The 72,089-nt window shown below is 36.3% G+C and overlaps 5 protein-coding genes and 1 long non-coding RNA gene across 6 annotated transcripts; 1 reads left to right on the forward strand and 5 right to left on the reverse strand.

The window, feature by feature from the left end:
• Positions 1–6,927: 6,927 nt before the first annotated feature.
• Positions 6,928–11,101, forward strand: LOC104120889 (uncharacterized). The gene has a single exon (XM_009632759.4). The coding sequence runs from the start codon at positions 7,932–7,934 to the stop codon at positions 10,710–10,712; it is 2,781 nt and encodes a 926-aa protein (XP_009631054.1). The 5' UTR covers positions 6,928–7,931; the 3' UTR covers positions 10,713–11,101.
• A 2,546-nt stretch (positions 11,102–13,647) lies between these two features.
• LOC104120888 (uncharacterized) lies at positions 13,648–20,023 on the reverse strand. Its single transcript, XM_009632758.4, has 11 exons — positions 19,553–20,023; positions 19,013–19,191; positions 18,622–18,844; positions 18,402–18,543; positions 18,117–18,317; positions 17,815–17,946; positions 16,910–17,038; positions 15,618–16,027; positions 15,229–15,445; positions 14,761–14,951; positions 13,648–14,024 (listed from the first exon to the last, which is right to left on the reverse strand). The coding sequence occupies exons 1-11, from the start codon at positions 19,930–19,932 to the stop codon at positions 13,847–13,849; spliced, it is 2,382 nt and encodes a 793-aa protein (XP_009631053.2). The 5' UTR covers positions 19,933–20,023; the 3' UTR covers positions 13,648–13,846.
• A 3,040-nt stretch (positions 20,024–23,063) lies between these two features.
• LOC104120887 (B3 domain-containing protein REM16-like) lies at positions 23,064–25,206 on the reverse strand. The gene is made up of 4 exons (XM_009632757.4): positions 24,840–25,206; positions 24,210–24,726; positions 23,958–24,097; positions 23,064–23,544 (listed from the first exon to the last, which is right to left on the reverse strand). Exons 1-4 carry the CDS (start codon positions 24,948–24,950, stop codon positions 23,239–23,241), a joined length of 1,074 nt encoding a protein of 357 aa, XP_009631052.1. The 5' UTR covers positions 24,951–25,206; the 3' UTR covers positions 23,064–23,238.
• Positions 25,207–25,929: 723 nt separating this feature from the next.
• LOC104120886 (extra-large guanine nucleotide-binding protein 1) lies at positions 25,930–35,343 on the reverse strand. The gene is made up of 8 exons (XM_009632756.4): positions 33,250–35,343; positions 33,007–33,144; positions 32,831–32,935; positions 32,410–32,595; positions 31,059–31,239; positions 30,448–30,689; positions 27,508–27,671; positions 25,930–26,919 (listed from the first exon to the last, which is right to left on the reverse strand). Exons 1-8 carry the CDS (start codon positions 34,483–34,485, stop codon positions 26,328–26,330), a joined length of 2,844 nt encoding a protein of 947 aa, XP_009631051.1. The 5' UTR covers positions 34,486–35,343; the 3' UTR covers positions 25,930–26,327.
• A 1,846-nt stretch (positions 35,344–37,189) lies between these two features.
• Positions 37,190–48,531, reverse strand: LOC138906653 (uncharacterized). Its single transcript, XR_011414172.1, has 2 exons — positions 48,055–48,531; positions 37,190–37,544 (listed from the first exon to the last, which is right to left on the reverse strand). It is a non-coding gene; the product is annotated as an uncharacterized lncRNA (long non-coding RNA).
• Positions 48,532–57,748: 9,217 nt separating this feature from the next.
• LOC104120885 (protein JINGUBANG-like) lies at positions 57,749–59,772 on the reverse strand. The gene has a single exon (XM_009632755.4). It carries the CDS (start codon positions 59,436–59,438, stop codon positions 57,999–58,001), a length of 1,440 nt encoding a protein of 479 aa, XP_009631050.1. The 5' UTR covers positions 59,439–59,772; the 3' UTR covers positions 57,749–57,998.
• Positions 59,773–72,089: the final 12,317 nt, after the last annotated feature.

Raw genomic sequence — 72,089 nt, forward strand, 5'->3', positions numbered from 1 at the left:
AGCTGTCATTTTCTTTTCTATTGAGAATCATGCCCAACTTTGATTAAAATTATACCATTCTATTTTAACTTTTAATACGAAAATGTCATATGTAAAAAAGAAAATACAATCCAACAACAATGGTAAAACCACCAGTTTCTGAATTGAAGAAGCCTATGAATATTAATTGATAGCTATATCAAGTAATTTCGACATGCTAATCATCACTTGGAAATGCTGCAGCAACTACTTGTAATATAATATTGAAACTAATGAATTAATTACTTTCAGTAAACAAAAGATTGTCCCTTGAGATACCATTCTTGTCAAAGGCTTTTGGTAAAGTGAAAGGTGCCGAGACTTCTGAACCGAAAGACTTATAAGTATGATTTGATAATGGTAAAAACTACAATCACCCTTCTCTTTTACTTTTATTAGTCTAAAGTTAAATACTAAGTACTTGTTATTTCTCACGATCCTTTTCTCCTTTTTTATCAGTCTAATGTTAAATATCTTATTTCTCACGACTCTTTAATTTTTCTTTATCATTCTAACGTTAAATACATGTTATTTCTCAGCACGAGTATTTCTGTATTTCCTTGGTTCTTCAACCATAAAAGACAAGTCTTGGCCAATGCATAAAAATGAAACATATGGCATATAAGTTGTCGTATTTGCAACAGGAACTGCAGTTTCTGAGTTGAAAAAACCAAAACGAGGATGCTTGAAGGGGTTGACCAGTATGCTGATTCGATTAGATTAGATTTATAAACTACAAAAAGATGGAAAAATCCAGCACTCCACTTGCTTCTCCCCAAATATTTTATTGTGATATTGTACGATTTTCTTTTGTTTTCTTCTTGTTAAAAAATATGTACACATAATTTTAATTTCAGTCGCCTATTTTATTTATTCTTATCGTTGAGATTTGAAGCTGTCACGTCTCACATTTATGTTTTTTTTTTTTCTCTTCTTTCTGCAATTATGTTTTGATTATACATTTTACAATTGCTTATTGTAGACTAAAAAGATGAAAAACAATGTTAATTCTCAGGAAAATCTCAAGTTATTACTCACCTCAATAAAAGCAATTTATTTTCTTTTCTTTTCTTTTTTTCTTTTTACATTATGCTGCAGTTATGGTCAAATTCCCACTTTTTTACCTTAAGAAGCAACTTTAGTGGTCAGCCGAAATGAAAAGTGAAAATTACTCAATGGAAAATCAAAAGAACAAAAAGAAAATTCCAACCCTCTTTTTCATTGCTATTTGTTTAATCAAAGGGGAAGAATAAAACGTTATAAAGAATAATGATTCCAGATTTCCAGTTCCTGAATTTCCTTTTTGTCTTGCCAACGAAATTTGAAGATATACAACCAATCTTGAATCATGAAAAGTCCTTCCTTTCAAGTGCTTCTAATTTACATTTCAGTTTTTAACTTTATAAAAAGTTGCACTCTTTGACCGGCTGCAGAATACTATTAGTCGCGTTATTTCTTTTTTACATTATCATTTTTATATTTATAGACACTTATGTCTAATTAAATTTTATATAGCATGATTGTGTATAAATATTTATTTATACTTAACACAGTAAATGGACAAAATTCATAAGTCTTTTTTTCCTACGATACTCAAAATCCATTGATTCAAGTAATTCAAATTTATGTTGGATAAATTCACTATGAGAAATGAATTACCGAAAGATTCTTCGTTCCAGAGGTCGAACCTGAATCTATTTAAATTTTTAGTCTCTTTATTCTAATGTATATTCAGAAGGGAATATACCGAAAGGACCATCTTGTGAAGGATTAGAATACCCCAAAGAACAATTTAGGCACAAGCAAAAAATTTAACAAGGGCTATATAGAAGAAATTTATCAACTAAAGAGAAAACGTGGTAGGATACTTTTTCACAACTCATAAACTCTTGAATCTCTCTACAAGAAAATAAGTAGTAACGCCCCTATTTATAATACTACAAAACCAAAAACTTATTCCAATATGAAATTGGTAAACAAAACCTAACTAGACATAAATTAAATAAATTACCAAATATCAAATCCTAGACAACTTAGGAATATGATTTAATCTTGGTTTAGTTTCCAATAGCCTCTCTTAAACCAAGATCTTCAAATTTGATCATGCCCAACATCTTCTTCAACTTGACGAATAACTCCAGCTTTAGTGGCTTTGTGAAAACATCATCAACTTGCTCTTCAGTCCTACAATACTCAATAACTATCTCATTGTCTTGAACCAAGTCACGAATAAAGTGAAATTTGATGTCAATGTGTTTGCTACGCCCATGAAAAATTGAATTCTTTTGTTAACTCAATTGCAGACTTGCTATCACAAAAAAATGATTGTAGGATTGTCTTGCTTGTATCGAAGAAATCCAAACATTCTTCTTAACCACAATGTTTGTGTAGCACTACTTGTTGCAGCCGTGTACTCAGCTTCAGCGGTTGATAATCCAACAAGATTACTATCATTAGTCTTTGAATAAAATATATCATAAGTTTGCGTACCTTTAATATATCTCAAAATTCTCTTTACAACTTGAAAGTGGAGTATCCATAAATCTGCTAATTAATCCAACTCTGTAAGTAATATCATGCCTTGTAGAAGTCAAGTACCTTAGACTCCCTACCAATTTTCTAAAATATGTAGCATCAACAAAGTCACCAGTCCCATCTCTAACCAACTTCATTTTTTCTTCAATAAGGGTCGAAATTGGTTTGGTTCTATCCATATTAAATCTCTTCAAAATATCACCAACATATAAATATTCAACTATCTAATTAAGATACCTCAATGCCAAGAAAATAAGACATTTATCCCAAGTCAGTCATCTCAAACTGGCTACTCATGGCCTCTCTAAACTCTGAAATTAATTTAGGATTATTGCAAGTAAAAATTAAATTATTCACATATAAGCACACAATGAGAATATCTTCATCGGGCTTGAATTTGATATATAAAGTATGCTCATATGGACATCTCTAAAATTCATGGCTAAAAAAATAAGAATCAATACAAGTGTACCAAGCTCTAGGTGCTTGTTTCAATCCATATAATGCCTTTTCAATCAGTAAACTTTATTTTCTTAACCCCTTTTAACATAACCACGAGGCTGCTCAACATACACTTCTTCTTCAAGAATACCATTTAAGAAAGCAGATTTTACGTCCATTTGAAAAAATTTCCAACACTTATTGGTAGCAAAAAAAATAATCATACGAACAATATCAAACCTAGCAACATGTGCAAATACCTCAAAGTAATAAATACGTGCCTTCTGCTTGTATCCTTTAATAATTAATCTCGCCCTAAAGTGATCCACTTCTCCAGTTGGTTTGAACTTAGTCTTGTATACCCACTTGACTCTAATTGGTATTTTTGAGTGTGGTAAAGTAGTCAATTTTCATGTGTTATTTTTCTCAATATCATGAATTCCTTCATTCATTACATGAACCCATCGATCATCTTTAATAGCTTCATCAAAAGTAATTGGATCACAATTTCCAAATAATATAAAATTTACAATATCTTCATCGGATAAATCATTATCATGGCCAGCAACATAATCTTGCAAACGGGTCGGTAACTGATATTGTCTTTGCAGGCGGTAGGACGTCTATGTTTGAACAGGATCTAATACATGTTCCTTTTGATGTATGTCAAAATTTCCTTCCTCCATGATTGGAATTATTGGTTGAGACCTAGATAGTTCAGAATCCTTCTTTGACCAATCCCAAGAACCCTGCTCATCAAAAGTAACATCTCTGCTAATAATCACTTTTCATGTATCTAGATTAAACAACTTGTAACCTTTTTGTCTCATGACTATAACCAATAAAAATACACTTTATCAGTTTTATTATCCAATCTCTTTCTTAAAGCATCAGGAACATGAGCGTAAACAAGACAATCAAATACTTTTATATGAAAAATATTTGGGTTCTTACTTGTCCATACCTCTTGTGGAGTTTTTCCAAAATTAGACCGTGTAAGACTCCTATTCAAGACATAAATTGCACATGAAACATCTTCTAGCCAAAAACCTTTTGAAATATTTTTGGAATGCATCATAAACCGCACCATGTCCATCACTGTTATATATTTTTTTTTCAGCCACACCATTCTGTTGAGGGGTATATCAAGCTGTTAGTTGATGCTTAATACCATACTTCTTCAACTAATCATCATAAACAAGAAATTTAGTGCCCCTATCAGTCTTCATTATTTTAATAAAATACCCACTTTGCTTCTCCACATAAACTTTGAAGCTCTTAAGAATATCAAAAACATCTCATTTATTTTTCAACAAATATACCCAAGTCTTTCGGTTGAAATCATCAATGAAAGTAATAAAATACTTACTACCACCATTAGAAGAAACTTTAACTGGGCACAAATATGAATAAATTAATTGCAATGGTGCATTAGCTCTCCAAGCCTTGCCTCTCTAAAATGGTTCTTTGTACTTCTTTCCCAAAATACACAACTCACACTTCTTCTCAAGAAAATTAATAGAAGGCAAACCATTAATCAAATTCTTTCTTGCAAGAAATTTCAAACTCCCAAAATTCAAATGCTCAAGATGTAGATGCCACAACCAAGTATCATCACGGTTTATAGAACTAAAGAAATGTAACTCATCACTATTGAGATAAAGAAGCCACAAACGACTATTGTTCATGTTAAACTTTGTAATTAGTCTAATTTTATCATCACTAATTGTGTCAATCCTATACTTAAAACACAAATCATACCTCATCTCTCATAGTTGCCCAAGCTCAATAAATTATGATGAAGACTTGACACATAAATCACATCTGATATAAAATTAGAAAAATCATCTTTCACAGTAATGCCAAATTTTTCATTTCCAAGAGCAGACACCTTTGCGTTTTTTGTAAGTCTCACTGTACCTCTAAATGTTTCATCTAGATCAGTGAATGATTTCTTATTTCCACTCATATGATTACTGGAACCCGAATAAATAAACCATTCATTCCCTTTAGTTTCTTCAATCTCGGAACTATAAAATAATAAAGTCTCTTGTTTATCCCTATTATTTTCAGTCATCTTAGCACATACTTCTTTATTACTAAATTTATTAAACCAACATTCGCTTTCATAATGTCCAAATATACCATAATTATAGCACTGAATCATAGATTTACCACGTCTTTGAAAATTACCTCTACTACGACCTCGAAAGTTACTTATAGCACAAACTCTACCTCTGAAATTCTGGCCTATTTGATTTGTTTCTTTAAGATAACTTGTGTCTTCTTTTACTTTAGGTTGATTCACCTTTGCTTGAAACGTCTCCTCCACTCTTTCGGGTTTGTCTTGAGTCACATACATCTCATATGTCACCAATTTACCTTCTAAATCATAAAGTGTAAAAGTGCTAAGATCTTTGGTAGTCTCAAGAACTACCTAATTCGTATGAAAATTTATACTCAAGGACCGCAATATTTTTTCAACCACTTTAAATATATCTAGTACTTCTCCATTAGTCCTTACGTCGTTGACAATATTAGTAATTCTTGTAATGAGTTCTTTAACGGACTCTGTTGGTTTTATTTGGGCCAACTCGTACTGTCTCCATAGTTCTTGCCTTTGTTCATTTTGCATGCAAAAATTTGTTAGATACACATAATTCGACCTTGATGGTGATAGTATCGTGCCTTATAATCCAATTACCTATTTTTCTCTAATTGCTTAGTTGCATCACCTGTCAATATTGTACCTTCTGGTGGTTCCTCAAATCATATTTGAAAAAACATTTCATAACAATATTGATGGCAATCTTCAATATTATATTTGCTATCAAACTTGACAACGTGGCAATCATGTAAATATGGAATATTCATAATTTTTTAGGATCTCCACCGACTCTGACAAAATCTCACACAGGTTGTGATATCAATTTGAAGGATTAAAATACTCTGAAGAATAATTTAGACACAAACAAAAAATTCAACAAAGGCTATATAGAAGAAATTTATCAAACAAGAGAGAGAACGTGGTAGGAGGCTTTTTTCAGAACTCATAAACTCTTGAATCTCTCTACAAGAAAATAAGTAGTAGCACCCCTTTTTATAATACTACAAAACAAAAACCTATTCCAATATAATATTGGTAAACAAAACCTAAATAGATATGAATTAATTAAACTACCAAATATCAAATCCTAGACAACTTAAAAATACTAATTAATGTAGGTTTAGTTTCCAACATAGTTAAATTCTTAAGTACAGATTTTTTGTTTGAGTCCTAAGGATGGGACGAATTCTGTTAGGCTAGAGAGCAGAGGCGGAGCTAGGTGGGCGGAAGGGAGTTCAGCCGAACCCCTTCTCCAAAAATTATAATATATATATAAGATTAAATTTTTTTCATTAATATATATTAGACGTTGAATCTCCTTAACTTTTTTGCGTGTTTATTTTTATTTTTTTAAATCCTTTGGTGAAAATTTTATTTTTGTCGCAACTAGAGAGCACTTTCCCCTTTAATGAATCTTAGACTAGGCGAATTCTAATTAATATCCAGTAGCAAGTATCGAGCATTTAAAAGAAAAAACAAAATTAGGGTAAAAAAGGAAGAGGGTTGAAGATTTGCTGGAATTTGGAAAATAGCGGAGTTAGACAGAAAACAGCTTTAACAAGCTAAGCTAATTGTTTGACTTGAGAAATCACCGTTAAAAGGCAACGTCTATTGGGTGGACCCTACGTTACCACAACAAAACCAAGTTTTAATATTATCCCATTTGATTAACTTAATTGATTAATTCAGTAAAATTAATAAATTAATAGAGGAGAGAAGCACACAACTTATCTCTTAGTGGGGGGCTGTGTATGTGAAAGTCAATGTCATTTTTTACTGTTTGTTAGACAGGAAAAAAAAAAGTAGTTGTACAATTTACATGTAATGTATACAGCCAGATAGAGTCAATCAAGAAAGAGAGAGAGAAGGAGAGAGAAATTAAGAGAGCATTGGTGTCATCAATAGAGGGATGCTTTTTGGCTCAGAACTGCAATTAATGCTCCTTTCATTTTGAGACTGTTGCTTTTAATTGGCTTTACCCCAAAAGAAAACAAAAGGAAAAAAAACAAAACAAAATAAGCCTAGTGAGAGATAATAGTAATATGAGGAGTGTATTTTTTTTTCAACTCTACTTTCAGGTGTCTTTGATTGAGGATTAGCTGGAGGTTTTGGAGGTGTAGATTCTTCTTCTTCAATCTCTCTCTCTCTTTCTCTGTTCTTTTGGTGTCCATTTCTTGAAGATCTGCTTTGTTGCTTGCTTTTGGGTGTTGGGATTTCTTCCAATTTCATTCAACTGGTTGACTTTGGATTTGGACATTGTGGGGTTTTATAAAAATTGAGTCTTTGAGTCTTGGATCTTAAGTTCCTTCTAGGTTTTTTCCCCCCTTCAAATGTCACTTGAATTTCTTCTATATTCTTGTTCGTTGAAATTTCTCACCTCAACAACCTGAAATTGATTGATTGAGTATTTCAGTCAAAGATTATTGGGCTGTCTTAATTTTTTGTTGTGTGAATCTTCAAGAAAGGGCAAAATTAGGGTTTCTTTGATCTGGTCTATTTTGTATATTTTTTAATCAATTCTTTTGATACCAGTATCTGGTCTTTGTGTTTTTGGTAAAAGCAAATGCTTTCGGACTTTCCCTCCTTAAGTTAGGGTGCATTTGATTTTTGAAAGCAAAGGTTTTGATTCTTGGGGGGGATGCTTTTAGCTTGATTCTTTTGCTTTTCCTGAAGTTAGGGTTTGGGTACCAAGCCTTCCTTTTTTTGGGGTTTAGTGTTAGATGGGCTAAAAACTATTTCTCTGTCTTTGGTGAAACTTTGTTCAGTCACTCCTTTTTTAGGTCCTCTCTGTGATTGATTAACACACAGAGAAAGAACAAATAAGGTTGTAATGCATCTTTCACTATGGAAGCCAATATCTCACTGTGCTTCTCTGATCTTGGACAAAAAGAGCAGAAAGAGAAATGGGTCTAACCATACGACTGAAGAGATAAAGAAAAACCCATCTGTGCTGAAAAAATTGCAAGAGCATAAGCTGAGGGAGGCTCTTGAGGAAGCATCTGAAAATGGGTCTCTTGTTAAATCTCAAGATGTGGACTCCCTGTCAGCACAGAACCAAGATGAAGGCTTGGGCCGATCCCGGTCACTCGCTAGGCTACATGCCCAAAAGGAGTTCTTGAAAGCCACTGCTCTTGCTGCAGAGCGCACTTTTGAATCTGAGGACTCCATTCCTGAGCTCAATGAAGCCTTTTCTAAGTTCTTGACCATGTATCCTAAGTACCAGTCCTCGGAAAAGATTGATGAGCTGAGGTCAGATGAGTACTCTCACCTTTCTGGCTCTGCACCTAAGGTATGTCTTGATTACTGTGGATTTGGGTTGTTTTCATTCCTTCAAAGTGTTCATTACTGGGAGTCCTCTACATTTAGCCTGTCTGAGATTACTGCTAATTTGAGCAATCATGCTTTGTATGGGGGTGCTGAGAAAGGCACCGTGGAACACGATATTAAGACGAGAATTATGGATTACTTGAACATCCCTGAGAATGAGTATGGTCTTGTTTTTACAGTGAGCAGGGGCTCGGCTTTTAAGTTGTTAGCTGAATCATACCCTTTTCAGACCAACAAAAAGTTGTTGACTATGTTTGATCATGAGAGCCAGTCGGTTAACTGGATGGGTCAGTGTGCCAGAGAGAAAGGTGCCAAGGTTTATAGTGCATGGTTCAAATGGCCTACCCTCAAACTATGTTCAACTGATTTGAGGAAACAAATTTCGAACAAAAAGAGGAGAAAGAAAGATTCAGCTACTGGTCTATTTGTTTTCCCAGTCCAATCTAGAGTTACTGGTGCCAAGTACTCATACCAGTGGATGGCACTGGCTCAGCAGAATAATTGGCATGTGTTGCTTGATGCTGGCGCTCTGGGTCCAAAAGACATGGATTCTCTAGGATTGTCTTTATTCCGGCCGGACTTTATAGTTACTTCATTCTACAGGGTGTTTGGTTATGACCCAACTGGATTTGGATGCCTTCTTATCAAAAAATCTGTGATGGGAAGCCTTCAAAATCAGTCGGGGCATGCTGGGTCTGGTATAGTAAAAATTACTCCTGTTTTCCCCTTGTATTTGAGTGACTCGGTTGATGGTTTCCCTGGATTGGCCGAGGATGATGAAGCGGGAGAGGACAGTGAAGCAAATGCTGAAACTCGGCCAGGATCTCAGTTGCCAGCCTTTTCTGGTGCTTACACTTCTGCTCAGGTCAGGGATGTATTTGAGACGGAGATGGAGCATGACAACAGCTCCGATAGGGACGGAGCAAGCACGATATTTGAAGAGACAGAAAGCATTTCTGTTGGGGAGGTAATGAGAAGTCCAGTCTTTAGCGAAGATGAATCATCTGATAACTCCCTGTGGATTGACTTGGGCCAGAGCCCCTTGGGATCTGACGGTGCTGGGCAATCCAACAAACAAAAGATTGCCTCTCCAGCACCCCCATTTTGGTTTGCCGGCAGGAAGAATAATAAAAGGCTCTCTCCCAAGCCTTCAAAGATTTCAAGCAGCCCATTGTATGACACCGGGCGGCATGATGACAACCATGTGCTATCATTTGATGCAGCTGTTCGGTCGGTGTCTCAAGAATTGGACCACTTCAAGGAGATTCCTGAAGAAGACCAGTTTGATAAGAGAAGCCCAGAGATCGAGGAAGAACCAGAGACCAGCAAACCGGGTCACATGTTGATTTCTGCTGTAAGGGGATCTGGTCTGGACAACTCAACTTCAATTTCTCGGCATCAAACCCTTGATAATGGATCAATCTCTGAGATATGCCCGGAGATTAAAGAGAGTGCTATAAGAAGAGAAACTGAAGGTGAGTTCAGGTTATTGGAAAGGAGAGAAGGAAACAGATATGCAGGTGGTAGATTTTTTGGTATAGAAGATGCTGATCAGCCTGGAAGCCGGGGAAGACGTGTATCCTTCAGCATGGAAGATAACCGTAAACCTCGTCTGAGCCATACACTTGAGCCTGGGGAATTGTTAGCAACAAGTTTGGATGATGACGAGTACCTTAGTGATGGGGATTATGATGACGGGCAAGAGTCGGACAGGAGAGAACCCGAGATAGCATGCAGGCATCTTGATCACATAAACATGTTAGGTCTCAATAAAACTACTCTCCGGCTAAGATATCTTATCAATTGGCTAGTTACCTCGTTGCTTCAGTTAAGATTTCCTGGTTCAAATGGGGAAGACAGTTCACGGCTAGTTCGCATCTATGGTCCGAAAATCAAATATGAGAGGGGTGCAGCTGTTGCATTCAATGTGCGAGACAGAAACAGGGGCCTCGTGAGTCCTGAAATAGTTCAGAAAGTGGGTGAGTCACATGGTATCTCTTTGGGCATTGGTATCCTAAGTCATATACGGATCTTAGACAGCCCAAAACAGCAGCAACGATCTCTGAGTCTTGATGACACTACCCTTTGCAAACCAATGGAAAATGGCAAGCATGACGGTAGAAGTGGGTTTGTCAGAGTCGAAGTTGTCACTGCTTCACTTGGCTTCCTCACTAATTTTACTGATGTCTATAAGTTGTGGGCTTTTGTGGCTAAATTTCTTGACCCTGGCTTTATTAAAGAAGCTGGACTCCCGCCTGTTGCAGAAGAAGACGCCGAGGCATGAAGCTTGAGGCTGGTTTAATAGCTTTTGCTCCTTTTGTTCCTAACCTAAGATGCAGGGATGTATTGCCAGCAGTGGGTTCACTCTGATGAAAGTTCAGGTGCAAGAGAAACAATGAAAAGGTCTGAGATGTATTCTTTTGGCCCCTCTGTCTCTTTTTCGATGCATGCGGGAGAATTTTTTTCATTCTTGTTTTCAATTGCTTGAATGTTTCTTTCTTTACCTTTTTGGAGTTCCGGTAGAGTTGGGAGTTAGAAATCTGTATTTTCTCAGGTAGTCTTGAATCATGATGAACCAAAGCAGATATAAGCAGGGGTTAAATGATCCCTTTCCACCATTTGCCCTATTGCTTCTCAGCTGTGTATAATGATCATTCATGCTTGTTCAGTCTACTATACAGTCTCTTGTCTTTATTCCTGCATCAAGTTCTTGCTATTAGCATAATTTTGTCAATAAGTATATTCATAATGAAGGGGAGCCTTTTCCTCAGCCGAGTGTCTATTGGAAACAGCCTCTCTATCCTTACAAAGGTAGGGGTAAGGTCTGCGTACACACTACCCTCCCCAGACCCCACGGTGTGAGATAATAATGGGTATGTTGTTGTATAATGAAAGGGAGCCTTGGCGTTACTGGTAAAGTTGTTGCCATGTGACCAGGAGGTCAGGGGTTCGAGCCGTGGAAACAGACTCTTACAGAAATGCAGGTAAGGCTGCGTACAATAGACCCTTGTGGTCCGGCCCTTCCCCTGACCCCGCGCGTAGTGCATCGGGCTGCCCTTTAAAATGTCCGGTATATTACTATCAAAGTAAACAGCATTCTTACTGCTCAGTTTTCATCTGAATGATTTTGACACCGTTCGGATTTAGAAGTTCATGGTCACTTCACCAAGTTCCATGTTTAGCGAGGTAAATGCCTTTTATAGGTAATTCATGTTAGAGAGAATTATGCTGACTATGTAAAATTGCATGAGAGAAAGCATTCACCTCGATAGCAGAATTGAGAAAAACATAGTTTTTTTAGAAATAGTTGACTCCTTATGATTAATTCTGTTGTCATATTTTCATCTGAATAAATCCTATGGGGTTTCTTTGATATAGTATGTTAGAAAAACATGTCAAGGTTAAATTACTATTAGGAGATGAACTCTTTGAATGTATATATTGGTTGTTTTTTCCTTCTCAAAGAAGAATCAGTATTAGAATTGGATTATGTAAATTTTAAGATTTCCAACAGAAGATTGGAAAAGACTGCCATATTTGGGATAAATCATTGTGCTTACATTGTTTGACTCAAATGGTAATAATTAAGTCAGATATGATAGGCATCTAACGTAAGTATGGTTCAGCTCCTTTTGTCCATTCTTTACACCACAATGACCCTGTGTTCCTCCTTCACAAAAGATAAAAGATAAAAGATAAAAGATAAAAGATAAAAGATAAAAGCAGAATAAGGAGTGAATGATTTGAAGTAATGGGACCTTTGATTATCAGTAATGCTAATTATTGTAGCTGGGTCACACCCATAGAGTTTTGTTTGCCACAGAGATAATAGTGAGGTCTTGTATCATTGTACTAATCTCTTTTCTATTCTTTGGGTTTTAGCAGATTCCGTTTTCCCCTTTGGGAGGTCCCGAATTGAATGGGACCTTACAAAAGATGCACCTTTCTTTGACGGGAATGATTGTGTTTGATTGATACCTCTCTTCTTTTCATCGTTAGGCATAAAAACGAAACCTGCGCAACGTTATCCGAAAATCATGTTACCCATTTTACTGCAGTATCTGTCAATCAATCTTTATCTCGCCTCAAACTAGTTGAGGATTATAAATATATGAATCATTTCTATTCAGGTTCATATTATTCAAACATTAAATATTTTATATTTTAAGACATACTCTAAACTAGTTCTCTAAATATCACAAGACTCACAACTACCCTATACAAACGTATAAGTTTCTAACTGAAAATTCATGACAAGTTGAAGGATTCACAGATTATGACAAAAAAAAAATCAAGATCAAATCGAACATAAAACTTACATATATATATTGGTTTGGTTTGATTTGATTTGGTGTTAAATTAAAAAGGAAATGACAATATGTGGTCTGTTTTTCATATTAAACAAATAACGGATCAAACCTATAAAATATATACATATACACATAACAATAGATCATTATATGAAACATTTGTTTATTTTTATAGATATTTTCCTTTTTTTTTTTTTTTTCATCCACTTTTTGTGACATATTCATTTCAATGATTCATAATTCCCCCTCTTAACGCTGTGCTTATTCACTTATATATTTGCTTTTTCTATCCTGGCGGGTGTTCATTATCTCAAAACAACAGGCAATAAAATAGTGAAGGTGGATCCACGTTAGACAAATTGGTTGATAGAATTTGGTAGTCATCTGGTTGAAGAAGCATTTTCATATTTGGAGGTAGTTAAGTGACAACGAAGCGTTGACAAATTTAGACACACTAACAATCCAAGAGGCGCCAGCAATGTATATTTGGGACTTAGTAATCACCAATATCTTTAGCAATTAGCTTAATACATCTTAGGACACAATTTTCATCGTAATCTCTTCAACAACAAAATCAGGCCAAACCACTTCTTTTATAAGACTAGTATCCAAACCAACTTGCACGCTGGACTATTCTACTAAATACCTGATATCTCTCACCAACATAAGTACTACTAAATAACTCTATAGACCAAGACTTAGACATATAAGAAGAAATTACCGAAGGAGTTTTTTTTACGATAGAGATTAAAATTCTAATCTCCAATGATTTTCACCGCTTTATCGACAACTAAGTCATAATCTTGAATGCAATCAGACCAAACCACTTTTTTGAAAAGTCGTCATTCATCCAAAGAAGAAGCACCGCACTTTTCAATAACAACAGCATTAATTAGTTGGACAAGAATATGGCAAGTAAAGATTATAGGAGATTCCTTATCTGGTGAGCACCTTTGCCTATAAAGGACAAGATTAGTAGGAATATCCACTGCTTGAAAGTGTGTATTACAATCTGGATTAATAGGAAGGTGCAAAAAAAAACAAGTTAGAATCCTATGGGTATAAGCTTTTCTATCTTACATGAAATTAATAAACAAAACACAAGTAGCTATGATTCCATCATCTTAATAAGGAAAGCCGTCTCCAGCGCTGACTCCTTGCAGTGCAAGTATCTATTTTCTTCAACTATATCAGCCGTCAAATTAAGCAATACTGGATGTTTAGGATCATACACAGAATATTCACGCACCCGAGCAACATATTTTGCAGCTTCCCATACTCCAAACCTGAAAAATCATGGAAGATTATGAGGACGACTTTACAACACAATGAGCTGCTATTATTTCCACATTAGTATGCAAAACGATGACAGTTCACTTACGTTATGGTCTTGGAACAATTCTTTATAACTTATGCAAAAGGATTATAGTTCACTTAATTTACAGCTTGGAACAATTCTTTGTAACCCATGCAAAAGGATGTTAGTTCACTTAATTTACAGCTTGGAACAATTCTTAGTGGATCAGGTTCTTTACACCTGGTCAGTCCTAGTTGTCGATCATAGTACTGTAGCACATGAGGGATGTAAGAGAAAGAAAAACACCTACTACGCCATGATGGGTGGATAAGACTGGAGATGGTTTAACCCCTGTTCCACCTAAGAATTATCATATAGATGGAGAGGAATCACATGAACAGCTTGAAAAGTAAATATCAAGGGACAAATAAGCATGCAAGTAACGATGATTATGATGACCACGAAGAGGCTGCTAAGTGCTAACACAGGATTTATGAATCTCCAAGTAAAAAGTTGTCAACTAAAAGCAAAGTCTCATTTATAAAATGGAGTGTTTTCCAATAGTTTGTTGTAAGTTGTAACTCGAACTTAATGTTATAGTGTAAAAGACATGGCTTTAGACGATGGCCACATATTTGTACAAGGAACTTGTACCATTAAACAAGCCAGAGGAAGTGAATCAGCCAACACTCAACAGAAACCCTGAGAAAAACTTTGGACCTTACCTCGTGTTGAATGAAGAGGTCACCAGAATAGCTGGATATAAAATATCTTTCTGAATGTTATCATAAGGTGAATATTTACGTATTGCCTGAAAGTCATCAATGTCCCCAGGGTACCCGAACTCTTCATAGTCAGCAGGTGTAAGCGGTAAGATCGGATTGAGGAGAGTGTTTGTTGGATCCAAAAATGGTACCTACAAAAAGGTAGTCAACCTTTTCAGTAAAGTCAAAAGAGAGGATAAAATTAAAGAAGATTTACTCGACAGAGAAAAATAGTTGACTCTCTGTACATTCCCAGAAAGGGTCATTCCTTTTTTACTCCAGAAGTGAAGATTTTCAGTCTTCAATAACAGTTTTTTCCTCACTTTTCCTTTTCTTGTTGCGGTGGGGGTGAGGGACGTTAGAAAGATTGAGGAAAAGAATGATTTAAGGTGCATAAATGCAATAGTACAGTCCGAGTTTTGGGCAGACCTCCAGAACTGCTGCCCGCAGTAGACTTGGACAAGAATTTATAGCCGAAGCCACTAACAGCCCTCCAGCACTATAACCCCACCCAGCGAGCTTGTTGTCTTGCACAATTTCCCTCTCAATCAGGAATTTAGCACAGGATATGTAATCAGAAATTGAATTGATCTTTTTTGTCCGCCGGCCATCATGGTGCCACATTTTCCCCCCACCACCTCCACCTCTGAGAATGAAGACAATAAAAAGGCCAAGCAGTAGTCACAACATAACTCCATAACAATATAACCTGTCTTAACTTCATAGGAATAGGATACCTGTAATATAGACGAGCATTTTTATAGAGAAAAAGTAATTTTTAGAGCTATATTACTAAATTGGACATAAGAAGAAAGCACCTGACATCAGCATATGCAATGACCCAACCTCGATCGAGAAGGCTTTTTAACTCACTGCGCCATCTTTTGTCTAATATCTCTCCATAAGCTCCATGTCCATGAAGTAATCCAGGATTCTCAGCTTGCTTTTTCCTCCTTCGCGAATAGACAACAGTCAGAGGAACAATCATCCCATCATAAGAAGTGACATCGTAGACTTCACAGGCATAGAACTCAGAAAGATCATTCCACATAGGATGATTTTCAGGATTGACTTCGTTGTTAGAGCCTAAATTCCTTGGCCTCTGAATTAAACTAGCCGAAGATGATGATCCGTACAACACTTTCGTTCTTTCATGAAGCAAGTTTTGCTGTTGAACTATATTCCACTTTCCACTTGATAAGTCATAATCAACAACTGCATCAGGCATCTATAAACAGCGTGAAATTTAGTCAAACAGTGCTATCTGGGAGAGCAAAATGAGCCTGATACTTCTAACAACCTAGAAAATAAACATCTGATCAATGGAAGTTAATGAATATGCAAGTCTAGAAATCTAGTTGAACTTAAGCTATAGACAGACTCAACAGAAACTATGCCTGGTCAAACATAAGAGTATTTTATGACTATTACACTATAATATAATTTATCATCACAGACAGAGTGCCAAGAAATGTTTGGACAAGGAAATAACACATTTGCATTAGAGTCTTCGTCACTAGAATAACATTACCTCAAACTCTTCTAAGAGGTCAAATAGGATACTCCATTGACGTAAGGTAATAAAACGATCAAAGTTTTCCTCGGCTATTTCATGCGCAACTTAGTATCATAAAATTACAAGTTGATCCCATGATTCCACCTTTATCCTCTCTCTGATCATGTTACAAACTAAGCACTTACTAAACCTGTAAAAATATTAAGAGTATAGCTTTTTGATGCACGGCAAATTGCGGACTTTAATCACTGTGCCAGCCTTGCATAACAACATGTGTACTCAGAAATCATGCATTACTCCTCTATGGAGATCAAAACAGTAGAATTTAGTGAATGCGACATATGATAATTTATGCAAGCGTTCAATTTACTTGCAATAGGCACACCTGTTGGAGGTTGGGTGAGGGAGGGAGAGAGAACAAAAATATACAAAATCATACATTTAAAACCACCGCACTAACTTTGGAAACAGGTCCAACAAAAGATCATGAATTTTCAGCTCAAACTATAAGATCTCATTCTGTAACAGATATTTACTTTGGTTTACACAAGACTATTTGGTAATATATATGAAATAAATTAATAAAATACTTACCAAAGGAGATGATATTGTAAATCGCATTGTTGAGGAGTAGTAGTCATAATTTGGTCCAGGCATAATTTGAGAGACATTCTTTGGAAGAGGCAAAAACTGTGGACTGAGCTCTTTGAGTTTAATCTCTTCCTGTTCGGGGAAAATTGGAGAAGAGAAGGACAGGAGGAGCATAATAGTTGTAAGCAATTCAGGTGAAACACATATTGCTGTTCGAACACAATCATTAAGGGGAACAAAGACACAAAACAGGCAGATTATCCTTTTCAATCAATCAGTGCACATCATATCGCAAATCATAGAGTAAGAAGCTACAATGTAAAATGTATCTCGAACTTACTTCATGACTCAGTAGATTGTATGCACTCTATATATCTTTGCAAATGCTTCTTCGCATGTTCATTAGTTCTGGCAGCGACTAGAGGGAAGAGAAATATCTCAAAACAAACATTGCACTTATAAATACCGATTTTTCCCAAAGCTGAACTTTCTGGAACCTGGTCTACGAAGTTAGTTGGGGAGAGCCTATGAGCAAGTCCCGGGAGTCCAGGAAACAAGAAAATAGGAAAGCAAGCAATTACGCTTACAAGGATAAAAGAGTCTAACCTTGAACGAAACCGGCGTAAATTGAAACCATTAGATACAAAGTGTGCCATGTACAGAACTAAAAGGACATAATTGTCTCTATGGGCCCTTTGCTACTTTCTGAGGATAGGAGGAGGCTTGTTTGATTATCAAGGTTTTGCGTATTTAAGGTTTCTGCGGTAACTAATTGCTATAAAAGGGTTATTCTAAAGTAAAATTTATAGAGCCGAGGAAATCTTAAACAAGTAAAGTAAATGACTTCAGGTTGGAAGAAACAGGAAGCGTTATCAGAAGTACAAATCAGGAACACAATAAGTTATTACCTTGACACTTGACAGAGGCAAAGAAATGGAACACAGTCTAAAATTTCGCCCCTCCCGCAAAATGAGCACCAAGTGCTTGTCATTGAAATCGACGTCTTCAATTATGAACTTTGGGTCATCACTGAAGATATTCTGCATTCTTGATGAGAAAGCTATGAGCCAAAGGTCTCACCATGAGTGAGTATTATGCTTTCAGATGAAAGGTTATTTAGCAAGCAGAAGGAAAGATGGCAGGCCCTTGGGGGGGGGGGGGGGCGTTTAGAATTGAACATGATAAAAGTCCCAATACAATATAAACTCACGTCCCACTTTCTTCCGTTCAGTGAGCAGTTAACTGGACTGCGTAAAAGATAATGGTGATCAACCGATTGTCCATCTTTAGCAGCATCTGTAAAGAGGTAAAGATACCCTTGGTGATGCTCAAGAATGCAGTGGGCTTGAGCCTCACATTCCCACACAGGTACCATGCCAGACAAAGGCTCAGCAGTATCTATGAGAAAGATCTAAGAACTAGTCATTAACATAAGATTGATCTAACAGCAAGCCGTATAAAAAGAAAACGTTAGATAATGCTGATAAAGTATCACCTTTGATGACGTAGTTGAGAATACATGTACTGTCACAAACTGGAAATCCTTAGTATGTCTTATGTTCACATAGCCATTCTCGCTAGGCTCTTCTAGAAGCAACACATCGTCTTGTTCAGATTCAATCATACTACAGTAGATCCTGAAAAAGAATTGGAAAAAAATGAGATATCGAACGTATGTCAGACCAATCTTTTAGCCAAATAAGTGAATTACCAACCTATAAGGCCTCTTACACTGATCAGTGACAACATAAAAGAGTGCTAGTCCACCTTTTGCCCATGCTATGTTTGAAACCCGTTCAGCTTGGGGCTGACTACAAAGTGAGCCGAAATTTAAGTCTTGCACAGATAACTTAAAGTAATCGTTATCCTTATCATACATTGTGTATGCCAGATATCGATGATCTGGGGACACTTCTGATAATTCTTCATACGCATAACCTTTAATTAAACAAAGTAAAAAGGGTTAAGCGCCATGATTAAAACAAACCATAAAAGCAGCAACATCTCGACTCCAAACTAGATTGGGGTCGGATATAGAAATTTCTCAACATACATTTCACTCCATTTTGAAATCAATATAAAAACAAAGTGGTAAAAGAGCTAAACCTCCAAATTTTTCAGCTTCTTCATTGTAGTCAAGAAGCTTCTGCTCAATTCTCTTGCCCGAAGTAAAATCGAAACCTGCTGAAGGAGATTTATTGGAAATGAAATCTTCATTCGCCCGCGCTAACCTCCTACACAGCACTGGATACTGCTTCCCTTCTTCCACTCGCCTATAGTACAACCTGCGGCGACCAATCACCTCCATAGAGTAAACACAAGTATCACATTTCAGAATCCAATGAGGCCATTTAAAAGGTATCCAAATGAATAAATCAATCAAGTTATGGGTGTAAAAATAACTTATACAATGAGGCCATTTAAAAGGTAAATGCGGGTAACTCTATCTAATAACATTGATTGGTCATCTTTAATAAATGGTAAGCAACCTATTATACCAGGTTAAATTACAGCAATGGTGTACAAAATTCATTAAACTGTCTGCTGCATGTAGCTTAAATCCATGCCTTAATCCTAAACTAGTTGACTTCGGCTATATAACTCATCTATATGAAATTTTAATAAATAAAATGAAGGGGAAAATACCAAGGACCCCAACGAAGGGGAGGGGTAGAGAGGTCATTTGACAAGCGAGAGCCCATTTCGGACTGAAGTTTGGACTGGAGGCGTTCGGTATCCGACATAACGGCTTCAGTGTATTTCTCCTCTTGTTCCATGTACACATCCATGTGTCGCATGGCTACTTTGTCATTGAGTTGTGACATCCAGCTGTAAGAGTCCTCCCATGACTCGCCGTGATGGTTGAAAGTCACCGGCTTTTTAGGAGGTTTTGGAGGAGACGGTGGTGCTGGCGGTGGTTGAGGTTTCTGGGGCTTGTAGTTTGCACAGAAGATGAAATGGATTTGCGGCGTTATGCGGCGGTGATGTAGCTGGTTGTGGCGGAGAGAGGTTAGGAGGTGGCGCATGGTGGTGGCAGGTGACGGAGAAATTGGGTTCAGGGTTTAAGCATATATCACCATTTTTACTCTTTCTTTTTTTTGTTATTTCATTTTGCAGACAGACTTATCTTATTTAATTAAAGCTTGCTATCTTGATTAGAAAAAAAAGGGTACAAATTAGGACAATATAAGAGTTAAAAGTTGAAGAAAATAGTATTTAATGTTGACAAGTTTATGTAAATTTTAAGTTGAATTTGAACATGAATTTTATTTGGAAATAAAATAGGGGAAAATTGAAGATTTTGGAGCACAAATAATTTCTCATGTTAAAATATACCTTCAAATTAATCTTTTCTTTGTTTCCTACACCTCCAAAGTAAGTAGTAGTATTAGATACTACTTACATTTTACTCAAAACTCAAAACTTCATAGGCATTTGGCACGATATGTCAAATATATGTATTTGAAGTTTAAAATTGAAAATTTATTTATGTTTAGACATGAACTTCAGTTTCAGAAACTGGAAAAAGAGTTTGTGAAAAAAAAATGTGAGTATATACTTTCAAACTGCTATTACAAAATTTTATGTAATTTTTAGGTACTGAAGATCAATATTTACAAATACTCATAGTTAAAACAGTATATGGTTCATGGCCAAACAATTCTAGCGCTACTATTTCTTTCCAAGTTTCCAACTTAATTTAACCAAACACTACGAAATTTGGTGGGGAAGTGCGCAGATAGCCATGAATTAGAAATATCTTTACTTTTTAGCAACTATTTTAAATGTATTTATTCTTTAGCCAATGCTTAATAAATTTTTACCCGTCGGACAAAAATACCTCTGTTATGTTGTGTAAATATTAAGGACATGGTGTCCTTCACTTCATGAATGTTGTATAAATATTTAGGACAAAGTATCCTGTATTTGCACCTTCTGCTGCTAAACTTTAAGACATCATGTCCTTAACTTCATATGTGCAGTGTAAATGTTAAGGATATCATGTCCTTAACTTTATATGTGCAATGTAAATGTTAAGCACATAATATCATTAACTTGTATTTGCAACTTCTGTTGTTAAATTTTAGGACATCCTGTCATTAACTTCATATGTATAGTATAAATGTTAAGGACATAGTGTCCTTAACTTCATGTATGCAATGTAAATGTTAAAGACATAATGTCCTTAACTTGTATTTGCACCTCATGTTGTTAAACTTTAGGACATCATGTCCTTAACTTCATATGTGCAGTGTAAATGTTAAGGACGTGGTGTCCTTAACTTCATGTGTTCATTGTAAATGTTAAGGACATAATATCTTTAACTTCATGAGTGATGTGTAAATATTAAGGACAAAGCGTCCTATATTTGCACCTTCTGCTAATAAGCTTTAGGACATCATGTCCTTAACTTCATATATGCAGTGTAAATGTTAAGGACATGGTGTCCTTAACTTCATGTGTGTAATGTAAATATTAATGACATAATATCATTAATTTGTATTTGTAACTTCTGTTGTTAAACTTTAGGACATCATATCCTTAACTTCATATGTATAGTATAAATGTTAAGGACATGGTGTCTTTAAGTTCATGAGTGATGTATAAATATTAAGGACATGGTGTCCTTAACTTCATATGTGCAGTGTAAATATTAAGGACAGGGTGTCCTTAACTTCATGTGTGCAATGTAAATGTTAAGGACATAGTGTCCTTAATTTCACGAGTGATGTATAATATTAAGGACATGGTGTCCTTAACTTTATATGTGTTGTGTAAATGTTAAGGACATGGTGCCCTTAACTTCATGTGTACAATGTAAAAACTAAGGACATAATATCATTAATTTGTATTTGCAACTTCTGTTGTTAAACTTTAGGATATCATGTCCTTAACTTCATATGTGCAATGTAAATATCAAGGACATGATGTCCTTAACTTCATATGTGCAATGTAAATATCAAGGACATGATGTCCTTAACTTCATATGTGCAATGTAAATATTAAGGACATGATGTCCTTAACTTCATATGTGCAATGTAAATATTAAGGACATGATGTCCTTAACTTCATGTGTGCAATGTAAATGTTAAGGACATAATATCATTAACTTGTATTTGCAACTTATGTTGTTAAACTTTAGGACATCATGTCCTTAACTTCATATGTGCATTGTAAATGTTAAGGACATGGTGTCCTTAACTTCATGTGTGCAATATAAAAGTTAAGGACATAGTGTCCTTAATATTTTACACATCACTCATAAAGTTAAGGACACAATGTCCTTAATATTTACACATCACTCATGAAGAAAGGGTAAAAAAGACTTTTCGTATCAATTTTAATAAAGTAATAACTATTTTTGCTCCACATTAAAAATACTGACTAAAAAGTAAATACCACTTAAAAAAAGTGGTTATACCAGCCATTTCTACAAATTTGGTTCCTCAAAAAGAGAGAATAACGTTCGTCTAGATTTTAACAATTAGTCACGACTTCTAGCCTTCTAGGCAAAGACCCTTTTCCCCTGTTACACTTGGAAATTAGGGAAGGGAAAGGGGGAATACTTGCTTTTAACATTTGTTCGCTTGTTTGATTTGCCCGAACATTTTTTTTCTGGATGATGTTCAATATTTTTAATAGAAGTGACAAGGGGGTGAGCAGTAAGGGTTCCAAACTTAGCGTGTGAGCTTTGACAAAGACTTGCATCACTATTCGTTTTCTCGTGGCTTGATTACTCATTTGCTTCGTCCTTTGAGCATGAAGTGTTTGGTGAGGTCTTTCTTCGCTTGTTGAAAAGCTAGCCTTTGCTCAAAGATCTATTTTATTTAGCACTAGAGGGAGCCTTTCAATCTTAAAAAACTTATGATGGAGCCCCTTATTAAAGACTTGACGAGGTTGTGATTGGATGGAATCGTCTCATTAAAATAATTTATCGCAACTCCTAAAGTACTAATGACTTTAAAGGCACAAAAAATAAATACAATAAAATAATAAAAGGGCAGGGCAGCTAGGTGCACAAAACATTATGCGTTTATGCAAGGCCTTGGAAAAGACTTATGTAGGGAGCCTACTTGATGCAAGCATCATGACTGATTCTACGGTTCGAACTCGTGACCTATAGGTCACGGACACAACTTTAACGTTGCTCGAAGGCTCCCCTTCAAACAATAGAATAATACTGAATAAAATGCTTAAAATCTCTGAGTAATACATTCACGAAACAAGCCAACGTCACAATTAGGTACTTCTAACTGTCCCTGATAGAAGAACATAACAAACTTAAACTCAAAAGCAAATCAAACTTTTCAAAGTAATAGCAAACTAGCAATCTAGTCAATAGATGTGCTGTTGGAACAAGATGGTCTCATAATCTCATCCTTAACACGATGTATATAAACATCTAAAACAACTGGTATTAAGTTGTGCTTTCCTCCTTGAGCTAGTTCAAAGACGCAGATATCACACTCCTCCAAATCATTATCCATTACAAAATCTTCCCAACCACTCTGCATCACAAGTCCTTCCTGTCTGTAACTAACTGCAACTGCCCACGTCCTTCCACTTGAATGGATTCTCAGGTTAATTGTCTCATATTTCTTCGTCATATATCTGTTTGCCCATTTCTTTGGGAGTTTCTGCTTGCACATATATTCAACAAACTAGATTAACACAAAAACAGCTGAAAGGGCACACGAAAAACTAGACTGATGGTGGGTTGCTAGTACATATTATGTGAATATATAGAGATAAATCAACAGTTGCGACATACATTACATTAACAGAGGCGGACCTAGGATGGTCATGAGTGTATTTTTCCATTCAACCAAAATATGTTTTATACATAGAATTTTTGATGAACTTTCCGGGGTGTCCGTGACCCCTCTCTTTACGACATAGGTTTGCCTCTGATTACATACTACTATCACTTTGGATAATGTTTAAACATAAAGGATTTAACTTATATACACTTATGGTATAAAGAGTTTTTACTCTCTCGTGTATTTTAACCTATTGTTGTAAGTTTATAGAAGGACAATAGAACATATACCAGCTGACCCAAGTAGACATGAGTAGGCTGCATTGTCATAAGAAAAAAAGGCACAGAAGATTTGTGTCTTGAAGCCTGTTGAAAGACTTCCTCTTTCTCTGTAACCTGGCGTCGGTTTGAGAACATGGGCATCTTTTCCTCTGAACATAACAATTTTTCCAAATCAAAATCCATAAAAAATGTAGGATGAAAAAAAAAAGGAGACAGATTCCAAAGAATAGAAGTGCAATGAAAGAAAGAGTTAAACTTAACCAGGTTCAATGTTTTTCTTGCGCGGTGAGGAAGGTGTACATTCCCTTTTCCTATTGATCTGCTGCTTGGCTATCAAGATTTTCTTCATCTTTTTCCCTTTGCCAAGCTGAGATGAATGAAACACATACTTTTTTTCATAACTTTCTTCCTCGCTTGAATGTTCATTTTCACTACTCTCTTTTTGATCACTTGTATGTTCATCTGTTACTTCATCTGGATGTTTACAAGGGTTCCTATTTTTCTTGGCAAAGAAAGTCTCCTCTTTCTCGCACGCGCTAAGGTCAAAAATACTGACATCAAAAGATGAAAAACTTTTCATCTTGAATACTAACAGATCTGCTTCTTCCAAACAATGGTCTTTGACAAACAGTTCCCAACCATTGCAAAACACATAATCATCATCCTCTCTTCTCTTAACCTCAACTGCCCATGTATTGCCACTGGGACCCCTAAGAATCTTTCTCCCCAACAGTTTGTAACTGTCTTTTAAGTTCAACACAAACTTCTGTGGAATGCGCTGCAAAAATAAACTGTTTCAGCTACAATTTCATAAATATGAGGAGAGAACTCTGCATTTTTTTGAGGAATGAAAAAGATGTAAGAAAGAAAAAATGGAAGAGGGTGTCTCACCAATCTACGCCTGAAATCATTCATCATAATTTTGAAGAACTGATGTTTGTCGAACTCTTCCCAATACTTTTGTTTCTCAATTACTTTGCACCTCTCACAGATTGTAGCCATTTTTTGATAACTAAGTTTTGCTTATGGAAGAAAGAAAAAGGGCAAAGGAAAAAACAAGTAGAGCGAGGAGGCTTCTTTGAAGAAGAAAGAAAGATGGAGTAAACTTTGTTTTCAATGAGCAGAGTGTGATGGTATGGACCACAACTTGGACGTTTGACGTGTTGAACACATTTTCATCATCTTCCAAATGAGCTGCCATTTCTAGTTACAGTTCCAAGTCTATTTACACCTTTTCTGCAGAGCCCAGTTGAGGAAATATGAAAACTTGACCCTTTGCTATGATCACAGCCGTTTAATATTTCCCTCAGGAGGCTAAAGATATAATCAGAGATGAAAACTCTGAATTTTCCATATTTGTATCATTTGCCAAAATCTGAAACAATGTTGGTGAAACCAACTAATCGTATAACCTTTTATTGCTTGATGTTGCCAAAGTGAATTCAATGCATGCTGACACGAGCTCCCATTAGAAATAGGAACAAAATAAATCCATTTCATATGAATTGCCAGTTTCCAATTCGAGCTTCTTTGATTCTTTGTAATGTAATTCTACACATTAGACTTTATATTTAATGCCAATATTGATCTCCATCTGCTGGACAGTTCACTTTACGCTGTAGGATTTTATAAAGAAGACACTGAAGCATAACCATAATTTTAGTTGAAAATATATGATTTTAGTCTGTTCTAGTAAGAGATACTACAATTGGATCAAATCAAATTGAAACGACAAAGTGAACCATGTGTTTTTGTATAAAAAGAAATTTTTGGTTACCTGGCTTAAAATGAAATAAGTTGTGATAGTATTTGAGATTCCAGATATCAATTTTGTTACTTGTCATTTTCATGGCTATGGTGATGGATTCTGATTCAACTATTTTAATAATTTTCCTCTTTTTCCCATTTGCCATGCATTTTAGAGGATTACTTACGTGTACAAACAAAACCAAAAAAAAAACAGAGATACACACACAGCAAATAGTTAGCGAGCATCTTCCGCTCTAATTTGGTTAAATCCTATATTCTACAATTTCATTACCTTACCGGAGAGATACATACAATATTACAAAAATTGTCAAAGCTATATCTTCTCTGTTCGTCACCAAATTAGCCATTTACAAGCCTATTTTGTAAAAAAAGTGGCTGTGCTCATTCATTGGCAAACGTATCTCGGTCCTAAAAGGATCCACTTTTCTGTTCACTTGCGTTAGATTTGAACAAACTGAAGTCTATAACCCAAGAGGCCAAACCAAAGCACTTAGATCATCTGCCCAATGTTTCTGCTTTGCTTTCTTTTACCATCTCAGTATATACAGTACAACCTCTTATGGACATAACTTTTCTTTTGGGGAAAAAGAATTGTTTGAAGCTCTGAGTTCAATGTGAGAAGGAACTTGCATCAGTGCTATAAAATGAGTACTCACTCAAGCTGAAGTTTAGTCGCTCTTCGTCCCACTTAATTATCTCCCTTGCATACTTGAGCGATTCATCTACAGTTTTTGGCTCTAAACCTCTTACTAGTGAAACATACAGCTTCCTGTTAGTGAGAGCAGAAAACAGCCTCTTGAATTTTACTGCAACATAATGATATGCCAACTGGCCCAAGGAGGGGCTATGGTTTATGCTGGTGGAGTTGCTGTTGGAGCGATTCCGGCTAACAATTGGACAAAAATCGTCAAACCACTCGCATTCGGTCAAAGGAACATGTTCTAATTTCTCCTCAAAAGAATCAAACTTGTTTAGTAAGAGAAGGAAATCCATTTGATCAAAGGTTGGGTGAGTCACGATGCTCTCAAAAAGTTTCTTGCTCAATAACATCTTGTTAACTGTCTCCCCAGTTTCCTCAACAACATATTGGTCATAGTCGCTTAATGAAACACAGAAAATGACCACCCGAACGTCTTCAAACATCTCAAGCCACTTACAATTTTCAATGAACCCCCTTGCCTGTACTCTAATCAGCTGAAATCTGAGTAACAGAAAATGTAAAACAGTTAACAAAGCATCTATCAAGTCCGTAAATGACAGGGCTATAATAACTAAATTCACTTCTCATCCTATATTCATTTAGGAAGATCCTAAAATCAACTATAGGAAAGGATTATCTGCATAGAAGGGTTCTCAAACACACAGACGGTAGTATTTAGAAATAGAAATATCGCAAGGACTCAATTTCCCATTGGATTAGCTACATGAGAACCAGCCCAATCGTTTGCTTTCAGTTCTCATACCAATTACTTATCATGGACCCGTGATTGTTGCAGCAGCCATGAGATGGGTCTCTTATCCAGTGTACCAACATAATAAGTGAGTTTTTACTATGTCGTCCACTAGAATCTAGGTCTAATCCACATTAGTGAGAGAGTAATAAGTCAACGAGGCAAAAGTGCTTCCACATCAAATGCATAAGTGAGTTTTTACTATGTCGTCCACTAGAATCTAGGTCTAATCCACATTAGTGAGAGAGTAATAAGTCAACGAGGCAAAAGTGCTTCCACATCAAATGCATAACAGTGCAAGGGTGAGTAAACAAAATGTTAAGTTTTGCTTTTCAAACCTGAGCACAGAATTAGGATGATCACTGCTGTCAAGATTATCATAATCTTCTGAATCTGGGAATGAGAAATCCACACATGAAAGTCCATTGGATGAAGTAACACCCTCAGCATATAAGATATCCACATCTGAAGGTTCATAGTCCGTTTTCAAAATATCAACTGCCTGAAATAGGAAAAATAATAGATGCAGAGATATTTAGCAACAAGTGAAAGATCCTCCCCATCATCTGTAGGAATCAATGGGGAACTCTCAGTTACTTAATCCAGTCAAATGCTACTCTGCCATCACAAGGTCTATTCAAAACTTGGAATGAACAAACCAAATTTTCAATGCCAACCCAATTTCGAAGATGTCATAAAAGATAGAAGCTATACTGCTTCAGAAGCTATACTGCTTGAGAAGTTCATATAGCATCCGAAGTTCAAGAAAACACCATCTTCAGTTGTTATCAGGTATCTTTAGGTCTAGACTACGTGGGCATACCTTTTTGATTAATCCATAACAGAGAAGCCACACGCCTTTATCAAATTAAACATATATATATTCTGCTGCAGCAATGAATTCTGATACTCAACCTACTTATTCACCTATCACTATATGGCATTTAGAGTATGTATATTCCAATTAACCCAATTTTCACAAATTTTGAATATCTAAAACAAATGAAAAATAATCTTCACCTTTGCATCACACAATTTTTTTAAAGGTTATTACCAAACTTAGATTCAATGTATTTTTCCTTCTCGATATGCATCCCAAAAACAATAACCTTCACATCCGAATGCTGCATTGCTCGATTCAGTATCATTTTTTTTATTCCCATGCATTAACCGATACCAACAAAGTTAGTCTAGCATCATAAATGTAGCACCTACTTTAATTAGGGCAATATTCCCAAGTATGTTTTCATCATTTGACGTTAATGTTATAGTTAATATGCTTTTGCATTAATAATTGGCAAGTACTTAGCTCGTATCAATATGTTTGGAAATCATCCGCTGACAACTCAACCTCTTACTTATCAACTAATGAAATCAACATCTTGATGGCCCATTACCCTTCTTTCCCTCGAAGGAAAAAACTCTTCTTCCACAGCACGTGTTGTTTTTACTTAAATTCTTGCAACTCACATTATCAATTACAGTATCAAACAAGCAGGCAGAAATAAACACTGCTGGTTACAAAATTCTCCTTGTTAGAATATACTCCCTCCGTTCCCATTTAGTTGTCGGATAAGGTTCTATACGCACACTAAGAAAACATTAATAAGAAGAGTAATTTAACTAATCTTTGCCTTATTAATTCTTTAATCTTTGTCTAGTTACATGCCTCTTAATTCTACAACAATTAACGCTAAGGTAAAGCTGGTCAAAATAATTAATTCTCTTTTGATTTTCTAAAATGACAAGAATATGGAAACAACTACTTTTAGTATACATGACAACTAAATAGGAACGGAGGAAAAGTATGTGGTTTTTTTCCTTTTAGAAAACCATGATCAATTGACAGTTCAGTAATATTGATTTTGATTGTCATCGTCATGGGAGTAGTTTTCCAATTGTTAGATTCCTTCCAATTGATCTTTCATCAGTAGGCAATAATTAGTACAATAAGGGGCCGTCTGGTTTGGGTTTTAGGAGATATAATCTCCACATAAAAATTACCATAAATTAGACAATGTTTGGTTTGGATTTCAGGAGATTTAATCTCCACATTAAAATCAGCATTAATTAATTAATACAACGTTGGGCTCCTCCTTATAAATAATAAATACTTGCATAAGTTATGCGGGAATCTATGTATTTTTTATGGGGAAAAGGATGTTGAATAAGAATACGGGTATTAGTAGTACCCATAGATTAAAATGCTAAAATGGCCCTCATAAAAGTTAAAAAAATTATTTTGTTTAAAAGTAAACATATAATTTAAATTATTCATTCTATACTAATATATAATATATCAAACTAAGAAATAATCGCTGCAATATACAATCCCTGCATTACTAATCCTTACATTACAATCCCTACATTATCAATCCATGCATAACTTGTTTCTAAACCAAAATGACCCCATTGAATGCTTTGTTCCTTTTTAGGTGTGAAGGAAAGAATAACCATTCCCAAAGAAAAGATACAATGATGTTCAATTGATTTTTACATATGACTTTGCCAAGATTGCCTACTATATAAAACAAATTTTCTTATGAATTAGTGCAGCACATAAAAAAATTCAAATTTTGCTCTTTCTTTTGTAGTGTTGCATTACATTTTGAGGATATTTTATTTCGTTCACATTCTTATAGTACCAAACAGAAGAATAACCATTTTCAGTAAAAAAGAAAAATAGAGTCAGTTTCTTGCAAGACTTAGATTACGTTGTGTAGTCCATAGACACCATAGTTTCACATACTCTTTAACGTATTTCATTTTGAACAGTTTACTCAAGAACTTACAACTAGTATTCAAAAGTAAGCACATACACTAGGATAGATCAGTTGATACAATATCTAATTGTGAAATACTGACATAACACACACAAACTAGACAAAGTAATGTACAGTCAACATGAAGTCATAAAGCACACGTAATAACAATAGCCGCCCTAGGATGGATCCTATTCTAAATATTTTCTTACTTTCTTTTAAAGACATGAAAGTGTCATAAAGTTGAAAAGGGAGTACCCCCACCCACCCACCCAAAGTGCAAATTAGCATGCAACATATACGAGGATAGAGTTCCTTTTTGGGAAAACCCTATTTGTCTATTTAGTTTGGATCATAGGTGGGGGGAAAATGTGTAAAGGAGTTGAAATAGCTGTAGACTTTGTGACCCATAGAAAGAAGATTCTAAGACACAAGTCCTTCAACCTTCAAATATCGATAATTATGCATAAATGTTACATCTAACTGAGCAAATTGTCGACATAAGGATTTTCTTACCCGCTCTAAGAAATAACAAGACATGTCATGAAGCATTTCTAGTTCACTTCTCCGCTTATAAGTTGCCTGAATGGCTGAATCATTCCACAACTCCTCAATTAATGGAGCATATTCCCGTGTTGCAGCTGGGAAAACTGCTTCTAGATTACCCGTGGCCATTATTTTGAGAAGCCAATCTGAGAATGCTTTCAGTCTTGGAGGTATGGAATATAATGTTTTCTTTTCAATCCCAGTGCTCTCCCCTGAAGTATATGCAAATTGTTACTTAAGAGGTATATTGCAGGAATCCAGGTTCACCATGTAGGCTGAGGGGATATAAAAGCCTCCAAACACATATAACCAGTCAAAACAATTTATGTGAAAATCAAAAGCAGTGGTCCAATCTTGATTGCATACGAGATAATTTATTTCATGACAATAATTTGTGCATTCCGATGATAACAAGTTCACAAAAAAATTCTGGGTTTCAAAAGAAAGAAAATGAACAGTATAAGAATGCCAGTAAAGGACTTGAAGAGATTTGCAATTTATCAACATTCAAGTCTTCTTGGCTTCCAACACAAACATGACAGCATGCACATGAATTGTGTTGAGACCAAAGTTTGTAATACCTGTCAGCCCAGACTCACAAGAAGAAGAACCCTTGCGCAATTCAATCATAATCTCTTCCTCAAAGCGCTCACGGCCCTCAAGCAGCACACCAAGGTATCCATATACGTTGCTTTGGATCAACAATTTGATATGTTCTCTCTCATCCTCAGAGAATGGGACATCCTTGTAAAGAATTTTTGCCTGATTTACATTTACCAATCATTTAATGATAGTACAAGCCAAATTAAACAAGGACAGTCTGATAGGGAAAAAGTCAAGGTGCATGATAACACTGTGGGAAGTAGCTACTTAAATCGCTGGAAAAAACAAGCAGGCAAGAAAAGAAAGGGAACCAAGAAGTTGAGGTGCTCAAATAGAATTATTTCTTGATCGTCACCTACCAAATAAGGAAAACAAAGCAAGTAATGATACCACCATTAAGATAAAAAACAGCAACTTGTGTGAAGTAAATAAGGGCCTCAATGAAGTATAATTTTCAGATTGTTCACTTTTCTAATTTTATCCGTATTTATAAAGCATAAAAACTGAAGAGAAAATATAACTAGGTGGAGCGAACAAGCCAGAAAGCAAATAGGCCTCCCTTTAGCAAATCGAGGTACCATAACAAAAAGTCACTGGCCCAGAAACACAAATTTTAACCAATTCTTAACCTCTACGGCTCTACCTCTCTGTAATATATATTTTTAAATATTTTTTAACATTATAAGATCATAATAAAGGCAACTCAGGTCTCAGCAGCTGAAGGGATTCCTCTAGTCAGTCAGGTCAACAACATATTGTCTTACATAAAACTCTATGTAAGACAATATTACAGTAGACCACACAATATTTAATTTTTTTTTTTTTTTAAAAAAAAAATTGCCTCTTATTGCTCTCAAACAAAACACAAGAAAAAAGCACCAAATTTTAAACAACAATAAGCCAAAAACAGTTCTTCTCAAAGAAGTCAGCATTGACGTCCACATCCAATTTCCTTTCTTTTTTTGTTCATTTTTTTCTAGTCTAGCAAAGCAACTATAGGATGGGGAGAATACTGCATGTCCACTATACTTGGAACAAGAATACCAGGAAAGGAGAATGTAAGGACATTTTCCGCTGTACAACTGAACTAAAGAAGGGTGAATCTCTAAATCACTTCCTTGGAGCATGATGACAGATTAACTAATGCTTCTTTAAGAGAGCAGACAGTTCTGTATCTAACATAAATCAAGTGAATATAGGATGTTGTGAAACAAAATATTTTAAAGCAAACGAGCTGGTCATCAGAGCATTATGTGCAGATAAATTATATTTAGCTAAAACAGCAAAGAGCAAGGGCTCAAGGAGTCAGTTCTAACAGTAGAAAATCACCTGCTTAAATATGGTGCTAGTACCAGATCCACTATATCCAATCAAAAGTAGCTTGTTAAGTGCCCTCTGCTCCAGATATTCAGGTACAGCTTGACTAACCACACTATTAACTTGCTCTCCACAAGTATTAGATGATTTTGAAGGAACTGGAAGAGAGAGTACGGCACAAACCAGCTTCATTCCAGCCTGAAAAGTTAAATACTTTGACTGAGCACCAGAAATGGCTGTATGTTTGAGTATGCGAAGTGGATAAGTAGAGAAGGACTCAATCATGGAACATAGATAAGACAAATTCCATTTCCGTAAGGTAATTAAAGTCAAACAGGAGCAAACCAGGTGCAAATCAATCCTTATTACTAGCAAAGTAGCAATGATCCCCAAAAATAAAAGGACACAAACTCAAATCGAGCATAAATCCAACCTTGCCCCATATATATCCTTTGGTATTTTTCTGTCCCTCTTCCTGATATGAACCATCCTCATTCACCCAAAAATGTGGGTTGCCAGCACATTGTACTCCTGCTAACTGTATAAGCAATCAACATGGTCAATCTAAAACAGCTACTGGACCTTGTTTTGCAGGTATCGAAAATTAACCTGTAACATGCGTAGCTCAGGTTTGGTGATCTCACGGCCATTTATATAGACCTGAGTGTTTCCGTTGCTAGCATTTGCCTTGATGGGACCTCCAACATTTAAATGGGGAGTGATAATTTGTGAAGGTTTTTGTCCTTCCTGTCATAACAAATTATTGGGTTACTTCTAGATTAGTGCTCAATATACAAAACATATAATGAGGAAAAAAGAATAAACGATGCGGATAATCAAATTTCTACTCACCTTTCCCCAGAGACCAGATACTTTGTCATACCAATAATTCCCAGGTTTCAGCTTCTTTGGTGGATTTATGCAGCTCTGCAATATAACAAGCTCTTCGGGAGAAAGAGGCCTTGCATTCACGCATACATAATCAGATGGCAACTGATTCACTTCACACATTTTCTCTGCCTTCATAATCTGCCTAATCTCCAAATCATTTAGCAGTCGCTTGAGCATCCTAGAGCATTTGCCCAAGTTGCCTCGCTTTGGTTCATCAATCGGATAACCGATGCAGCTGACACACTTTCTTCCCTCTGGCATAGACCCCATAGCTCTAAGCACACAATTACTGCAATATTTGGCATCACAAACAATACATACCTCCTTTTCGGTAAACCTGTTCCCTTTAAAACAACGATAGCATACCCCTTTCTTCACCTTAACTGCAGGTTCTTTCTTTGGTCGGACCACCTCAGGCTCGGCACCACAAACATCTTCATTAATATCTTCATCCTCCGACTCAATATCACAAAAAGTCACAATAGGAGCTCGTTTAACATCACAGCTAACTTCATTAAAGCTATCCCCATATTTACGTGAAGAAGAAACACGAGAAGACGGATAATCAAGACTCAAAAGTGACTCATTCGAGGCCCAATCTGGTTGGCTTAAATCATTGAACTCCAAGCTTCTGTCTTTACGACCAGTCGAAGCCCTCAAATTATGACTACTCCTTGACAAGTCTCTGGATTTCTCAAAACTACTCGAAAATCTAAAAGTACCAGAACTCCCCACCCTTCCCAATAATTCATCACGACTAATGGAGGAAGATGCCAAGTCAGTGGATTCATTAATTAAACCAGAAAATTCACCTACACTCTCATCACCATTACTACAGACTCTCTCCTCAAGTGCAGTAACAGAGCCAGGGGACAATGTAGTCTCTGAGCCTAAAGCTAATTCTTTGCTAGCTGAATCATCTTCATCTACCCCTTGAAAAGCTATCACAGATGTAGGAGACACAGTTGATTCTAAACTATGCTTAGAAAATCTTTTGGTTATATCTGTGGCTGAAATAGGTTGAACAACTGGTAAAGTTAACTTGTGGGATAATGGCACCTGCGAAACAACAGTGGCCACTGGTATCCTATCAACGTTTATAGGAACTGCCCGTGGAAGATCATGGGTTATAGGTGGACCATCATACTCCATAGCAAAGCAGTATTCTACTCCATCATCAACCACAGTTGGCGACATATTGAGAGGAAAAATCAGAGCACCCCTCAAAAATTATCAAATTTTTTTACTTAAAAACACAATAACAGTATAAAACAGAGAAAAATGTCCAATCTTGAGAGTGAAGTCCCTCAACAACTATCACTGACTATTATTTACAGAACAAATACAACAGTGGAACAGAGAGAGGCTGAGATGGGTAAGCAAATAAAGAAATAAAAATGCAATCTTGCTGAATCAGCCAAATGCCCCCTTTTTCAGATTTCAAAAGCAAACCTAACCCAGAAATACTAAAACAGAAACTGAAGCTGGCAAAGAAAAGTGAAATCTCTCAACAACTATAACTAATTGTTACTTATTTACAGACCCAAATATAAAGTGGGAAGAGAGAAACTCAGATGGGTAAGTTGATAAAGACCAAAAATACAATCTTGTTGTATCTGCTACATGCCCCTTTTTAAGATTTCAGAGATTAACAAAACCCAGACTGGAGATACTGAGTAGAAACTGAAGCTGACAAAGAAAAGTGGAAATGAGAAAAGGAATTTGAAGCAAAGGAAAAAAAGAATCAGAAGAAGAAGACAATGGGAATGGTATTAGGCAAAATACAAAGCTTGGGATGGAGGAAAAATGTGTTGGGAAAGTATAGAAAGTGGGGGAGGGGGGGGTAAGTGGGGGAAAAAGACAACAAAAGGAGAGGTATCCAATAGTGGTGGACACTGTTCTGTAGTGGCATCTTTTTTTTTTCTTTCTTTCTTTTACTTTACCCCTTTTTTTTGTTTGATGTCGTTGCCTTTGTTGAAACTTGGAAGAAAGGTTGCGTCTTTGGCTAATGTGTCTGCGTTTGTCGATCTAGTGCGTGTGAGAGAGAAGAGTACGCTTGTTTTGGAGTTTTGGATGGAATTGGGCCACTTGTCTTCTACCTCGTGATTGGCATATCAACATGTTTTGCTTTTAACGATAATGGACTCATCCTTCCAGATTTTTTTATTCACACATTCTCCATTTTTCACTTGTTTACACTTCAAAGTTCAAGCTTCTTTTTAACATTCAAATTTTTGTTTTACAGCCAAAACTTTGCATCTGCTTTGAAATAAATTTACTTTCTCCCTTTTTAAATAGCAAGTTTATAAAATCAATTTATTTTGATAAATTTTTTTTTTTAAATTGCCTTTTTTAAAAGTATTTTAGTGACAAAATAGTTTGTATTTGACTAATTAATTTGAAAAACATTTCTAAGCAATAATTAATGTTTGGTCAAGCTTTAAAAAGTGCTTCTAAAGGGTCTCATTGGTACATGGAATAACGATAATAATCCCGGGATAACGTTTGGTTTAACTTTATACTATGTTTGATTTGAGGTATTAGCTAATCCGAGGATAATTTTTACACTAAAATGGTGGGATTAGTTATTACATATATAAGGTGGGATAACTAATCCTTTGGGATATTCCACCTCATGGGATATCCCATCATTATACCAAATAATCCCTAAGTGTATTTTTCTCAAAAGTCTTTTTCAAAAAATTATTTTTTGGGAAAATCTAAATTTTTTTCCGCTTCTCCAAAAATGCTTCTACTTCTACTTAAAAGCACTTTTTCTTCTAAAAGTTTGGCCAAACACTTCAACTTTAAAAAAAATACTCTTTTGAAGAAAAAAATGTGTTTGGCTTTGGAGAAGCTTGGACGATTAGGCTATAAGTTTACCAAATACTAACCTTATTTTCACTACTGTTGTTGCGTAGCTAACAATGGAGGTCCAAAATTGGAAGTGAATCTAAGAGATTAGGGAAAAGAATAATCTCTGAACAACACACTTCGAGAGTAATTGAGACTAAGAATAAAGGGAAAGTTTATTGATATTTTTCATATCTATTTCTTACAATGTATCGAGTATTTATGACCCCACCATCACCACCACCACCCCCCAAAAAATGAATTAGCTAAGCTCACTAACTAACTTCTAACAACTAACTGTATAACTAACTCTTGAGTTAATTGACTAATATACCTCTTCTACCTAATTGGCACATAACAACTGCCCCTTCACCCGCGTTAAGAGTCCTTGTCCTCAACGACAAATTGAGGAAACTCAAGTTTGAAAGTAGGAGCATATATCCAACTGCTATCTTAGTGAGCTGCCTGTTGTGCTTAGATATCACCTTGGTTTCGATAATTCTCTCAGGATTCAGTACAATATGACCATGAGGAGAGAGGGAGACTGGCAATTCAAAAACCACTTGAGTATAGCCAATATATTTCTTAAGATGGGAAACATGGAATGTATAGTGTATTTTTGTGGGGGGAGGTAATTGTAGTTGATATGCAACAGATCCAATTCCCTTAATGACCTGGAAGGGACCAAAATACTTTGGATTGAGCTTGTGATATGAGTGGCCTTTGAGTGACATTTGTCTATAAGGTTTCAGCCTTACAAAAATCATATCTCCTCCTGTAAATTCTCTGAAGGATCGCTTCTTATCTGCTAAAGCCTTCATCCTGGATTTGAGCCAGTGCCAGATGGTGCTTCAGAAGCCTAATGGTTCCTTCTCTAACTTGAAGACTCATGTCAATCTCATATGCCATAGAGCTGTAAGGAATATAAGGCATGTGTAGGGGTGGTTTCTTGTCACGCCCCAAAATCGGAGAGCGCGATCGGCACTCAACCAAGTGAACCCAACCGAGCACGCCTGCTAGATTCCTTCTACTCAAACTCATTCATGAATAAAAAGAATATATGTTTTCCTTAATTAAACAATAAAGTGGTCATGTTTGCGATTACCAATTTCTTACCATAAGTTTCACCATTTTTAAAGTCTCAAACTGACAAGTAATACAACTATAACATAGCATAGCTTGTCTTTTCCAGCACCAATACACAACCCACACTATGTCTACGGAGCCTCTATAGATAAAGAAGAGTACAATGATAATGCCGGCAACAAGGCCCCGGCTGTACCTCAAATAGAATACACAAAGGACAAAAGATTCATAACCCCAAAATGAAGTGGAGCTCACCAAGTCAGCTAGGAAGAAGGTGCATTGCTATCACTGACCAATATCTCCTGCTGTGGAACCATCTGCATCCATTGAAAGATGCAGCGCCCCCGGCAAAAGGGACGTTAGTACCGTCGAATAGTACTAGTATGAAAACTAAACACTAATTTAAGAATTCATAAATATAAGATGAACATGATGAACCAGTGCAGCAATAGAATAATATAGATAATCGTTTAAACCATAGCAAGCTTATTAAAAGCTATCAATAATATTTATAAGATTTAAGATAAGATCCTCTGTAACCATCTTCACACAAAGCGGCCCCGCCGCCTCACCCGATGTATGCAGGTGGAGGTGTACGTACAATATCACAACTCTAATCAATCGGCCATGTCGCCTCACCCCAATGTATGCGGGTGGATGTATAACCACAGTACCAAGAACCTACACAAAATGGCTATGCCGCCTCACCCCAATGTATGCGGGTGGTGGTGCCATAGCCCAAAACTATACACAAAGCGGTCGTACCGCCTCACCCCAATGTAAGCGGGTGGAGGTGCAGTCCCACAATACTATAATCCCTACACAAAGCTATCATGCTGCCTCACCCCAATATATGTGTGGGTGGAGGTGTATCACAATCACAATCTCTATACCATAATCCCCACACAAAGCGGTCATACCGCCTCACCCCAATGTATGCGGTAGAGGTGTATCACAATCACAATCTCTACACCACTTGGCATAATAACTTTCACATAATTCACGACTAGAAATTATAACATGTGGATACATAATCCATAGTTTGGGACACATCCTTGATTTATAATGCAATATGATAAGAGCATTTGAAACACGAATTGAACATATATCTTCATCACAAAATTTATCGGAATACTCCATTTATAATCAACATCTCAGAACTTACAAGGATATTGGGAATTCCAATTCTTAAAGAAGAGTTTAGCCAACATACCTCAATTGAGATTCCTTAAACTTGAAAATATTTCGGAATTCTTAGCAACTTTAATCTATTGTAGAACTATAACAAATTGAATCAAAATTAGGAAAATGATTATGGTTCTAACTCATTTGAGCATTTTATCAACACTATGTATGCATTAAGGTTTCAAGGATCTTTTATGGAGGATTCCATCATCCCACAATCCAATCTTTACCATTCTTAGATCAACAATCTTCCTACACCCTTTGATAACACATGCATGTAAATAAACAACCCTCCTGTCCAGAAATTATCTTGCTAATTGTCCATTTCTACATAAAAATCGAAACTGAGGGTTAGGGTGTAGAATCTTACCTATAGTATGAAGACCTAGTGAGTTTCCCTTCTTAATCTTCCAAAACTTGAGCAAGTATTGAAGAACAACTATTGAAGAACACATTCTCACTCTAGGGCACTCTCAATCACTCTAAAATATCAGATTATAGCTCAAAAATGACCCAAAGAGTGTATTTAACGGAATAGGATCGGGTTTTAAAAACTCAAAAATGGAGCTCCGGAATGGTTATGCAGACCGCATATCGGTCGCATAATTGGTGACAAAAATGATCAAAAATTTGCATGAGTTTGCGGTCACTATGTGGTCCGCATAATTGTTTTGCGGGCGCATAGTGCACCACATAATAGTTATGCGGCCGTATAGTCGATCGTATAATTGTTTCCAACTGACCCAATTAACTGCCTCACTCTGCGGCCATTATGTGGTCCGTAGAGTGATTCTGCGGTCGCATAATGGACCGCAGAAATGTACTTTTCCGCCAAAAACTTTCCTTTATTTTCCGGTGCATTGTTCAACCCAAAAAGTCTGAGCCACTCCTCAAACACGTAAGCCTAGTCCGGCACCATGAAATATTATTTTCTTTGCAAATTTTACCAGGCTTTACATTTAAGTACTTTGAAAATTTCGGGGGTGTTACATTTCTGACCATAGAGCACTTCAAAAGGGGTCAGTTTGGTCATGGTGGCAGAGAGGTAGGTGGTATTATACCGCCACTCAGCTAAAGGCAACCAGTGAGCCCAATATTTACATCTATACATCTAAGATAGCGCTCCAGGCACTTGTTGACTGCCTCAGTTTTGTCATCAGATTGTGGGTGATATATTGTAGAGTGATGTAAATAGACCCCTTGAACATCAAAGAGGGACTGCCAAAATTTGCTCAAGAAAACAACATCTATGTCACTTACTATGGTATGAGGAAGACCATGAAGTTTGTATATATTATCCAAGAAAGCTTGAGCCACTGAGGTTGCAGTATATGGGTGTTTCAAGCTTATGAAATGGGCATATTTGCTCAGTTTATCCACCATTACCATGATCACAGATTTATTGTGTGATTGGGGTAGTCCTTCAATGAAATCTATGCTAATATCTTGCCGTATTTTTTCTGAAATATGCAAGGGTTGTAATAGGACTAGACTCCTCACATTCTCCCATTTGCATTTCTGACACACTTCACAACTCTTAATGTGTTCAAAAACATCTTTTTCATATTTTTCCAGTAATAGAGTTGGCTCACCCTTTGTAGCAGTCATCCCTGAGTGACCTCCTATGGCTCCATCATGTAAGAACTATAGGATTTGTTTTCTTAATTCCTTGCAAGGTCCCATAACTATCCTTTCATTCTTGTATAATACATTATCATTTAGCATATATAGAGGACTAGCTAAAGGATCATGTTGTAGCTGTTGAATGATCTTCAGTAACTGATGATCATATGTATAGGAAGACTTAATCTGCTCTAGGAAGTCTGAGGATATATAAGATAGGGTCAGCAGTTGAGCATCAACCTTGGGCACTCTAGATATAGCATCAGCTACCAGATTGTCGCGGCCCTTCTTGTAGGTGATGGTATAATCATATCCCATTAATTTTGGCTAGCCATTTCTGCTTGCTGGGATTAGAAATCCTCTGCTCCATTAAGTACTTCAAGCTCTGGTGATCTTTTTTTATAATGAAGTGTCTGCCAATAAGGTAGGGTCTCCATTTATGCACAGCTGCAACAATAGCCATCATTTCTCTCTCATAAGTTAATAGTTGCTTATGTCTGTCACTTAAAAGATTTACTCATGTGTGCCAGTGGATGCCCTTCTTGCATTAAAACGGCTCCAATGCCTACTCCACAAGCATCAGTCTCAGTAACAAATCCTAAGAAAAAATCAGGAAGTACAAGAACAAGATTTGTGGTCATTGATGTCTTAAGCTTACCCAATGTTGCACTTGCCATGTCATTCCATTCAAACTTATCCTTCCTTAGAAGTTCAGTTAAGGGCTTTGCCAATACTCCATAGCCTTTAATGAATCCCCTATAGTACCATGTAATCCCCAAGAACCCCCTTAGTTCCTTAACTATTTTTTGTACTGGTACCGTTACTTTAATTTCCCCCGGTTCAACTGTGACACCCTCCTTAGTGATGATATGGCCTAGGTATTCCACCTCAGATTGACCAAACAGACATTTGCTCATTTTGACAAACATAGAATTTTCTTTTAGCACATCAAAGGCTTTATATAAGTGTGCCAAACGATCAGACCATGATGAACTATACACTAAAATTTCATCAAAGAAAATCAAAATAAATTTTCTCAAATAGGGATGAAAGACCTTGTTCATCAGACTTTGAAATGCGGATGGAGCATTGGTCATCCCAAATGGCATTACCACGAATTCATAATGATCATTGTGGGATCTAAAATCAGTCTTCTCTATGTCATTTTCATGCATTCTAGTTTGTTGATATCCTGACATTAGATCCAGTTTTGACAAGTATCTAGCTCCTCTTAATTCATCCAAAAGCTCCTCAATAACAGGTATTGGAAATATAGCACCTCGAATTTTTTTTGAAGTGCCTAAGCGTTATTAAGAGAGTTGATGTGTACTAATTAAATTATTTTGTATGCAGACGAGGACTATTAATATGATGGATATTAATTAGATATAATAACAAGTGTGCGGGGGTGTATTTGAAGTGATATAGGGCCTAAGGAGAGCCCTTAGGACAAGTCAAGTTGGAAATTTCATGATAGACTAAAGTTCAAAATGAGTACGCGCAAGATCGAAATTTGAAGGAGCATATCTAGATATATATATATATATATAAGGAGTTATATGGTGTACAACCTATCAAATAAAATATTTTCGAATCTAGTTTCTAACGCTTCAAACCGTTCGTCATTTTGTCATTATTACAAGAAGGTATGATCAAATTACCAAAGGCTGGTAGTGAAGTACTGCCATAGCGTCCGGGTCCGCATCCGAGTTTGGAGGAGGAGTGATCTGGGGACGCGCAGCATCCGTGGCAGCATTCGAGACCCAGAAATTTGGGCCTATAAGTACAAAGTCGGGGAAAGAGAGTATTTTGAGCTTTTGGGGTTAGGGTTCTTGAGGTCAAGAGGCGATTTTAAGCTCAAATCAAGTCCAACCAACTAAGGTAAGTTGTTAATGGTATATTGGGTTGATTCTTACTCAATATACATGAGTTTTAATATCATTCTTGCATCCAAATACTAGATTTCATCATCAAATTCTCAAGAACACAAAAATCACCAAAGTTGTAATTTTTCTAGATTGAGCTACTAGAGGTAATTCTAATGCTTCAAACTCGTTTATTATGAGTAGTTAGAAGTATTTGAAGCACTTGTTACAAGTTTTAATGGTTGAAATATTGAATTATAAAAATATAGTTCATGACATAAATAGTACTTTTGAGAAAATGAGAGAGAAGATGGTAATCTTGGCGATGAAATTGATAAATATAATGAACCCGTGGAATTATTTGTTAGCAAAAGTTGGAAGTGATCAACTAAGTAATCACCAGAATTGTATATTTTGCAAGTGTTGATTATGGACGACGATGAATAGTAACTTGGTGGTATTGGACAATTGATGTAGTATTAAATTATAATAATGAAGTTGAATGGGCTAACATGTGGATATATTTGGCGATTTGAGTTGTTGGAGGTTTGTGGTCAACTTATGAGCCATAAATGAATATTGGTCAATATTTTAGGTCATATTTTGATGTAATTAGGATATCTAATTGTAGATATCGACTTGTTAGTAATGCTTGAGCATTTTAATGAACATTGGAATGATGGAAGAGGATTGAAAGTTTGTGAATGTTAATAAAGCGAAAGCAAGGTAAGTTGACTAAAACTTACTCTTCTTGAGGGATCTTCTCTAAAAGCATGTTTCGAGTTAATGCATAAGTTGTTTGCAAATGTGCTTTCGTGCTTGTAGGGACAAACAAGTAAGGATGTCTTCGTGTAACAAAATATTATGTTGCATATGTAGTGTCATATAATTTTATAAAATTTTATTTTAAATCTTGTTGGCAAAATGACATTACGATAAATGTTATAAGTTTTAATCAAAATGATATTAGAATAGCACTTGTGGTATCTTTTAAAGATTGATGTTAAATTGCCAAAGGCTTTAACATGTAAAAGATTGTTTATTTAAATTTTGTTCAAATGGTTTAGATTTTCTATTAAGGTTATGATTTAATTAAAAAAAATAGATCATTTGAGGCTACTATGCTATGAATACATTTTTGAAGTATCAAATATTTTGGGAGTTACTTGTGTTCACCGAGATTGACTTCGGATGTATTGTGTTCGTCGTCATGAAACTACACGTGCTGGTGTAGGCGTAGATGGCCACTTTATGGTATATACTACGGCAGAGCGCTCTCCCTCGAGAGGGTACTATTTTGTGCTATCATTAGTATGACTGAGTCGATTCGTACAGCACTACGATAAGACGACCTGAGCAAGTAGGGTATATGATACTTGCCGCTAGGTACATAACCTAGTTGACCTTCTTGTGTCGGTGATGGTATAGTACTCCCAGTGAAAGGTAAGGATGGCTTTTCTTATGTTTAGTCCTAAGGAGTCGAAAGTGATTTCAATGACTTAAAGCAAATGGAATGATTTTGTATGATTTTATTCAAAATATTAGATTGACACAAATATTTTAAAAGTTTATATTGTGGGTTATATTTCACTTTTCTTTTATTTAAAATGATAAGGATAATGAATTGATAAAATTTCTTATCGTTTTATATCAAATATTAGTGCATTATTTTTATAAAGTTTGTCCCAAGAACTTAAGTTAGAGAGAGTCTATGATACTTATTGTGTACCGTTGTGGTGTACTCAGGCCTTAAGGGCCCCCTCAAGAACCCCGCTTATTTTACATATTTCAGGATGATGTGTGATACGTGGCATGCGGTCAGGGCTAGGATAACTCTCCTCCTGAGGTATATGGTGAGGCATCACTCCTATTTCGTGGTAGTTATCATGTTATTTTCTTAATTTATGCTAGTCAGGTATTAGCCCAAGTGTTTGATTCTATTCTTCGGTATAGAGGCTCCATAGATAGTTGTAAAAGATTGTAGTAATGGGGTTATACACGATATACATGAAAATATATTTATTTTACTTAGTCTCATTATTATTATTATTATTATTATTATTATTATTATTATTATTATTATTATTATTATTATTATTATTATCATGCAAGGCGTTATGTGTGATTTCGAATTGGAAAATATTTTATCATTTAATTTGAAAATGTATATGACTTTCAAGGAGCTTTCGCAGTTGAATTAGTTTTCATGCATATGATGTGGATGCATCATATGGTTTGGTTCGCTCGGGTCGGGTAGTGTGCCGAGTGCCGGTCACGTAGTTTTGGATCGTGTCAGGAAATTTATATTTTACTATATTATTATTAATTGTCTATAGTCGATGCACAATCTCTAAGTGTCATCCTTCTTTTTGACCATGACTATTTGAGAAGATTAAGGACTTACACTTGGTCTGATAATTCATGCATCTAACATTTCTTGAATCATTGTCACGCCCCAAACCTGGGGAGGCGTGGCTAGCACCGGGTGTCGTACTAGCCCGAGCGAATCACTCTGGAACTCATTTTTTTCTTATGCAACTATCATGGGCCAACATGGCCATAACTTGTAATGTATAACTATAAGTGGGCAACACTGTATCAATAAACTATCGTTCTTAAAAAATGAATACATATGGGCCGTCAAGGCTTCTAACATACTGTACAAAATGGACCTCTGTCTACAAAGCCTCTAGGATTAGTTGACATCAAATGGGACAAGGTATTGGCCTACCCATAAGTCTGTAGAAAAACTCTGACACGATGATTCATAGACTCGGCTACACTCCGAATGAGGTGGATTCTTACCGATCCTTCGTTGAATGCCAATCTCGTCTACTATGAGGGCTCGTTAAACTGATTATCTATACCTGCAGGCATGAATGCAGTGTCCCCAATAAAAGGATTCCAGTACGAATAATGTACTGAGTATGTAAGGCAGAACTGAAACATAACAGTAAGCCAACATTAATTAAAGACATATAAGAATCAACCTGAATCTCTGAAGTGCCACCATTTATGCATACTTATTATACTTACATATATACAATACTTCTCTTTGAGACTATTATCCATATCGTATGATGCATGACTGTCCAACTGATTAGTGGTAACTGTTCGACCGGCCGTAGCGCGGTGGTAAGTGCATAACTTCCTGACCGGCCGTGGCTCGATGGTAAATATATAACTGCCCAACCGGCCGTAGCTCGGTGGTAAATGTATAACTGTTCAACCGGCCGTAGCTCGGTGGTAAATGCATGACTGCCCCGACCGGCCGTAACTCGGTGGTAAATGAATATGCATGTCTGCCCAACCGACGGTAAATAATGATACATAACTGCCCGACCGACCGTAGCACGGTGGTAAATGCATGAAGATGCATGTATTACTATATTAAGAATATTAACATCTGTATCATATATCTCAATACAGACTTAGAAACGTACTTGGACATACTTCAATATAACTTTACCGGAATGAATAACATAGACATCCTTAACTACTAAGAGTGTATCGTTACTTGGATCGTGCCAAAAGAAAGAATGGATAGCCTTAACATACCTGGAGTAGGGAAAATCCGTATGATATTCCTGGAAAAGATTGCACCGTACTCCCTTAGAATCATAAAATCTCACATTGCTAATGTGCTAATAATTATCGTTGAAATTATTTGGTGTAGGAATTGGTTGAGGAATCACGCTGCTACTATTTTGTAGGAATTTTCACGAAATTGGTAACAATTTGTAATAAAGTCACCTTACTAATCTCTAAACCTCATGTCTGATTGACTATATGGTTTGTATGGAAAGTCTTAGAGTTGAGGTGTCTTGTATTTAATGAATTAAGTTGCCACCTAATAAGAAATAACTAAGAGTCATTTGCTTAAGAAGTGGCTTGCTGCCATGTAGGGGTGGGGGTAGGGGTGGGGTGGAGAATGTTAATCTTTATCCACTTATTAAGTAATTAGGTAGTGTCCCGTTACTCTGTAATTAATCAATTACCCGCATAATGAAGAATTGTCTCAAGTTATTTAAAATTCTACTTATTATTTATATACTTTATTCATCATACTATCATAGTCATATGGTACCATATAAAATAAATACATACACTGTTATTTTTATTAAAATATCCATGTAAAATACATATATTTTCTCAACCTTTAATTTTCCTAATCTCATATAAAGAGTAAAAAAAATTCTCGTACGCTTAATTCTTAAAATGGTAAAAAGATAATCTCCTTTTCTTGTGAAAAAATAATTTTCATCTTTACAATAAAGAAAATCTCATAAACTTTCTTATATAATGTGTATAATTTACCATATTCGAAAACAATAATAATGGTAACTATCCAAAATTATACTTATAAAACTTTTACTAAAATACTCCACTTAAAAGAAAATACCACATTAACATAATATCTAACGGTATCAATGTTGTTAAACTTACGGAGTCTTATAATAACATAGTCGCAAATCTTTTATAATCTCATAAATGGTCTTAATCCCTTCTAACTCACATGGATTACTACGACTAATTCTAATATTAAATTACGGGATGTAACAATCATCCTCTCAATTTCATATTTTTAATTAGTTGGATATATGTAGGGCCTCACATTCACTGGTGGTGTTCCTTATTTCAAGACGATCTTGTGATCATGATCTCTGTGAGGTGGTAGGTTGGTAGGAGTTTCAAAAAGAAAAATTAACCCAAATAATCGTCCACCTAATCTTTTCTAGGTACCTCTAATTATTTAGAGTTAAGGCATGCTACTCCTTTGTCAATTGGTCAATTGGTTGTACATCAGCCACTAACATCGTGCTCAAGCTACCCGATTTATTCAGTAGCTTCTCCATTTGGTGGCCTCCAACCACCTTGGATGTTCCTGGTTGGCTACCCCTTAATGATATCTTCTTGCCCGCAATTTGGAACTCTATCTTCATATGCTTAAAGTTCCATTGTCTGTCTCCTAGTGTAGCGAGTCACTGAATGCCCAATACTACATCAGCACCCCTAATGGCATGACCAACATATTAGCCTTGAACAACACCCCATGCATCCTTCATGCTACCCCTACTCATGAAAGAATTATGTACTTTGCTCCCATTAGCCCCTGATACAAAGAAAGTGAGGATAGTTTCTAGTTTGCATCCCAATTTTCTTGCAATGCCCAAATCGAGAAAATTGTATGTTGAACTAGAATCTATCAACACATGAACCATCTTCCTTCCTATGCTCTCTTTAACTCTTATAGTCCTATAGTCCACAATTCCATCCAGAGCATGAATTAACATATGTGGGCTCAAAGCTGACTCCTCACATGTCTCTTCCTCCACTACATATTCATCCACTCCTCATTCCTCACTACCTTCATATACTTCTAGAATAAACAATTGCTTCTTTTTCTTGCATATATGACCAAATGTGTATTTCTCATCACACCAAAAACACAACTCATTTGCCCTTTTTTCATCCATCTCAGCATTTGTAAGCCTTCGTGATGACTTCACCGTAGGCCGCTTATAAGGATTAGGTAATTTGCTTAATTCTGTTCCATTTTCATTACCAAAATTCTGGCCTTGGGAATAACTTCTTGAACCCGAGCTCAAGAAGAGTTATGATTTGGGAGTATAGATTTAGAACATCTTATGGTCATCTGATTTTGCCTCTTCTGTAATTGTAGTGAGTGTTTGTCTAGTTTAGCCAAACTGTAAGCCTTCATTAATGTCCTTGGGGCTAGTATTCTAACATGAACTTCTATTTCTGGTTTCAATCCCTTCAAGAAACAACTGATAGAATATTCTTCGGACAACTCCACTTGATTAAAGGAGTCCATCAAAATGATCCAAAAATTCTCGAACACCTTCAGTCTGCTTTAAGCCAAACAATTCAGACATGGGATCTTCATACAGGGTATGTCCAAATCTCAAATATAAAGCCCTCAGATAATCCCCCCATTAGGTAATCCTCTTCCCACTCGAGATTTCATCATAATGCTACTGTAAGGCTCGCCCTTCCAAATTAATATAAACAATTCTAACCTTTTGTTTTTCAGACGTGTTATCATAATCAAAAAATTATTCACACATATACACCCACCCTTTTAAATCTTCGCCATTAAATTTTAGAAATTCTACACGAGAATATCTGTTACCTCCATTAAACATATTCCCCGCTGCATGCCACCACCGTCTGCCGGAACTGGTACTACTGGTGCGAGGGATGCCCGTGCTTGAGGATTAGTCGTCATCGCTGCCACCAGTTGTCGAATTCCATTGATTATATCGTCATGTCGCTCACCCAAGAGCCAGACTTGATCTCTAATTTCATCCACCTCCTGTCGCAATTCGCCATTTCTGGTTGTTTCCGGCATGATTCGTGACCAAGGTCTGACTGCTCTGATACCAGTGTTGCGTAGCTAACAATGGAGGTCCAAAGTTGGAAGTGAATCTAAGAGATTAGGAAAAATAATAATCTATGGACAAGACACTTCAAGAGTAATTGAGACTAAGAAGAGAGGGAAAGTTTATTGATATTTTTCATATCCATTCCTTATAAGGTATTGAGTATTTATGACCACTTTAACAACCAATTAGCTAAGTTCACTAACTAGCTTCTGACAGCTAACCGTATAACTAACTCCTAAGTGAATTGATTGATATACCCTTTCTAACTAATTGGCACATAACAACTATACTGTTATTTGATGTGCACCTCGATTGTTTAGGCTCTTAATGACGAGGAATTTCTATTTAATTGGTGAAACGCCTCAATTTGAATTGGTGTAAAAGGGCCAACTCACATGAAGAATGGTAAAAATAGCATGGGCTAGTCAATTTTCGGACTAGTAATTGAAAAATAGTCAGCATTTGCAAAGTCATTGAACAATAGCCACTGTTTTGCTGAAATACGAAAAGTTCTAGCATAATATGTTGGATGATGGAGTTCCTGCGTATAAACTTCCAGCATATTATATTGGAACTCAAGTACACGAAAAGTTCCAGCATAATATGCTGAATTATTTAGCTCCTACATATAAACTTCCAGCATATTATGTTGGAACTCCTGCATATTATGAAATTCATATGTAACAGCTTGGAACTCCAATATATTATGCTAAAAAAATTTCGGATTTTTAAGAGTGTTTTTGTTCAAATTTTATCTTTATGTGAAAAAGTGACTAAAATTCGATTGCTTATAAATTATGGCTATTTTCAATTACAAGTTATAAATTTGGCTATTTTGAATTTTTCCGTGAAGGATGAGTGGAAAACCATAATTAATTTACTTCGTACGGAAGTTAAAAGCAAAAGATAGTTCTGAAAAAATGGTTTAATGGTTGATGAATGGGTGTAATAAATCTTAAATTGAAAACTTGAAATAAGTATACTTATAGGCTGAATACGAGCTTGGTAGATTATATGTTGCAAGCAAAAAGCAAAACTACTATGCCCGAAAATCATATTATCGTCGAGGGGACGACTCTACCTGATTATTAAGGTTGTTAGGTGAGTTCTCTTTGTTGTATTGTTACTCATGGTTACTGTTAGTAATGCAAAGTAAAAAGTTCCCTTGGGGGGTCCTTTTTCCCCCTTACTTTATTATCTTATTTGAAAGACAAAAGTTTCATATGGATTAGGAAGAGTTGTCTTTTTCTTTTTGTATTGAGTTATTATTTATTGGGCTTTTAAAGAATTCATGAAAAGGAGTGGTCTTGCGCGCGATGAGAAAATTGACTTGAAGGTAAAATTTGTCGATTTTTTTCCCGCGCGGGATATACGTGAGGCCTAATCCAAATTTAGTTTTATTAAACTTTCATCTTTTAAACACGAGTACATGTGTTTGGGAGTACTGTGGAACCCTGGAGAGCGATCGATCCAAACGATTTGCATCCCAGTTAGACCGGAATCGCTTTTAAGGAGGTGACTTGATATCTAAATTCTATTCTATTCTATTCCATTATTCTTGTTCAATAGTGTCACATATTTTACCAACACTCTTAATCATAATCATAAGACATCTTTCTGGAATTAGAATTGTCTGATCACTTATACGAAACAATTGCACCGATCTCTTTCTGTCTTACATTGGCCAACTTTAAGTAACATGCAAGTTGGTTCAAACAGGACAATTTCTTAGGAAAAGAAAAAAGTCTTAATTTAACCTAATTAAATAGTCTTTTCTTTTGATGTCCAATAAAAATAAATAAATAAATAAATATGATCTTAACCTCGTCGGACATTTTCTAGTAAAGCATATTATTATAATATTCCTTTCTCTTTTTGACGTTGTCATAGATATAGTTTTTTTTTCCTGTTAGTTATTTAGTTTGAGCAGATCAATTGATCTTGTGGTCTATTATAACTTTTTAGACATTGGAATTAACCAACTTGACAAACTTTTGTTTTTAGCGGAAGGATAAGATACAAAACAATCGAACGCCACAGGAGACATAACTATTGGCGCACGTGACAATAATTTTATATTAACGAATTATGAAAATAGAACGGCAGAATGGTATGATTATACGATTAGAGAACAAATAATTAGAAAAGAAAGGGAAAACCGATCGGGGCCTTGCCCTTACTTTAGCTTTAGGAAGAAATCCATACTTTGCAGCTCAACTTAGGGATCAATATCGATATCGAAAAATCAGACCCATCACTTCTTCTTGACTTCGATGATTTGCCTGCAGGAGTATCATAGAAGGTTGGAGAGCTTAATTAGAAAAACATATAGGGATTAAAGACGTTAGCCCCCCTTCACCCCTCCCTTTTTTTTTGGGTATGGCTATTAGTGACTGAGTTAGACAAAAGCAGATGAGTTATGCTTTCTTACTATTTTAAGCCATGATTTAATCACACTCACACGCAAACGCATATTTTTATTTGTAGGTGAATAAAATAATGGATGACAACTAATTAGTTGTACTCATTGAATAATATTCAACACTTATTATGCAAAAAATGGTGTCTGTAACTGCGACGGATCTTTTCTGAATTAGGACGGGAGGGGCAACATCTATGCAAAAGTGGGGTAATTGAAGTTTCTACAAAACTGTTTGGGGTTAAAAAGTCATACTTTCATAAAGGAAAAGTTGATAAAACTTGCAAACACAGAAAACAAAAGTTGATAAAACTTGCAAACACAGAAAACAATAGTTCACATAAGATAGGTGGACAACTTTTAGCCAACAATTACAAACAACCATATGAGATTCAATTTTGTGCTTTAACTCCTGAGGCAATAAGATTAGATTGAAACATGTGGTCCTAAAGAAGTTTTATTAAAAAAACAAAAAACAAATGATCACCTTGTTTGATAGATATATACATATCAGAAAAATTATATGTGACAAGTATGTTTCATGCTATTAACAGAATAAAGCGTCATCTAAACTACACAAAGGGGTGAATTTGTGGATAATTTTCTGTCCCAACTTCCATTGGGAACAAAATTACCATTTTCAATTATGAAATAAAATTAAAAGAAAAAAACACTATCTCACTTAAACCTTAAACATGTTGAGTTGGCGTAGGTGATCTAACCTTAAGAGATAAGCCGAATTAGTCAATTGAAAAAAATTATTATAAGTAAAATCTTGCATATTAGTTAAGTCAAATAGACATGTAGAATTTCCTTTCCTTTCATTGAATTAAAGAAGACCTTTCGCAAAAAGAAAGTCAAACTTTTGTTTATGTTTTACATTTATCAGCTTTATAAATCCTTGCCACGTTTAGTTTGCAATTGGGAGTAACACGAGGACTCTATATTTCTTTCCCTTTCCAGCAGGAAAATTCCAATTAGTGTTTGTAGTTTGTGAACCTGCTAACAAGAAAATGCTTATAATGGTCCTGTGCCGCAATTTCAGCATGCAGCTTGGCCACAAGTCAATTCTTGGTGACACTAATTCTATCCTGAAATCAACTAGAGAGATCTAGAATTATTTATTTGTGGATTTAACTTATTGGATTTAGTTACATAGACTTACCGTTCAAAGTATTTTAATATTAGCAATGTATAATCCAACCTATTAAATAAGGATGACTACCTTACGTTGTTAATTCCACTAGATCTGGCTTGGTACGGGTAATTATTACATTGTACTAGTTATTTTAATTTTAGGTGACAGATAGTGTAATACTGTACTCCTAAACTCTTTGTTTGAATACGTTTTGCAATTTATCTACACTTTCATAAGGACAAAAGGCTCAATGCCATGGCGAAACAATATCCATCTAAATTGAAAAGCTCTCACCACTATGGAAAGTTCAAAATTACACCTACTTATCTAAATGCAATTAATCTTTGCTTGTAAATTACACAATTTTTCATGCATGCATATTTTTAGATAATCATTCCCTATTCATGTGGGGGATTGTTGGATTTTATATAATAAGAGATGTGAATAGAAAATAGAGGGAAAAGATTTGGAGGAAAACAGAAAGTTTGAAGTTGTTTCCTTTACTAATGCACTTTGTCCCTCATCGGAAAAAAGAAAGAAAATCTTTGTGCTTATATAGAGAAGCATATCTTCTATCTCTTAAAGAGTTGAGAAGAAGTGGTGCCTCGTGTTGTTGTCGTCGTCGCTCGACTTCGGCTTCGGTCAATTGATTGATTGATAATTTTTTGGCACCGGCAGAAAAAGCCCGAAAAGTTTGCCGGAGTGGACTTCAAGCGCTGGCAGCAAAAACTATTTTTCTACCTGACCACACTCAGTTTGCAGTGCTTTATCAGCGAGGACGTTCCAGTTTTAGGAAAAGAAACTTCCGAAAATGAACGATTTGTGGTCATGGAAACATTCTAACTTCTTATGCAAAAACTATATTTTAAGTTTCTTGGAAGGCGGTTTGTACAATGCTTATAGAGTCATGAAAATATCAAGAGAGTTGTGGAATTCTCTTGGAAAGAAGTACAAGACTAAAGATGGTGGACTTAAGAAGTTTGTAGCCATAAAATTTCCGGATTTCAAAATGGTTGATAGCAAATCTGTCATAACGCAAGTCCAAGAATTGTAAGTTGTTGTTTATGACCTCCTTGTTGAAGGTATAAACCGAGCTAATATTTTTATTCAAGATATTGATTATTTTACTAATTATAAATTTATGATTGAAGGTATAGTCATAAATGAAGCGTTTCAAGTTGCGACATTTATTGAAAAGTTGCCTCCGCTGTGGAAGGACTTTAAGAATTACTTGAAACATAAGCGCAAGGAGATAACGCTTGAAGACCTTATTGTTCGTCTACGGATTGAAGAGGACAACAAGGCTGCTGAAAAGAAGTCCCGTGGTAACTCAACAATAATGGGAGCAAATATTGTTGAGGAAGCATCTACAAGCAACAGAAAGAGAAAGAAGCCGTCTGGTCCAAAGAATTACCGAGCAAGAAGAAGTTCAAAGGTAATTGCCACAACTGTGGAAAGGTTGGACATAAAGTTGTGGACTGTTGTGCACCGAAGAAGGATAAGAAGAAGAGTCAAGCAAACATGGTTGAAAAGAATGATGAAATTGATGACTTATGTGCCATGCTATCTGAATGCAGCTTGGTAGGAAATCCCAAGGAGTGGTGGATTGATTCTGGAGCCACTCGCCATGTTTGTGCTAACAAAGAGTTATTCGCCTCTTATGTTCCCGCAGGGCCCGATGAGACTATCTTTATGGGAAACTTCGCAACAACAAAAATTGAAGGAGTTGGGAAGATAGCTTTGAAGATGACTTCGAGCAAAGTTGTGACTCTAAACAATGTTCTCCATGTTCCTGAAATTCGCAAGAATTTGGTCTCTGCTAGACTTCTTATCAAGAATGGATTTAAGTATGTGTTTGTTTCTGAAAAAATTGTAATAAGTAAGAATGATGTGTTTGTAGGAAAATGTTACCTAACTGATGGCCTTTTCAAGCTGAATGTAATAGCTATTGATATCAATAAAGTTCAAGTTTTTTCTTACTTACTTGAGTCAAATAATTTATGGCATGCACATTTAGGTTACGTAAACGTCAAAACTATACGAAAAATGATTAACTTGGAAGTATTGCCTAAATTTGAATGCGATAATTTGAAATTTTAAATATATGTGGAATCTTAGTATGTTAAACATCCTTATAAATCGGTTGAAAGGAAGTCAAATTCTTTAGACTTAATTCACACAGATATTTACGACATGAAGTCAATACCATCTCGTGGTGAAAAAAATATTTCATAACTTTTATTGATGACAATACTAGATATTGATATATTTATTTACTTAATAGTAAAGATGAAGCAATTGAGGTATTCAAGCAATACAAAAATGAAGTTGAAACGCAACTAAACAAAAAGATCAAAATGGTAAGAAGTGATAGGGGTGACGAATATGGATCTCATTTTGAAGAAATATTTTTGGAATATGAATTCACCAAACAACTGCCCCTTACTCACCGCAATCTAATGGAATTACGGAAAGAAAGAATAGAACGTTAAAGGAGATGATGAATGCATTGTTGATAAATTCGGTTTTACCCCAGAGCTTATGGGGGGGAGGGGGGAGGGAAGCTATTCTTACAGCTAATCAAATACTCAATCGAGTTCCCCATAGCAAAACACAATCCATTCCATATGAAAAATGGAAGAGTAGGAAACCCAACTTAAAATATTTTAAAGTGTGGGGGTGTTTGGCTAAAGTACAAGTTCCTAAACCCAAAAGGGTGAAGATTGGACCGAAAACGGTTGATTGCGTTTTCATAGGATATGCAAAAATTAGTAAAGCATATCGTTTTCTAGTTCATAAATCAGAAAATTCTGACATTCATATTAATACGGTAATCGAATCCGATAATGCCGAATTCTTTGAGAATATTTATCCGTATAAAAATAAATGCGAGTCATCTAGTGAAAATTCTAAGCGACGTCGAGAAGAAGCAAATGAAAGTATGTTTAATGAGGAAAATGCAAGATGTAGTAAACGTCAAAGGACAACTACTTCCTTTGGACCAGGCTTTCTGACATTTTTGTTGGAAAATGGACCTCAAACGTTTAAAGAAGCAATGTCTTCCTCGGAAGCGCAATATTGGAAAGAAGCAGTCAATAGTGAGATAAAATTCATATTAAGTAATCATACTTGGAAATTGATTGATCTTCCTCGAGGATGCAAACCTTTGGGTTCTAAGTGGATTTTCAAAAGGAAAATGAAAGTTGATAGTACTATTGACAAATATAAGGCAATATTAGTTGTCAAAGGTTTTAGACAATGAGAAGGCCTTGATTATTTTGATACATACTCACTGGTAACAAAGATTAGATCTATTCGGGTGTTAATAGCGTTAACTGTCGTGTATGGTCTTGAAATCCATCAGATGGATGTGAAGACAGCCTTCTTAAATGGATATTTGGACGAAGAAATTTATATGGAACAACCTGAAGGGTTTGTGATTCCCGAAAAAGAAAAGAAGGTGTGCCGGCTGGTTAAGTCACTTTACAGATTGAAACAAGCACCCAAATAATGACATGCGGAATTTTGACCAAACAATGTAGGCAAATGGATTTAAGATTAACGAGTGTGATAAATATGTCTACATTAAAAATACTCCAAATCATATAGTCATTGTATGTTTATATGTTAATAATGAGTAAAGACATTGCGAATATAAATGCTACTAAGTGCATGCTTGCTAGCAAGTTTGATATGAAAGACTTAGGAGTTGCTGATTTAATTCTAGGAATTAAAATCCATTTGTACTCCTCAACGACTGGCATTGTCTCAATCTCATTATGTTAAAATATTACTGAAAAAATTCAAGTATTTGGATTTCAAACTCACAAAGACTCCGATTGATGTAAATATGGCTCTTATAGAGAATCTAGGTCAAAGCAAATCTCAATTGGATTATGCTCGAGTGTTGGTAAGTTTAATGTATATCATGAATTGTACACGACCTGATATAGCTTGTGCAGTAAGTTACCTGAGTCGTTACACAAGTAATCCCGACCAAACTCATTGGATGGCAATAAAATGGGTTTTGGAGCATCTAAAACATACCCAAGATTATGCTTTGCATTACAGTAAGTATCCTGCGATAATTGAAGAATATAGTGATTCAAATTGGATCACTTGGTCATGAGAAACAAAGTCCACAAGTGGATATATTTTTACAATTGGTGGAGGAGCAGTTTCTTGGAAATCATCCAAACAAACATGCATCGCTCGCTCTACAATAGAGTCTGCGTTTATAGCTTTAGATAAGGCTGGAGAAGAAGCAGAATGGCTCCGAAATTTCTTGGAAGATATTCTGTTTTGGCCCAAACCATTGGCTCCTATATGCATACATTGCGATAGTCAAGCGGCAATAGGAAGGGCTGGAAGTGTTATGTACAACGGAAAATCTTGTCACATACGACGAAGACATAATACCGTTAGACAACTACTCTCTAGTGGAATTATCACAATTGACTACGTAAAGTCAAAAGATAATGTGTCGGATCCACTTACAAAAGGCCTAAATCCCAAGATCTAGGTTCAAGGAGATCAAACAAAGTCATTAGTGATTGTTCAACATTGTCAAATAAAATTTTGGTCTATTCTCGTAATGAGACAATGTTCAGTACCAAGGATAAAGCGTTAAGGCATTTTAATGGTTTCTAAGTTTGATACAAAGTGTATTAAATTGTATATCTATGGGATACCACATTTAGGAATCACCTATATAAGTGTGAAGTGTAAGCCGCTTCAAGGAGAATTCTGTAAGGCCAGTTCTCTATGCACTTATGAACCAGACGGTGTTCATGGCTGAAACAAACACAACAAATGAGAACCAAAGGCGGTAAAAGGTTGATTGTGTGACTTATGGCTGTCTAGGTATACACCAAAGTTTGACGGTTCAAAGATATCAAATCTACCGATTGACCGAGTATATCCCACATAAGTTCACTATGGAAAGTTCAAAGGGAAACCTACTTATCCAGATGCAATTAATCTTTGCTTGTAAATCATACAGTTTTTCATGCATATATATTTTTAGATAGCCATTCCTCATTCATGTGGGGGATTGTTGGGTTTTATATAATAAGACGTGTGAATGAAAAATGAAGGAAAAAGATTTGGAGGGAAACGAAAAGTTTGAAGTTGTTTTCTTTACTAATGCACTTTGTCTCTCATCAGAAAAAGGGAAAAAAAAAATCTTTGTGCTTATATAGAGAAACACATATTCTAGCTCTTAAAGAGTTGAGAAGAAGTGGTGCCTCGTGTCGTTGTTCGCTCGACTTCGGTGATATGATTGATTGATAATTTTTTGGACTAAATTTATTTTCGTTATTTATTTTTCTTTTTCCTGATATATTTTCGCGGATAATTTTCTAACGGTCATTTTTGAAATTAAAATTTGCGACCAAATAGAAAGGAACAATACCTCATGTGAACAGGTACTTTCGCACCTATTCAACCCACACTTTCTGGCTATAAATTTAGAGGTTTAGCCTCACTTTTAGACCACCGAAAATTTGCATACTGTCCCCTCTCTGTTCTGCATTTCTGCACTGTCTTTCAAAAGTAAAAACGTAAGCATCAGTGTGATTTACTGCCGTTTGTTGAGTTCGACGAGTTTCTGTAATTTCCATTGCCGGTATTACATAATAGTTATTCCGTTCTATCCTGGGAGGAATTAATCCAACAACCTCCAACAACGGTGAGAGGATTAAATTCTTTAAGGAAATAGAATTTTCTGTTAGGCTCGGAACGTTATTCATCTTATTTCATTTATGTCTTTTGTTTTTGGTTTCGTTTCATTTTGCAGAAATTATATTTTTGAGTAAAGATAATAACAAAGAGAAATGAAGATGAATGTATTACTACATAAGCAATGTGGAAAATTCATCCCATATCACGTTAATGTTAATGCACGTATGACAAACAACAACAATTCAATTACATCCATCGCCATTGACATTAATTTGTGTTCCAACTCTAAAAGGTGAAAACAAATAAAGCCTTCATTTACATTTTCTCAGCAAAGCTAGCAGAAGATAGAGAATTTTAACTTGGTCAATCTCCAAAGCTAGCTGCGTGCATGCTTCTACACAATTGTCAAAAGAAAAATGTAATCTTCTCCGTTGTAAATGTTCCCACCGTTACTATTTTCTCCTTTGGCTAACTCTGCAGCTACTTTGTGATCCAAGGCTACAAGCAGAAGGAAAAGTCTGGGGCGGACTCATCCCTACTTCGGCCTGATTTTGTAATTGCTGTTGTGCTTGCGGTGACACTCTCCATATCTTCACCGATTTATCAAGGCTTCCGCTATACACAATAAACTGTCGATCACCACTTGTTTGTTCTTTATCCTCTTCGGCGGCCAAACATTTTACGGGACCAGAGTGGCCGCTCAAAACTGATAAACATATATGTTCACTCCCATCCCTTCTCCACACACAAATATTATTATCAGCTGATCCACTGAAAATTAAATTCCCTGCCGTTGCTAAACAGAGTGTTGCAAGTTTATGACCCCTTAAAACTCCTCCATGAGTTAAAAGCTTGTCACGTTGCCAAAAATTGACTAGCCCATCAGAGGAACCACAATAGAGGAAATTCGATGTTGGGTCCACAGCTAAGCTTGTTACGGCGCATTCTTGCTTCAATAATGTTTGTGAAAAGAAGTGTTTTGTTCCTTTCCCTTGTGATTCTTTTCTCCATATTTTAACAGTTCCATCAGCAGATCCTGAAAAGAGTTGTCCATTAAAGCCAACAACTATTGAATTTACGGCATCGTCGTGGGCATTTATCGATTCCAAACATTTCGAATCTGATGCTCGCCAAACTTTTATGGTTTTATCCCAAGATGCTGAATACAAAAGCTTTTGGTCCTCGCTCATGCAAAGGCAAGAAATCGCATCAAAATGCTTTATCCACACGGCATTTCGATTTCGCCTCGTTTCGATATAATTGCTCGGTTTCATTGAACTTTTTATATAAGCCGTTAAAGTTGGTAAAGTTCCTATGCGTTTGTAAACGTTTGGATCCTTACCAGAAACCTTCCAAACTCGTATCTTTCCATCTTGATGACCTGTAAAAATTCTTTCTCCAGCAATAATAATTGCCTTTACCAATCCACTATTTGATTTAAATCCTGAAAATTCTTTGTGATTTTTCCACACCCTAATATTCTTACTATCAGATCCTGTGTATAACAAATCCCCTGAAGCAGCCAAAGAATATATATGGCCTTCTTCACGAACAAGGGAACCCATAAGACCTGTATAGGAATAATTAGTATTAGGCTCGACGTGAGATGTCCATGGAGATTTTGATAATGGAGATGTTGTTTGGTCCCAAGAAGGATCTAAATATGGAGATGATGATGGATCCCATATAGGAGATGTGTTGTGAGGAGAGTTGTAATCGGAGCTTAATCGAGGAGGAGGGCGATCGTAATTTGCATGGCTAGTTTCTGATATGTTGCTTATTCGAAAAGAATATTCATCTTCATTTGGATCAGATTGCATTTCGCTCCCGAATGCTTGTTTGTGGTGGTTGTTTTCTTCTGTCACCATTTTGCTTTTTTTTGAATTTCTCATTGTGCTATATTCTCATCAAAGTACCGATCAATGAACTAAAAAAGGTAGATGATTACAAATCAAATGAGAATTTAGAATAAACCAGGGAATTAATAAAGCGATTCAGGAAAGTTGGATTCAAGGAAAACCAGAAGAGGGAAACTATAGGATTGAGAGGTAGGAACAGAGAAATGTACGTAGGATGTTTTAGAGGAATGGGCATACATATGTTTTGAAACATGCATCAATAAGAGAGAGAAGGTGTGGCCATGAAGCTCTTGGGTAAAAGACATGGATTTTTGAGGCACACTTTGTCAAACAATACTTAAATATCCTAACCAGTAATAATGCATTGTAGTTTATACGTGGTGTTTACGCGCACCAAGGAACTTTATTGAGTACTAGTGCAAAATTTCATCCTTGTAGATGTATGCGGTAAAATATGCTCATATTTAATAATCGCATAAGAAAGCGATATGTGGAGTCAAAGACAAACTACAGTCGGATCTGAAGGCAGTGATCTCGCTTGTCATCGAAGAGAATGATACTCATAAAGACAAAATAAATGTCTATCATCCGCTAGCATTCAATAAAGAATATTCTATAGCATTAAGTGCATGATCTGTTACAGAGAATATGGCATTGAGTTCCCACCATTACACCTTCTTCAATGGCCCTCGTAATTATCATTTAAGAGGGGCTTGATCCTAGGACTTTGTTCCTTAAGTGTAACTATAAATAGTGAACTTTATTATCATTGTATGGGTACGAATTTTCTAACAAGCATACACTGCATTTTATCACAAGCTCAATAACATTTTACTTGCTTATTTTTATATTGTTCTTACTGCCTCCGGAAGCTCTACACCCGGGACTAAGATATATGTGATTTTATTTTAATTTCAAGACTAAGTCTTACATTTTTGTCTATAAATCAGGTACAAATTCAATTGTATCATTTTACGCTTAAATAGTTTGGCGCCCACCATGGGGCACAGACAGTCATGAAATTGAATTGATCCCTCCATCTATTACTAACTTGTTTGATTCTTTGTTCCTAGAAAAAATCATTAAAATGGCAGATAATGGTGTCAACAACACACACAACTTTAAGGCCTACGGAAATCATCTTCAGCACGAAGATTCCATCAGTGATACCCGCAACCACTACTAGAAATTCGCTAAAAACCGACCAAAAATACCGACCAACGTTGGTCGATTATGGCAAATTACCGACCAAAACACGACCATTACGGTGTGGACGGTATTTTGATGGTCGGAATGGCTTACCGACCAAAGTTGGTCGGAAATTACCGACCAACTTTGGTCGGTATATTAAAACGACCATCTGACAAGTTTAATTACTTATCGACCAACTTTGGTCGGAAAATATATTTTATTAATTTAATTTTACCGACCAAAGTTGGTCGGTTTAACTAAATTATGTTTTTTATTAATTATTAAAATTAAAAAAAAACGACCAACTTTGGTCGGTAATTGAAAATATATAATTTTTAAAACTAATTAAAATTAAACATTACCGACCAACTATGGTCGGTAATCTCAACAATGCAAGCAAAATACCGACCAAAGTTGGATGGTAGTCTTGAATTTTGGGAATTCAATGTTCATTAATCGACCAACTTTGGTCGGTATTTTAGAATAATTTATTTTTTTTATTAAAAACCGACCAATGTTGGTCGGTTTTTCTGGGATTAATTTTGGCAGCTAAACCACCTGCCAGCATACCAATACAACAACACACCAATAACAACAATACAACAACAACAACAACAACAACAACAAAAATACAACAACAACACAACAACAACAACAACAACAACAACACAACAACAACAACAACCAAAACATTCAATAAATACTTTAAAACAAACAAATTAAAGTTCAATTGAACATAAAAATCCAAAACCAAGTTAAAACTAATTACAACTAGTTCAAAACTGGTTCTATTTGTCTAGTTCAAAGTATATAAAAGTCAAGGGGTGTTTTGTACAACATCATCATCACCGTCTGATGAACTTTCATCTACAAGACGATATAGAGAACGGTCTTGTGGAGGACGGGAAGCACGATCACGGGCAGGGCGGGAGGAACGATCATGTGGAGGTCGACCCTCTGGAGATGACTCACGAGATCGGGGCAACGGAAAAGCTCCACTAGATAGGAGAGTTCTGATCTGAGCTTGCATGCCAAGGAATTGATCATCTCTAAGCCTTTCTCTTTCCTTGGCCGCTTCTAGCTTTGATGTGAGCTTTGTCACTGTCTCCCGCATAGAGGAGAGGCTCTCCCTATTAAGTTGCTCGCCATGCGAGGAAGTCCCTATTCCTCGCATTCCACACTTATAGCGATGGAAGTTTTTAGTAGGAAGCCCGTATACCTTCCCCCATTTTGGACCGCCAACAGACTCCAACCATATTCTTTCAGCATCCTCGTCCGAAGGTTGGGTTGGCTCACCCGATTCACCAGCTGGATGACTACGGATGAATTCCTCTACATTACTTTGGTAGCGACCCTATATTATTTTAAATTAAATCAGTATTTCAAGTTGTTTATAAAAGTAAATTATAATACTTAAATAAAATTGAAAGCTTACATATGCAGTCGAGGCCCGGTCCTCGACCCACCTATCTTGATCCCCCTCTTTCTTCTTCTTCACAACATGTGTCTCCTTGAATAGCTCATCATGACTCATTGGACGCCCATACTTCTTTTCCTGAAAATAAATTAATTTAGTTAATAAACAGAATAGATATACTTAGAAAAGTAAAATAATTTAAGCAATTACGTACCAATCTTCTTTTTATTGTCCCTAGGCTGATCGCACCTCCAGTGTGCAAGGAGCCTCCCTTCTCGGATGCGCGAGCTTTCTTTCCTTTTTCGCTCCTCTCTAAGAACTCTGCGGTAAGCCATTGCCTTTGCAAATCATTCCACAAATTCTCAAGTAACCAGCCAGGCCTCTTGTTCTTCTTTCTAGCATCCGAGAAAGCATCCGCCAATCTCTTGCGAGCTTTATGATGAAAATTTGTAGCCACTTCCGCGCTATAGCGGTCTTCCCATACACACTTGCTCTGTATTTCAAAAGTTAAATATTAGATGGAAACATCATAAATATAAATTATTAAACTGTTTAAAAGAACATTTATACCTTAAATTGATTGAAAATTTGCTCCTTCAGTGAGAATGCTCATCAATCAAAGGTTGCAAATATACATCAATCAAACTTTTCGGATTACGTGGACCGGGGATAATACAATTTAAGAATATATATGGACTAGTCATACACAACTCAGGTGGTAGATTATAAGGTGTAAGAAAGACAGGCCAACATGAATATGGTGTCGCAGATATAGAAAAAGGCGTGAAGCCATCGGCACACAGACCTAACCGAATGTTCCTTGGTTCACTAGCAAAATCTGGATATGTCCTATCAAAGTGCTTCCAAGCTTCTCCATCTGAAGGATGACACATAACACCAGGTGGTCTTCTATTTTCAAAATGTCATTTCATATGAGGAGCAGAACTCATCGACGCATATAACCTCTTTAACCTAGGTATAAGAGGTAAATAATGCATTGCCTTGAGAACGACCATATTCCCGCTGGAAAGCCTCTTGAAACGAGGCTTTTCGCAAAAATTACAACTGTCTAAAGTTGCATCATCTTTATAATATAAAATGCAACCATCTTCACAACAATCAATTCTCATTGACGAAAGTCCTAACTTAGAAACCAATCTCTTCGCCTTATAGAAATCACCAGGTAAGTTGATATTAGGGTCAACTAGTTCACTCATAAGGTCAATGAAACAGTCGATGGCTGCTTGAGAAATATTCCAATTAGATTTGATACTTAGTAATCTAACTGCAACAGACAGCTCAGAGTGCGGACTTTCTTCACGTAGTGGACGACTAGCTTCCTCTAACTGTTCATAAAAACATTTTGCGTCATCATTAGGAGTTTGTTCAACATTTTCATTGGGCTCAGCCCCAAAAGCATCCGCAACCATATCCTGAATTCTAGAATCAAGATTTGTATTCTCCACCGACCTACTACTTTCACCAACAACCATGTTATGAAATATCCCACGGCTACCATCGATCTCTCCATGATTAGTCCACACAAAGTAATTCTCTATAAACCCCTTCCTATAAAGATGAAGCTTAACTTCCTCCGATTTTTTAAACTTCATACAATCGCACCTGACACAAGGGCACCTAATTACTCCTTCACTTTGGTATGGTGGAAGTGACATTGCATGTCTAATAAAGTCATCAACCCCTTCTACAAAATCCTCCCGCAATCCCCGCCGATTAGGATAATTTCTATTGTACATCCAAGTACGATGTTCCATCTATACAAATAAAACAAGAACAAATTAATTTATTCTACAATTATAAATTAATTATATCTTTTTTAGTTAATTCAAGATAATTATTTTTTCCTAATTACACCAATTTATATCCTAAAAGTTCAATTCATATCCAAAAGGTCCAATTCATATCTTAAAAGTTCAAATCATATCCTAAAAGTTCAATTCACAAGAACAAATCCTAAAAACTAAAATTTCAATTCATATCCTACGAGTTTAAACATAAACTAACTAAACTAAAGAAATTCAACCCATACCCTAAAAGTTCGATTCACAAGAACAAATTAATTTATTCTACAATTATAAATTAATTATATCTTTTTTAGTTAATTCAAGATAATTATTTTTTCCTAATTACACCAATTTATATCCTAAAAGTTCAATTCATATCCAAAATGTCCAATTCATATCTTAAAAGTTCAATTCATATCCTAAAAGTTCAATTCACAAGAACAAATCTTAAAAACTAAAATTTCAATTCATATCCTACGAGTTTAAACATAAACTAACTAAACTAAAGAAATTCAACCCATACCCTAAAAGTTCGATTCACAAGAACAAATTAATTTATTCTACAATTATAAATTAATTATATCTTTTTAGTTAATTCAAGATAATTATTTTTCCTAATTACACCAATTTATATCCTAAAAGTTCAATTCATATCCAAAAGGTCCAATTCATATCTTAAAAGTTCAAATCATATCCTAAAAGTTCAATTCACAAGAACAAATCCTAAAAACTAAAATTTCAATTCATATCCTACGAGTTTAAACATAAACTAACTAAACTAAAGAAATTCAACCCATACCCTAAAAGTTCGATTCACAAGAACAAATTAATTTATTCTACAATTATAAATTAATTATATCTTTTTAGTTAATTCAAGATAATTATTTTTTCCTAATTACACCAATTTATATCCTAAAAGTTCAATTCATATCCAAAAGGTCCAATTCATATCTTAAAAGTTCAATTCATATCCTAAAAGTTCAATTCACAAGAACAAATCCTAAAAACTAAAATTTCAATTCATATCCTACGAGTTTAAACATAAACTAACTAAACTAAAGAAATTCAACCCATACCCTAAACTAAACTAATTCATAAATAATTGACTAATTAACAAAACTAATTAGTTAATAAAACTAATTAAAACAAGACCTAAACCCTAATCCTCAATAAAATGCAATGTTCAAATAATTGAAATACTAATCAATTGAAACTAATTCATAACTAATTTATAAAACCTGGAAATAATAAATAAATAGGTTGTAATTCAAACCTAGAATTTGTAGGAGATGGAGAAGGAGATCGAGGGGCGGCAGTGGCAGTGGCAGCGGCGACAGCGACGGCGCGACGACGGCGAGGATGAGGGCTGGACGGCGAGGGGGAGGCCTGGACGGTGAGGGGGAGGGGCTGGGAGAAGGAGAGAAGGGAAGGAAGAAGAGGGAAAAATTTCAAAGAAATGGGGGTTTCCCCCGTTTTTCACTTCTCTGATTTTAGAATTACGGACCAAAATTGGTCGGTAATTTTGGTCGGTACATTAAGTGCTGACCGTTTGACCAAAAACCGACTAACTTTGATCGGTTTTTTTTTAAAAAAAAATTAAAATCTTTAACCGACCAACGTTGGTCGGTTATTTTAAACATAAATTCTTAAATATTATAAAATATTTTAAATAATAAAATAATTATTAAAATTTTAAAAATTAGATCCAAATTACCGACCAACGTTGGTCGGTAATCTAAAATTTTCTTGTCTGACCATCTATTGACCAATTTACCGACCAACGTTGGTCGGTATTTTGTTTTAAAAAAATGTAAATATTTTTTTCCCCAGTTTGCGTCCAACCTGGACGGTTTTTGGTCGCATTTTTTGACCGACCAACGTTGGTCGGAAATAGTTGGTCGGTTTTTAGCAGATTTTTAGTAGTGAATGAGTGGAACGAGGCCGCGCCGGTTCACGGTGGGCAATATCCACAACATGTTCGAGAGGCAACTCCTAATGATGCTGAAGACGAGCATGTCGTCGAAACAGTAAGGATCTTGAAGGAGCAACAAGAGGCCATTATAGGCCATCTCGCACGGCTGAATAAGGTCATGATGGAACCGAAGCAGGCATTGTCGGGTGCTTCTAATAACGTGAACGGATGAGGTCCAGTTCCTCCCGGTGCTCCCCCAAATTAAACAATGCAGAGGGTCGATAACAACACCCCGAGGGGTGAGGTCGGTTTCGATGAGACCGGGGGGATGGTAACGGTTCTGGCAACAACAATGAAAATGATCCCTTTAAAATCGAACTCATGCGGGTTACGAAGGAAATAAAAGCCCGAATAGATCAACTTCCGGGCGCACTACCAGTACTGAAAGGGCCGGATACGAAGAAGTATACCCAATTGTCGTTCAAATCGAGCACGTCACCAGAATCTATCCCGAAGCGGTATAAAATGCCAGACGTGCCAAAGTATGATAGGACTTTAGAGCTGGTGTCGTCTATGAGGAACATTAAATAAGCATGGTTCTCGAAGACAATGAGATTCGATCCAAGCAAAAGGGATCCTAATTTGTGGTGTGAATACCACAGGACAAACGATCACCGGACTGGGGACTGCCGACATTTGCACAATGAGGTGGCGACATTGCTGAAAAATGGTCATCTCAGATAATTTTTAAGTGACTGGGTTAAAACATCTACGGTCACAATAGTGATAATGCAGAACCTTCGAAAGCAAGCGAAGATCCCCCGTGATTGACGGTCAACATGATTTTTTGGGGGGAATGAGATTAACGAGGTTACATTCTCGACAACAAAAAATACGAAGGTGTTAGTGAACCACAACAAGATACTCCAGGAAGTCGGTGAAGATGACATTACTTTCATGGAGGAAGACACATATGGATTTCTGTTATCGCACATTGATGCGTTGGCAATTTCTTTAAATGTCTTAGATTTTAAAATTAAACGTGTTTTGGTGGACCCAGGAAGTTCGGCCAACATCATACAATAGAGGGTATTGGAATAAGCCAAGCTCACCGGAAGCATCATTCCGTCCACAAAACTCATCGTCGGGTTTAATCTAGCAAGTGTGACAACCCGAGGAGAGATACGATGAAGACGACTTTTTTTGAGGTGGTGGACGACGATATGGGTTACAATATCAAATTGGGAAGACCATGGTTGCACGAGATAAAGGTTGTGCCATCAACATATCATCAGTTGCTTAAATTCCCAACTCTTGAGGGAGTTAAACAAATAAGAGGTGACCAACCGACAACAAAGGAGATGAATGCAATATCAATTTCTAGTAGCAAAGGGAAGGAGCATGCGGCACAACAATTACAGGAACTGACGCCTATTCCCGAGCCGAGCGAAGTCAATCAAGGGGAGGAGTCGTCGGAATCCTATCAGGTACCAAGATATTTCCAAGTACCGGAAGAGACAGATGCTACAAAATCCACAGCGGAAGAACTTGATGTTATTTGAAAAGTTCTTGGAGCGGAAGTTCCACTTGGGGACAGGAATGCACCCCGAACTCAAGTCTGGATTTATTGAATTCCTTAAATTTAATGTCGATTGTTTTGCGTGGTCGCATGCATATATAATAGGTATCCCGCTAGAAGTGACCGTACACAAACTAAACTTGGACGCTAGCATCCCACCGGTAAGATAGAAAAAACGTTATATTGCCGACGTCAGAAACAAATTTGTCAAAAAAGAGGTAACTCACTTGCTTGATATCGGTTCAATCCGAGAGGTAAAGTATCCTGACTGCCTAGCTAATGTACGTGTGTGTAGACTATAAGGACTTAAATAAGGCGTGCCCAAAAGACTAGTTCCCATTACCAAATATTGATCAAATGATTGATGCAACGGCCGGGCACGAGTTAATAAGTTTTATCGATGCTTACTCTAGGTACAACCAAATCAAAATGAACCTAGAGGATCAGGAAAAAACTTCGTTTATCACGAACTTCGGCACATATTATTACAATGTGATGCCCTTCGGGCTAAAGAACGCTGAAGCCACTTATCAACGGCTTGTGAACAAAATGTTCGAAAAGCATGTAGGGAAAATCATGGAAGTTTACATAGATGATATGCTTGTTAAGTCTTTGAACGCATGTGATCATATTAAACACTTACAAGAAGCTTTTGACATCCTAAGATAGCATAACATGAAGCTTAACCCCGAGAAGTGTGCGTTTGGGGTCAGTTCCGATAAGTTCCTAGGATTCCTGGTATCACAAAGGGGGATCGAGATTAACCCTGATAAAATCAAAAGCCACCGAAGACATCCCAGACCAGCTATTAAGTATAAAAGAGGTTCAAAGGTTAACGAGGAGATTGGCCACTTTGAGCATATTCATTTCCCCATATTCGGGAAAATGCCATCATTTATTTGCACTTCTCAAAAAAAAAAAAGAATAACTTTGAGTGGACACCGGAATGCCAGCACGCTTTAAAGGATTTGAAAAGGTATTTGTCAAGTCCTCTGTTACTGTCAAAATCGGAAGAAGGCGAACAACTACTGATCTACTTAGCGGTCTCGAAGTTTGTGGTAAGTGTTGTTTTAGTCCTTGAGGATGAAGGTACGCAATCCCCAATTTATTACGCTAGTAAAATTTTAACGGGAGCAGAAACTCGCTACCCGCATCTGGAAAAATTGGCCTTAGATTTTGTAGTCGCTGCTCGAAAGCTTAAGCCTTATTTCCAATGTCATCTGATAGCCATGGTGACCACTTTTCCCCTGCAGAACATTCTTCATAAACCCAAACTTTCGGGTAGTCTAGCCAAGTGGGTTGTCGAAATGAGTGAACTTGACATAGAATATAAGCTTAGAACTGCGATTAAATCACAAATCTTGGCCGATTTCGTGGCCAATTTCAGTCCGAGACTGTTACCTTTGGCTACCAAAGAAGTACTGATGGTGTCAGAATCGACATCAGGAGTTTGGACCTTATTCACAGATGGAGCTTCCAACGTGAAGGGGTCCGGGCTCGGCATAGTACTAACCACGCCCTCGGGAGAAACTCTAAGACATGTCATAAGAACTGTTCCTCTAACTAACAATGAAGCATAGTATGAAGCTTTGATTGTAGGGCTCGAACTGGCTCGGGGACTGGACTCTAAGGTCATAAAAATCAAATGCGACTCGCAGTTGGTGGTAAATTAGGTGTACTTGATCTTCGAAGCTAAAGGGGAATGCATGCAATAATACGTAATGAAGGTTCAGGCTCTACTCGCTCGGTTTCGGGAGTGGTCAATTATGCATATCTTGAGGCAAGAGAATGCAGAAGGAAATGCATTAGCTAACCATGGCTCGTCTACAGAAATGAAAGGATCGGGTTCCGGTACGGTCGTACAACTTATGCACTCGAAACTGGACGTAGATATCTATTACGAGGTAAACGTAACTAATTTGGTCTGGGACTGGAGAAACGAGATTATTGACTATATTAAACATGGCAAATTACCTAAAGATCCTAAGGCATATCGGGCACTGCGCACTAAAGCAACTCGATACAGCTTCAAGGGGGGTCAATTGTACAGAAGATTTTTCCAAGGCATGTTAGCCCAATGTTTGGGAGCCTCCAAGGCTAATTATGTTATGCGAGAAGTCCATGAAGGGATCTGTGGAAATCACTCAGGCACAGATTTCTTAGTAATAAATTAATTAGGGCAGGATACTATTGGCCACATATGGAACAAGATGCCAAAGCTTATGTTAAAAAATGTGATAAATGTCAACGCTATGCACTGTTGGTACATCAACCGGCAGAGCCATTGCACTTAGTTTTGTCACCATGGACATTTATGAAATGGGGAATGGATATCGTCAGACCACTACGACCGGCCCCCGGTAAGGTAAGATTTCTTTTAATTTTAACTGATTATTTTTTTAAGTGGGTTGAAGCAAATCCTTATCAGAAGATCGACGAACGTGAAGTGGAAGATTTCTTATGGGAGAACATTGATGAGTGGATATAATTCATGGTTTAGCACACTATTCGGCTTGCATTTTATACGCTTTAATGATAAATTACACTTTAGTTGCTCGTAATCAAGCCCATTTTATGTGTAGGTGAATTGGAGATGAAAGTAGAGCAAAAGGGATACTTAAAAGTCAAATTGGAGATAAGTGGCTATAATTCATGGTAACGCCAGGCTTGTAGCGGGCGAGAGACCTGTCGAGGCGGGGTAGAAGGTGAGATTAACTAGGCTTTATACCTGGCAACGCCAGGCCTGGGGCGAGGTCCACTAGGCATTAGGCCTCGCGAGGATAGGTCTGGGCATGCACAGTCCGAGTTTTGAAGACTTATTTCGTCTCCGGGTTTGACTAGGACTTTGCCTACACGTTTAGGTCTTTTCCTACACATATAAATAGACCTATAAACGCCACTTTGGAGTACTTTTGCAACCGGAGGCAAGAATAGCTTGTGGAATCACCTGTTGGGATTTAGAATCATCGATTTCTACATCCTTTCATTTTTACTTTGTACTTTAATTATGCAAAATATTTGGGATATTGTTACTATGAGTAGCTAAATTCCTAATCTAGGATTTTGGTGGAACCTATTGAAGGATGATTTTCGTGTTACGTTGATATAAATTTGTTGTACTATTTTCTCTATTTATTCAACTATATTATTCATGTGGTTGATTGAAGGGCCTTCAATTAGCTGTGCCTATTTAGTATGTATTACTCGGGAGAGAGTGCATATTTAGGTAGTTGTTGAACAACATCACTCCTAACGTATATGAGGGATCAATACGAAGGGTTTAAAGGTGTGATTAGGGATAACGAAACCTTGATGCGATCTGAGTGAGCCGTACTTAATGCCAGCTAGCGTAATTCAGGAGAATATGTCTAGTAAATTATGGTAATTACTCGGAAGAGAGTTACGATAGTCATAGTGCTCATGATCGATAGAGAAGACTTAGGCAAATTTATAGAAAACGTAGCGGAAAGATTTCGACAATAGGAATAATCACAACCTTAGATCATTCCAATTCTTGTTTACAAACCGTTCGTAATTAGTCGTTTATTATTGCATTTTCATTATGTACTATTTAGTTAATAAACATCGAAAGGGTTATTTAAATATTTCTGAAGATTGATTGCGTGAATTTGTGCGAGTCTAACAGCTGTGGTTGATAGATTAATTCCCTGTAGGATTCGACTCTGGACTTATTAGCCGGGATATATTTGCGACGACCACTTTTCCTTTTTATAAGACATAGTTGGGCGTGATCAAATTTTGGCGCCGTTGTCGGGGAGTTAACAGTGTTATTGATTTTAGCTAAAAGAAGTGCTAGAATTCTTAGTGTAGTCAATTTTCTTCATTCTAAATCAAATACATTGAAATTCTAACGTTTGTAGTCTTGGGTGTTACAGGTGTATGCCTAGGAACTTCTCAAGAACTTGTGAACTGCTCGATGCGTTATCAGATCCTCAGAAAGTTTTCAAGGCACTAAATCGTGCAAACAACAACAAAACTTAATAGAACAAATTGAACCAGACATAGATGACGAAATAGAAAATCCAATCAACAACATAAACAATGCGAATGAACCAAACAATCAGGGTGTGGTGCCTTTTGTACCAGAAGTAGTATTATATGATTGGGTACAACCCACCGCTGATAATATGGCAACCGCAATTGCAGTCCCTCAAATACAAGCGGAATCATTTCAAATCACAAACAACATGTTGCATTTGTTGCAGAACAAGGGACTGTTCTCAGGGTCACACATTGAAGATCCTCAGCAACATCTGAAGAATTTCCTGTCGATATGTGTCACACAAAGGCAGCCTAACGCGACACCGGACGCAATAAAGTTGTTATTGTTCCCATTCTCGGTGACAAGAGAAGCTTAGACTTAACTTAATTCACCCCCATAAACTCCATCACTACCTGGGAGGAATTAGTCAAGCAATTTCTGAAAAAATTCTACCCACCCAATAAAACTGCCCAACAGATTGATGATATATTGAGCTACAGGTAGAGACTAACAGAATCACTACAAGAACGTGGGATAGGTTCAAGGGTATGTTGGTTAAGTGTCCACATCATGGCATTCCAAATCAGATATTGGGGCAGAGATTCTACATGGGATTGGCTGACGGCTTAAAGGCCAATGTTGATGCTTCAGCAGGTGGAACATTTTTGAGTCAAACATTTGGAGAATGCAAGATCTTACTTGATAAAATGGCCCAAAACTCAGGATGGATGACAATAGCCTCTACGATCACTACGGTAGTTCACTCAGTGGCTTTGG

This window comes from Nicotiana tomentosiformis, chromosome 2 (assembly GCF_000390325.3).
Source record: "Nicotiana tomentosiformis chromosome 2, ASM39032v3, whole genome shotgun sequence".
Taxonomy (NCBI): domain Eukaryota; kingdom Viridiplantae; phylum Streptophyta; class Magnoliopsida; order Solanales; family Solanaceae; genus Nicotiana; species Nicotiana tomentosiformis.

Excerpts from the sequence above, each read along its gene's own strand:
- LOC104120889 (XM_009632759.4), top strand. The coding sequence starts at position 7,932 with ATGCATCTTTCACTATGGAAGCCAATATCTCACTGTGCTTCTCTGATC.
- LOC104120888 (XM_009632758.4), bottom strand. The coding sequence starts at position 19,932 with ATGCGCCACCTCCTAACCTCTCTCCGCCACAACCAGCTACATCACCGC. Across the intron at positions 17,039-17,814 it reads TGCCTCTGTCAAGTGTCAAG|GAAGAGATTAAACTCAAAGA; the intron begins GTAATAACTTAT and ends TTCCCCGAACAG. Across the intron at positions 15,446-15,617 it reads ATTGCATATGCTGATGTCAG|AGGTGGAGGTGGTGGGGGGA; the intron begins GTGCTTTCTTCT and ends CTTCATTCTCAG.
- LOC104120887 (XM_009632757.4), bottom strand. The coding sequence starts at position 24,950 with ATGGCTACAATCTGTGAGAGGTGCAAAGTAATTGAGAAACAAAAGTAT. Across the intron at positions 24,727-24,839 it reads ATGATTTCAGGCGTAGATTG|CGCATTCCACAGAAGTTTGT; the intron begins GTGAGACACCCT and ends TTATTTTTGCAG. Across the intron at positions 24,098-24,209 it reads CAAGAAAAACATTGAACCTG|AGGAAAAGATGCCCATGTTC; the intron begins GTTAAGTTTAAC and ends TGTTATGTTCAG.
- LOC104120886 (XM_009632756.4), bottom strand. The coding sequence starts at position 34,485 with ATGTCGCCAACTGTGGTTGATGATGGAGTAGAATACTGCTTTGCTATG. Across the intron at positions 32,936-33,006 it reads CTGAGCTACGCATGTTACAG|TTAGCAGGAGTACAATGTGC; the intron begins GTTAATTTTCGA and ends TTGCTTATACAG. Across the intron at positions 26,920-27,507 it reads CATCCTAATTCTGTGCTCAG|ATTTCAGCTGATTAGAGTAC; the intron begins GTTTGAAAAGCA and ends TCTGTTACTCAG.
- LOC104120885 (XM_009632755.4), bottom strand. The coding sequence starts at position 59,438 with ATGAGAAATTCAAAAAAAAGCAAAATGGTGACAGAAGAAAACAACCAC.